Source organism: Salvelinus namaycush, chromosome 2 (genome assembly GCF_016432855.1).
Source record: "Salvelinus namaycush isolate Seneca chromosome 2, SaNama_1.0, whole genome shotgun sequence".
Classification (NCBI taxonomy): Eukaryota; Metazoa; Chordata; class Actinopteri; order Salmoniformes; family Salmonidae; genus Salvelinus; species Salvelinus namaycush.
This window is the reverse complement of record NC_052308.1, coordinates 9,928,414-9,999,370: the sequence shown is the minus strand read 5'-3', so window position 1 is coordinate 9,999,370 and position 70,957 is coordinate 9,928,414. Positions and strand designations below refer to the sequence as shown.

General features: G+C 54.6%; 18 non-coding genes across 18 annotated transcripts; 17 read left to right on the top strand and 1 right to left on the bottom strand.

Annotated features, from left to right (window-relative positions):
* The first annotated feature begins 32,469 nt into the window (after nt 1-32,469).
* On the top strand, nt 32,470-32,563 carry trnai-uau. The gene is made up of 2 exons: nt 32,470-32,507; nt 32,528-32,563. It is a non-coding gene; the product is annotated as a tRNA-Ile (tRNA).
* Nucleotides 32,564-32,985: 422 nt separating this feature from the next.
* On the top strand, nt 32,986-33,079 carry trnai-uau. The gene is made up of 2 exons: nt 32,986-33,023; nt 33,044-33,079. It is a non-coding gene; the product is annotated as a tRNA-Ile (tRNA).
* A 421-nt stretch (nt 33,080-33,500) lies between these two features.
* trnai-uau lies at nt 33,501-33,594 on the top strand. The gene is made up of 2 exons: nt 33,501-33,538; nt 33,559-33,594. It is a non-coding gene; the product is annotated as a tRNA-Ile (tRNA).
* Nucleotides 33,595-34,015: 421 nt separating this feature from the next.
* On the top strand, nt 34,016-34,109 carry trnai-uau. The gene is made up of 2 exons: nt 34,016-34,053; nt 34,074-34,109. It is a non-coding gene; the product is annotated as a tRNA-Ile (tRNA).
* Nucleotides 34,110-34,530: 421 nt separating this feature from the next.
* trnai-uau lies at nt 34,531-34,624 on the top strand. The gene is made up of 2 exons: nt 34,531-34,568; nt 34,589-34,624. It is a non-coding gene; the product is annotated as a tRNA-Ile (tRNA).
* A 421-nt stretch (nt 34,625-35,045) lies between these two features.
* On the top strand, nt 35,046-35,139 carry trnai-uau. Its single transcript has 2 exons — nt 35,046-35,083; nt 35,104-35,139. It is a non-coding gene; the product is annotated as a tRNA-Ile (tRNA).
* Nucleotides 35,140-35,559: 420 nt separating this feature from the next.
* On the top strand, nt 35,560-35,653 carry trnai-uau. The gene is made up of 2 exons: nt 35,560-35,597; nt 35,618-35,653. It is a non-coding gene; the product is annotated as a tRNA-Ile (tRNA).
* Nucleotides 35,654-36,074: 421 nt separating this feature from the next.
* Nucleotides 36,075-36,168, top strand: trnai-uau. Its single transcript has 2 exons — nt 36,075-36,112; nt 36,133-36,168. It is a non-coding gene; the product is annotated as a tRNA-Ile (tRNA).
* A 421-nt stretch (nt 36,169-36,589) lies between these two features.
* Nucleotides 36,590-36,683, top strand: trnai-uau. Its single transcript has 2 exons — nt 36,590-36,627; nt 36,648-36,683. It is a non-coding gene; the product is annotated as a tRNA-Ile (tRNA).
* Nucleotides 36,684-37,104: 421 nt separating this feature from the next.
* trnai-uau lies at nt 37,105-37,198 on the top strand. The gene is made up of 2 exons: nt 37,105-37,142; nt 37,163-37,198. It is a non-coding gene; the product is annotated as a tRNA-Ile (tRNA).
* Nucleotides 37,199-37,619: 421 nt separating this feature from the next.
* Nucleotides 37,620-37,713, top strand: trnai-uau. The gene is made up of 2 exons: nt 37,620-37,657; nt 37,678-37,713. It is a non-coding gene; the product is annotated as a tRNA-Ile (tRNA).
* A 421-nt stretch (nt 37,714-38,134) lies between these two features.
* On the top strand, nt 38,135-38,228 carry trnai-uau. The gene is made up of 2 exons: nt 38,135-38,172; nt 38,193-38,228. It is a non-coding gene; the product is annotated as a tRNA-Ile (tRNA).
* Nucleotides 38,229-38,649: 421 nt separating this feature from the next.
* trnai-uau lies at nt 38,650-38,743 on the top strand. The gene is made up of 2 exons: nt 38,650-38,687; nt 38,708-38,743. It is a non-coding gene; the product is annotated as a tRNA-Ile (tRNA).
* Nucleotides 38,744-39,164: 421 nt separating this feature from the next.
* trnai-uau lies at nt 39,165-39,258 on the top strand. The gene is made up of 2 exons: nt 39,165-39,202; nt 39,223-39,258. It is a non-coding gene; the product is annotated as a tRNA-Ile (tRNA).
* Nucleotides 39,259-47,016: 7,758 nt separating this feature from the next.
* On the top strand, nt 47,017-47,110 carry trnai-uau. Its single transcript has 2 exons — nt 47,017-47,054; nt 47,075-47,110. It is a non-coding gene; the product is annotated as a tRNA-Ile (tRNA).
* A 931-nt stretch (nt 47,111-48,041) lies between these two features.
* trnai-uau lies at nt 48,042-48,135 on the top strand. The gene is made up of 2 exons: nt 48,042-48,079; nt 48,100-48,135. It is a non-coding gene; the product is annotated as a tRNA-Ile (tRNA).
* A 931-nt stretch (nt 48,136-49,066) lies between these two features.
* trnai-uau lies at nt 49,067-49,160 on the top strand. Its single transcript has 2 exons — nt 49,067-49,104; nt 49,125-49,160. It is a non-coding gene; the product is annotated as a tRNA-Ile (tRNA).
* Nucleotides 49,161-52,275: 3,115 nt separating this feature from the next.
* trnak-cuu lies at nt 52,276-52,348 on the bottom strand. The gene has a single exon. It is a non-coding gene; the product is annotated as a tRNA-Lys (tRNA).
* Between the last annotated feature and the right edge of the window lie 18,609 nt (nt 52,349-70,957).

The window sequence follows — 70,957 nt, the reverse complement described above, 5'->3', positions numbered from 1 at the left end:
AGGCCACTGCCGCCACTATGACCACTATGCCACCTGCCGCCCTCTGACCACTAGGCCCCCTGCCGCCCTCTGACCATAGGCCACCTCGCCGCCTCTGGACCACTAGCCACCTGCCGCCACCTCTGACCACTAGGCTAACCCTCTGACCACCAAATACCCTGAGCCCTCTGACCTCCAGAATACATGACGCCCTTTGACCACCAGATACCTGACGCCCTGACCACCCAAGCTACCGACGCCCTCGACCAACCAGGCCACCCCTCTGACCACCAGGCACCTGAACGCCTCTGACCACCAGGCTACCTGACGCCACTCTGAACCACTACGTCACCTGCCGACCTACTGATCCACTAGGCCACGGACGCCCATCTGACACAGGCCACCTGACGACTCTGACCACTAGGCCACCTGACGCCTCTGACAACTTAGGCACCTGCCGCCCTCTGACCACTAGGCCCACCTCGCCGCCTCTGACCACGAGGCCACCGGCCGCCCTCTGACCACTAGGCCACATGCCGCCCTGTGACCACTAGGCCACCTGGCGCCCTCTGACCACTAGGCCACTGCCGCCTCGACCACTAGGCCAACTGCCGACCTATGACCACTAGGCACCTGCCGCCCTCTGACCACTAGGCACCTGCAGCCCTTCTGACACTAGGCACCGCAGACCTCTGGACCAAGGCACCTGCCGCCCTCTCGACCACTAGGCCACCTGGCGCCCTCTGACCACTAGGCCACCTGGCGCCCTCTGACCACATAGGACACATGGCGCCCTCTGGACCAATAGGCCACCTGTCCGCCCTCTGACCACTAGGCCACTGCGCCTAGGACACAGGCCACCTGCCGCCCTCTGACATAGTGCCACATGAGCCCTCTGACACTCAGGCATCTGCGCCCCTTGACCACTCGCCACCCTCTACCACCAAACTACCTGACGCCCTCTGACCTCAGGACTACCTGACGCCCTCTGACACCAGATTATTGACGCCTCGACCACCAAGCTACCTGACGCCTCTGACACCAGTGCCACCCTCTGACCACCAGGCCACCTGACGCCCTCTGACCACCAGGCTACCTGACGCACTCTGACCACTAGGTCACCTGCCGACCTCTGACCACTAGGCTACCTGACGCCCTCTGACCACTAGGCCACCTGACGCCCTCTGACCACTAGGCCACCTGACGCCCTCTGACCACTAGGCCACCTGACGCCCTGTGACCACTAGGCCACCTGCCGCCCTCTGACCACTAGGCCACCTGCCGCCCTGGACACACTAGGCCACCTCGGCGCCCTGTGACACTGCGCCACCCTGCCGCCACTGACCCACTAGGCCACCTGGCCCTTGACCACTAGGCCACCTGCCTGCCCTCTGACCAACTAGGCCACATGCCGCCTCAGAATCACTAGGCCACCTGCCGACTCTGACCCACTATGCCACCTGCCGCCCTCATGACCACTGGCCACCTGCCGCACTCTGCCCACTAGGCCACCTGCAGCCCTCTGGACCACTAGGCCACCTGCCGCCTCTGACCACTAGGCCACCTTGCGCCCTGTGACCACTAGGCCACCTGGCCCCTGTGACACTAGGCCACTGGCGCCCTGTGACCAATAGGCCACTGGCGCCCTCTGACAAACTAGGCAACCTGGCGCCCTTGACCACTAGGCCACACTGCCGCCCTCTTGACACTAGGCCACCTGACGCCCTCTTGACCACAGGCCACCTGCCGCCTCGACCACTAGGCCACCTGCCGCCCTACGGACACTCGGCCACCTGCGCCTCTGACCACTAGGCCACCTGCCGCCTCTCTGACCAGTAGGCCACCATGCCGCCCTCGACCACTAGGCCACCTGCCGCCTGTTGACACTAGGCCACCTGCGCCCTTGGACCACTAGCCACCTGCAGCCCTCTGACCACTCGGCCACCTGCCGCCCTGTGACGCATAGGCCACCTGCCGCCCCCTGACCACTCGGCCACCTTGCGCCTGTGACCACTAGGCCAACTGCCGCCCTGTGACCACTAGGCCACTGCCGACTCCGACCACTAGGCCACCCGACGCCTCTGACCACTGAGGCCCCCCGGCGCCCTTGACCCACTAGGCCACCGGAGCCCTCGACAACAGGCCACCCGCCGCCCTCTGACCACTAGGCCACCCGCCGCCCTCTGACCACTAGGCCACCCGCCGCCCTCTGACCACTAGGCCACCCGCCGCCCTCTGACCACTAGGCCACCCGCCGCCCTCTGACCACTAGGCCACCCGCCGCCCTCTGACCACTAGGCCACCCGACCGCCCTTCGACCACTAGGCCACCGACGCCTCTGGACCACTAGGCCACCCGCGCCCTCTGACCACTAGGCCACCGACGCCCTCTGAACACCTAGAGCCACCCCCGCCCTTCTGACCAACATAGGCCAGCCACGCCAGCCCTCGACCCACCGGCCACCGCCGCCCTTGACACTCGGCCACCCGCCGCCTCTGACCACTCGGCCACCCGCCGCCTTCTGACACTCAGCACCTCTGACCACCAGGCTACCTGACGCCCTTCTGACCTGCAGACTACCTGACGCCTCGACCACCAGATTACTGACGCCACTCTGACCACAAGCTACTGACGCCCTCTGACCACCAGGCTACCTGACGCCCTCTGACCACTAGGTCACCTTGACGCAGACCCTGACACACTCAGGCTACCGAACCCTCTGCCACTAGGCAACCGGACGCCCTCTGACCACTAGTGCCACCTGACGCCCTCTGACACATAGGCCACCTGACGCCCTCTGACCACTAGGCCACCTGACGCCCTCTGACCACTAGGCCACCTGCCGCCCTCTGACCATAGGCCACCTAGCCCGCCCTCTGACCACTAGACACCTGACGCCCTTGACCACTAGGCCACCTGTCGCCCTCTGACCACTAGGCACCTGGCGCCTCTGACCACTAGGCAACCTGGCGCCCTCTGACCACTAGGCAACCTGGAGCCCTCGACACTAGGCCACCTTCCGCCTATGACCACTAGGCCACCTGCGCCTCTGAACCACTAGGCCACCTGCCGCCCTCGGACCACTAGGCCACCTGCCCCCTATGACCACGAGGCCACCTGCCGCCCTCTGACCACTCAGGCCACCTGCCGCCCTCTGACCACTAGGCCACCTGCGCCCAGTGACCACTCAGGCCACCTGGCGCCCTATGACCACTAGGCCACCTGCCGCCCTCTGACCACTAGGCCACAGCCGCCCTCTGACCACTAGGCAGCCTGCACGCATGACCACTAGGCCACCCTGCCGCCCTCTGACACTCGGCCACTGCCGCCCTCTGACCACTAGAGCCACCTGCCCGCCCCCCTGTGACAACTAGGCCACCTTGGCGCCCTTGACAACTAGGGTCCCCTGGCGCCCTCTGACCACTAGGCCACTGCCGCCCTCGACCACCTAGGCCACCTGCGAACTCTGAACTAGCCACCTGACGCCGTCTCTTCTCCTCTCTCCCTCTCTGTCTCTGATGCTCTGACGCATCTCCTTCTACTTCTCTCTTCCTCTGGCTCTCTCTGTCTCCTCTCTGCTGCTCCTCTCTGACCACTCGGCCACATGAAGCCTGCTGACCACTAGGCCACCCTGACGCCCCCTGACCAGTAGGCCACCTGCCTGCCCTCTGACACTAGGCCACCTGCGCCCTGTGACCACTAGGCCACCTGCCGCCCTGTGACCAATAGGCCACCTTGTGCCGCCCTTGACCACTATGCCACCTGCCGCCCTGTGACCACTAGGCAACTGCGCCCTCTGACCACTAGTCACTGACGCCCTGTGACCACTAGGCCACCTGCCGCCTGTGACCACTAGGCACCGCGACCTCTGACACTAGGCTCCTGCCGCCCTCTGACCACTAGGCCACCTGACGCCCTCTGACCACTAGGCCACCTGACGCCCTCTGACCACTAGGCCACCTGACGCCCCTGACACTAGGCCACCTGCGCCCTTGGGAACACTAGGCCACATGCCGCCCTGTGACACTAGGCCCACCTGCCGCCCGTGACATAGGCCACCTGGCGCCCTCTGAAAACTAGGCACCTGGCGCCCTCTGACAACTAGGCCACTGCCGCCCTATGAACACTAGGCCACCTGCCGGCCCTATGAACAATAGGCCACCTGCCGACCCTTGACCACTAGGACACCTGCCGCCCTCTGACCACTAGGCCACCTGCCGCCCTCTGAACAATAGGCACCTGCCGCCCTCTTACCACTAAGGCCACCTCGCCTCTGACCACTAGGGCCACCTGCCGCCCTTCTGGACACTCGGGCCACCTTGCCGCCCTTGGGACCACTAGGCCACTGCCGCCCTCTGACCACTCGGCCACCCTTGACCACAGGCTAACCTGACGCCCTCTGACCGCAGACTACATGACGCCTTGACCACCAGATTAACTGATAAAATCTGAACACCAGGATACCTGACGCCCTCTGAACACCCAGGCACCTCTGACCACCAGGCCACCTGACGTCCTCTGACCACCAGGCTACCTGAAGCACTCGACCACTAGGTCACCTGAAGACCTTCGGACCACTAGGGCTACTGACACCCTCGACCACTAGGCCCACCCTGACGCCTCTCTGACCACTAGGCCACCTGACGCCCTCTGACCACCTAGCCACCTGCGCCCTGTGAACACTAGGCCACTGACGCCCTCTGACAACTAGGCACCTGCCGCCTCTGACCACTAGGCCACCTGCAGCCCCCCTTCTGACCACTAGGCCACCTGGCGCCCTCTGACCACTAGCCACCTGGCGCCCTCTGACCACGAGGCCACCTGGCGCCCTCCGACCACTGGCCACTGCGCCTGTGACACCTAGGCCACCTGACCGCCCTATGACCACCTAGGCCACCTCGCCGCCCTCTGACCCACTAGGCCACCTGCGCCCCTCTGACACTCGGCACCCTCTGACCACCAGGCTACCTGACGCCTAGACCTCCAGAATTCACCTGACGCATCTAGACCACCAGGCTACCTGACGCCTCCGACCACCAGGGCCACCCTTGACACCAGGCATACCTGAGCCCGCTGACCACCAGGTACCTGACGCCTCTGACCACCAGGCTACACTGCGCCCTCTGACCACCAGGCCACCTGACGCCTCTGACCACCAGGATACCTGACGGCCCTCTGACCACCAGGCCACCTGAAGCCTCTGACCACCAGGCCACCTGACGCCCTCTGACCACCAGGCCACTGACGCCCTCTGACCACCAGGCCACCTGACGCCTCTGACCACCAGGTACCTGACGCCATCTGACCATCAGGCCACCATCTGACCTAACAGGATACCTGACGCCCTCTGACCACCAGGCCAGCTGACGCCCTCTGACCACCAGGCCAGCTGACGCCCTCTGACCACAGGCTACCTGACGGCCCCTATGACCCACCAGGCCACCTGACGCCCCTCTGCCCACAAGGCCACCTGACGCCCTCTCGACCACCAGGCCACCTGACGCCCTCTGAACCACAGGACACCTGACGCCCTATGACCACCAGGCCACCTGACGCCCTCTGACCACCAGGACTACCTGACGCCTCTGACCACAGGCTACCTGACGCCCTCTGGCCAACCTAGGCCACCTGACGCATAACTGGCCACCAGGCCAACCTGCCGCCTCTTGACACCAGGCCACCTGGCGCCTCTGACCACCAGGCCAACCTGCCGCAACTCTGACACTAGGTTACCTTGGGGGCCCACCATCAGACCACTAGGTACCTGCCGCCATCTGACACCAGGTAACTGACGCCCTCTGACCTACCAGCGTACCGACGCCCTCTGACCACAAGGCCACCCTCTGAACACCAGGCCAGATGACGCCCTATGACCACCAGGCCAGCTGACGCCCTCTGACCACCAGGCCAGCTGACGCCCTCTGACCACCAGGCCACCTGACGCCCTCTGACCACCAGGCCACCTGACGCCCTCTGGCCACCAGGCCACCTGACGCCCTCTGGCCACCAGACGCCCTCTGACCAGTAGGCCACCTGCCGCCCTCTGAGGTGGAGAGGTGGAGGGAGAGATTAGGAGGAGAAGAGATGCCGAATTGGAGAGGAGGAGAAGTGGAGAGGAGTGCAAGTGGAAAGGATTAGAGGTGGAGAGGAGGAAAGGTGGAGAGGAGGAGGGGATGCGGAGGAGAGGTGGAGAGGAGTAGAGGTGGAGAAGAGAAGGAGAGGAGTAGAGGTGGAGAAGAGAAGGAGAGTAGAGGGGGAGAGGAGGAGAGATGGAGAGGATTTTAGAGGAAGAGGAGGAGGAGGAGGGGAAGAGAGGAGGAGAGGAGTACAAGTGGAGAAGAAGAGAGATGGAGAGGAGGAAAGGTGAAAAGGAGGAGGGGGATGAGGAGGAGAGGAGGATGAGGTGGAAAGGAGTGCAATTGGAGAGGAAGAGAGGTGGAGAGGAAGAGAGGGGGAAATGTGGGGAGGTGGAGATGATGTGAGGTGGAGAGGACGAGAGGTGGAAAGGTGTAGAGGTGGAGAGTTGGAGAGGGGGAAAGAAGGTGAGGGGAGGGGAGGAGGAGGAGGCAGAGGAGGAGTATAGGGGGAGAGGAGGAGAGGAGAAGAGGATGAGAGGTGGAGAAGAGGAGAAGTGGAGAAGAGGAGAGGAGGAGAGGTGAGGAGGAGAGTGGGAGAGGAGGAGTTAAGGAGGAGAGATGTAGGAGAGGGTAGAGTAGGAGAGGGAGAGGAGTAGAGATGGAGAGGAGAAGAGGAGAGGAGTTCAAGTGGAAAGGAGGAGAGGTGGAGAGAAGGAGAGGAGGAGAGGAGATGAGGTGGAGAGTAGTACAAGTGTAGAGGAGGAGAGGTGGTTGAGAGCAGTGCAAAGCTGAGTTCTAGGCAGGCTACAGGCAGCAGGTAGCAGAATAGATAGCAGTAAAGGAAGAACTTCTGCTGCTGTTGCTACTACTCTGTCCAAGAACACGCTGGAGAGCTGACCTTGAGGGGAACAGAGAAAATTGACAGGGGGCAGAGCGGTAACAAGGGCCAGCGATATATCAGGCAGGCAATCTGGAGCACTTTATCCGATGGGGGGTCAATTCCTGCAGCAGCGACGAAGATCAGTTTTCAGGCTTCAACATGCGCTCAAAGGTTGGTTAGATCGATCCATTTCTGAATGACTGGGCCACCGATCAAATCCCAGCAAATCATTCAGACACAACATAGAGTGCAGAGTATTTGTATGGATTTGTGATGCAAGGAGAGCAACAACAGATGTCTGTACTCTATATGTACATCTATATGTACCTCTATGGGTAGCTCTATATGTACCTCTATATGTAACTCTGAATGTAGCTCTGTGTGTACCTCTATGTGTAACTCTGAATGTAGCTCTGTGTGTACCTCTATGTGTAGCTCTGTGTGTACCTCTATGTGTAACTCTGAATGTACCTCTAGAGGTGGAGAGTTGGAGAGGGGGAAAGAAGGTGAGGTGAGGGGAGGAGGAGGAGGCAGAGGAGGAGTATAGGCCACCTGCCGCCCTGTGACCACTAGGCCACCTGGCGCCCTGTGACCACTAGGCCACCTGGCGCCCTCTGACCACTAGGCCACCTGGCGCCCTCTGACCACTAGGCCACCGCCGCCTATGACCACTAGGCCACCTGACGCCTCTGACCACTAGGCAACTGCCGCACTCTGACCACTAGGCCACCTGACGCCCTGTGACACTAGGCCACCTCGACGCCCTGTGACCACCTAGGACCACCTTTTTTTTTATTTTTTGCCCTGACCACTAGGCCAACCATGGTGCCCTTGACCACATAGGACCTGCGCCCCTGTGACACTAGGGCCACCTGAGACCTCTGACATAGGCACCTGCCGGCCCTCTGACCATAGGCCACCTGACGCTCCTCTGACCACTAGGTACACTGACGCCCTCTGACCACTAGGCAACCGCCGCCCTGTGACCACTAGGCACCGCCGCACAGGTGACCACAAGGCCACTGCAGCCCTGTGAACCATAGGCCACCATGCCGCACCTCTGACCACTAGGCCACCTGCCGCCTCTGACCATAGGCCACATGCCGCCCTGTGATCACTAGGCCACTGGCCGCCCTCTGACCATCTAGGCACCTGCCGCCCTCTGACCACTAAGGCCACCGCCGCGCTCTGACACTAGGCCACCTGCCGCGCTCTGACACTAGGCCACTGCGCCCTCTGACCAATAGAGGGCACACCTGCCGCCCCCTCTGACCACTAGGCCACCTGCCGCCCTCTGACCACTAGGCCACCTGCCGCCTAGACCACTCGGCCACCCTCTGACCACCAAACTACCTGACGCCCTCTGACCTCCAGACTACCTGACGCCCTCTGACCATCAGATTACCTGACGCCCTCTGACCACCAAGCTACCTGACGCCCTCTGACCACCAGGCCACCCTCTGACCACCAGGCCACCTGACGCCTCGACCACCAAGGCCTACCTGACGCACTCTGACACCCAAGGTCACCTGAGACCTCTGACCATAGGCTACCTGACGCCTCTGACCACTAGGCCACCTGACGCCCTCTGACCACTAGGCCACTGACGCCCTGCTGAACCACTAGGCCACCTGCCGCCCTGTGACCACTAGGCCACCTTGGCCGCCCTCTGACCACTAGGCCACCTGCCGCCCTCTGCCACTAGGCCACCTGCCGCCCCTGTGACCACTAGGCCCCTGGCGCCCTCTGACCACTAGGCACCTGCAGCCCTCTGACCCAGGCCAACCTGCCGCCCTGACCACTAGGCCACCTGCCGCCCTCTGACCACTAGGCCACTGCCGCCCTCGACCACTAGGCCACCTGCCGCCCTCTGACCACTAGGCATCCTGGCGCCCTCTGACCATAGGCCACTGGGCGCCCTCTGACCACTAGGCCACCCGGCGCCTCTGACAACTAGGCACCTGCCGCCCTCTGACCACTAGGCCCACCTGACGCACTCTGACCACTAGGCAAACTGACCCCTCTGACCACTAGGCCACGCGACGCCCTCTGACCACTAGGCCACCTGACGCCCCTCTGACACTAGTCCACTGCGACTCTGACCACTAGGCCACCTGCCGCCCTCTGGACCCACTAGCGCCACGCCGCCCTGTGACCACGAGGCCAAATGCCGCCCTGTTACAACTAGGCCACCTGCGCCCTGTGACCACTAGGCCATCCTGCCGCCCTCTGACCACTAGGCCACTTGCCGCCCTGGACCATAGGCCCACCCTGACGCCCTCTGACCACTAGGCCACCCTGCCGCCCTATGACCACTAGGCCACTGCCGCCCTGTGACCACTAGGCCACCTGGCACCCTGCTGACCAGCTAGGCCACTGCCGACCTATGACCACTAGGCACCTGAAGCCCTCTGACCACGAGGCCACCTGACGCCCTATGACCACTAGGCCACCTGACGCCTTGACCACTAGCCACCGGACGCCCTGTGATCCACTAGGCCACCTGACCGCCCTCTGACCACTAGGCCACCTGCGCCCTAGTGACCACTAAGGCACCTGCCGCCGTTGACCACTAGGCCACCTCGCCGCCCTCTGACCACTAGGGCCACTGCCGCCCTCTGACCACTAGGCCACCTGCCGCCCTCGTGACCACTAGACCACTGCCCGCCTGTGACCAACTAGGCCACCTGCGCCCGTGACCACTAGGCCACCCTGGCGCCCTGTGACCACTAGGCCACTGGCGCCCTCTGAAACTAGGCCACCTGGAGCCCTCTGACAACTAGGCCACATGTGCGCACTTGACCACTAGGCCACCTGGCGCCCCCTCTGACCACTAGGCCACCTGGCGCCCTCTGACACTAGGCCACATGGCGCCTGACCCTAGGCCACCTGCGCCCTTGTGACACTAGGCCACCTGTCCGCCCTCTGACCACCTAGGCCACCTGCCGCCCTCTGACCACTAGGCCACCGCGCCCTCTGAACACTAGGCCACATGCCGCCATCTTGAGCCACTAGGCCACCTGCCGCCCTATGACCACTCTAGGCCACCTGCCGCCCCTCTGACCACCTAGGCCACCTGCCGCCTCTGACCACTAGGCCACCTGCCGCCCTTATGACCACTCGGCCACCCTCTGACCACCAGGCTACCTGACGCCCTACTGACTCAAGACTACCTGACGCACTCTGACCCACCAGATTACCTTGATGCACTCGACCACCAGGTACCTGACGCGTCTGACACCAGGCCACACCTAGACCACCTAGGCCACCTGACGCCCGCTGACCACCAGGTACCTGACGCACTATGACCACAAGGTCACCGCCGACCTCTGAACCACTAGGCCACCTGACGCCCTCTGACCACTAGGCCACCTCGCCCCCTGTGACCACTAGGCCACTGACACCCTGTGAATAGGCCACCTGCGCCCTCTGACCACTAGGCCACCTGCCGCCCTCTGACCACTAGGCCACCTGCCGCCCTCTGACCACTAGGCCACCTGCCGCCCTCTGACCACTAGGCCACCTGCCGCCCCTCTGCCACTAGGCACTGCGCCTCTGACCACTAGGAAAACTGCGCCCTTGACAACTAGGCCACCATGAGACCCCTCCTGACACAGAGCCCAACTGCCGCCCTTGGACCACTAGGCCACCGCCGTCCTGTGACCACTAGGCCACCCGCCGCCCTGTGACCACAGGCCACCTGCCCGCCTGGACCACTAGGCACCCTGCCGCCCTATGACCACTAGGCAACTGCCGCCCTATGAACACTAGGCCACCTGCCGCCCTGTGACCACTGAGGCCACCTGCCCGCCCTGTGACCACTAGCCCCTGCCGCCATGTGACCACTAGGCACCTGCCCACTTGACCACAGGCCATCCTGACGCCTCTGCAACACTAGGCCAACCTGACGCCTTGACACTGGCCACCTGACGCCCTCTGACCACTAGGCACCTGCCGCCCTGTGGACCACTAGGCCACCGCCGCCCTCGGACCACTAGGCACCTGACGCCTCTGACCACTAGGCACCTGCCGCTCTGACACTAGGCCACCTGCCGCCCTCTGACCACTAGGCCACTGCCGCCCTCTGACCACTAGCCACCTGCCGCCCCTCTGACACTAGGCACCTGCCGCCCTTGACCACTAGGCCACCTGCCGCGCTCTGACCACTAGGCCACCTGCCGCCCTATGACCACTAGGCCACCTGCCGCACCCTACTGACCACTAGGCCACCTGCCGCCCTCTGACCACTAGGCCACCTGCCCGCCCTCTGACCACTAGGCCACTTGCCGCCTCTGAGCACTCGGCCACCCTTGACCACCAAACTACCTGGACGCCCTCTGACCTCCAAGTATACCTGACGCCCCTCTGACCATCAGGATTACTCCTGCCGCCCTCTGACCACCAAGACACCTGACGACCTACTGACACCAGGCACCCTCTGAACACCAGGCCAACCTGAGCCCTCTGACCACCAGGTACTGACGCACTATGCCACCAGGTCACATGCCGACCTCCTGACACAAGGCGACCTGACGCCTCTGACACTAGGCCACCGAAGCCCTCTGACCACTAGGCCACCTGACGCCCTCGACCACTAGGCCACCTGCGCCCATGTGACAACTAGGCCACCTGCCGCCCTCTGACCAATAGGCCACCTGCCGCCCTCTGACCACTAGGCCACGCCGGCCCTGTGACCCACTAGGCCACCTGGCGCCCTTCCTGACCACTAGGCCCACCTGCCGCCTCTGACCACTAGTCCACCTGCCGCCCTCTGACACTAGGGCCACCTGCTGCACTACTGAACACTAGGCCACATGCCGCCCTCGACCAACTAGCCACCTGCGCCTATGACCACTAGCCACCTGGCGCCCTCCTGACCACTAGGCGACTGCCGCCTCTGACCATGGCCACCTGCCGCCCTCTGGACCACTAGGCCACTGACGCCTCTGACCACCAGGCCACATGACGCCCTCCTGACCACTAGGCCAACTGACGCCTCTGACCCATAGGCACTGACGCCCTGGACCACTAGGCCACCGCCGCCCTCGACCACTAGGCCACTGCCGCCCTGTGACACTAGGCCACCTGACGCCCTGTGACCATAGGCAACCTGACGCCTGTGACACTAGGCCACCTGCCGCCCTGTGACAACTAGGCCACCTGCCGCCCTCTGACCACTAGGCCACCTGACGCCTGTGACCACTAGGCCACCTGCGCCCTATGACAAATAGGCCACCTGCCGCCATATGACACACTAGCCACCTGCCGCCCTGTGACCACTAGGCCACCTGCCGCCCTGTGACCACTAGGCCACCTGCCGACCTCTGACCACTAGGCCACCTGACGCCCTCTGACCACTAGGCCACCTGACGCCCTCTGACCACTAGGCCACCTGACGCCCTCTGACACGAGTCAACCTGAGACCTTGACCCCACTAGGCCACCTGCCGCCCTGTCGACCACTATGGCCACCGGCCGCCCTGGCACCACTAGGCCACCTGCGCCCTCTGACCACTAGGCCACCCTGCCGCCCTCCTTACCACTAGGCCACCTGCCGCCCTTCGTGCCACTCAGGCAACCTGCGCCCTGTGACCACTAGGCCACCTGCCGCCCCTAGTGACACCGAGCCACCTTGGCGCCCTCTGACAAACTAGGCCAACTGTCGACCTCTTGACAAAACTAGGCCACCTGGCGCCTCTGACCACTAGGCACCTGGCGCCCTCTGGGGAAAAACCCCCCCCCACTAGGCCAACCTGGCGCCCCTCTGACCCACTAGGCCACCTGGCCGCCCTCTGACCACTAGGTCACACCTGCCGCCCTCCTGACCACTAGGCCACCTGCCGCCCTCTGACCACTAGGACACCTGCGCCCCTCTGCCAATAGTGCCACCTGCCGCCCTCTGACCACTAGGCCACCTGCCGCCCTCGACCCTAGGCCACCTGCCGCCCTATGACCACCTAGGCCACCTGCCGCCTCTGACCACTAGGCCAAACTGCCGCACTATGGACACTAGGCACCTGCGCCCTATGAACACTCGGCCACCCTATGACCACCAGGCTACCTGACGCCCCTGACCTCCAGACTACATGACGCCCTCTGACCACCAGATATACCTGTGCCCTCTGAACCACCTAGGCTACCTAGCCGTCTGACCACAGGCCCCCCTCTGACCACCAGGACACTGACGCAATCTGACACCAGGCTACCTGACGCACCGGAACCCATAGGTCCACCTGCCGACCTCTGACCACTAGACAACTGCCCGCCCTCTGACCATAGGCCAACCCCCCCCTGCCGCCGTGAACAATAGGCCAACTGCCGCCCTCGAACCACTAGGCCACCTGCCGCCCCTGACACGTAGGCACTGCGCCATCGAACCACTAGGCCACCTGCCGCCCTTGACCATAGGCCACCGGCCGCCCTCTGAACCACAGGCCACCTGCCGCCCTCTGACAACGAGCCACCTGCCGCCCTTTGAAACTAGGGCCACCTGCCGCCCTCTGACCACTAGGCCACCTGCGACCGGTGACCAAGAGGCCACTGCCGCCCTTCTGTGACCATAGGCCACTGCCGCCCTGACCACTAGGCCACCTGCAGCCCTCTGACAACTTAGTCCACCTGCCGCCCTAATGAAACTAGGCCACCCTGCCGCCTGTGACCACTAGGCCACTGCCGCCCGGTGACCACTAGGCCACCTGCCGCCCCTGTGAACACTAGGCCACCGCAGACCTCTGACCAACTAGGCACCTTGACGCCTCTGACACTAGGCCACCTGACGCCTCTGGACACTAGGCCACCTGACGCACCTCTGACCACTAGGCCACCTGCCGCCATGGCAATAGGCCACCTGCCGCCCCTAGTGACCACTAGGCCAAACCTGTCTCGACCTCGGACCATAGGCCACCTGACGCCCTCTGACACTAGGCCAAGCTGCCGCCCTGTGACCCACTAGGCCAACTCGACCGCCTACTGAACACTAGCCACCTGCCGCCCTCCCCTGAACACTAGGCCACCTTTTTTTGTTGGTTGCAGCCCTCTGACCACTAGGCCACCTGCCGCCCTCTGACACAGGACACCTGACCCGCCTCTTCTGCCACTAGGCCACTGCCGCCCTATGACCATATAGGCCACCTGCGCCCTCTGACCACTAGCCACCTGCCGCCCCTCCTGACCACTAGGCCACCTGCCGCCTCGGACCACTAGGCCACTGCCGCACTCTGACCACTAGCGCCACTGCCGCCTCTGAACAATATGGGCAACCTGCCGCCTCGACCACTAGGCCACCTGCCGCCCTCTGACCACCGGCCACCCTCTGACCACCAGGCTACCTGACGCCCTCTGACCTCCAGACTACCTGACGCCTCTGGACCACCAGATACCTGATGCTTCTGACCACCCAGGTAACCTGGACGCCGTCTGACCACCAGGACACTCTGACCACCAGGCCACCTGACGCCCTCTGGGACACCAGGCCACCGACGCACTCTGACCACTAGGCACCGCCGACCTCTGACCACTAGACCACTGCCGCCCTCTGACCACTAGGCACCTGCCGCCCTGTTCGACCACTAGGCCACCTTGCCGCCCTGTGACCACTAGGCCACCTGCCCGCCCTCTGACACTAGGCACCTGCCGCCCTCTGGACCACTTGGGCCACTGCAGCCCTGCTGACCCACTAGGCCACCCCATGCCGAACTCTGACCACTAGGCCACCTGCCGCCTCTGGACCACTAGGCCACTGCCGCCCTGACCACAGGGCCACCTGCCGCCCTCCTGACCACTAGGCCACCTGCCGCCATCTGACAACTAGGCAACCTGCCGCCCTCGACCATAGGCACCTGACGCACATCTGACCACTAGGCAACACTGACGCCCTCTGACCACTAGGCCCACCTGCGCCCCTGTGACCACAGGCCACCTGCCGCCCTGTGACACACTAGGCCCACTGCCGCCCTGTGACCACTATGGCCACCTGCCGCACTTCTGGACCCACCCCCCAACAGGCCACCTGCCGCCCGTATGACCACTAGGCCACCTGTCGCCTCTCGACCACTAGGCCACCTGCCGCCCTGTGACCACTAGGCCACCTTCCGGCCTGTGACCACTAGGCCACTGCCGCCCTGTGGACCACTCGGCAACCTGCCCGACCTCTGACCACTAGGTACCGACGCCCTCTGACCAGAGCCACCTGAAGCCCCTCTGACCATAAGGGCCACTGACGCCCTCTGACCACTAGGCCACCCTGCCGCCCTGTGACCACTAGGCCACCTGCCGCCCTGTGACCACTAGGAACCTGGCGCCCTCACTGGACAACTAGGCCAATCCTGGCGCCTTGACAACTAGGGCCACTGGCGTCACTATGACCATAGGCCACCTGGCGCCCTCTCGACCACTAGGCCACCCCTGCGCCATGCTCTGATCACGGCCCACTGACGCCCTGGACCACTAGGCCACCTGCCGCCCTGTGACACTAGGCAACTGGCCACCTTGACCACTAGGCCACCTAGCCGCCTCTGAACACTAGGCCACTGCCGACCCTAATGACCACTAGGCCACTAGCCGCCCTCCTGACATAGGCACCTGCCGCCCTCCTGAACCAATAGGCCCACCTGCCGCCCTTGACCACTAGGCACCTGCGCCCTCTGACACTAGGCCACCTGCCGCCCTATGACAATAGGCACAATGCAGCCCCTGACACTAGGCCACTGCCGCCTGACCATCGGGCACCCTCTGACACCAGGCTACCTGACGCCCTGACCTCCAGCCTACCTGACGCCCTGCTGACCACCAGATACATGATGCCCTCATGACCACCAGGCTTACCTGACTCCCTTGACACCAGGCCACCCTAGCCCACCAGGCCACCTTGACGCCCTCGACCACCAGGTCTACTGACGAACTCTGACCACTAGGTCACCTGCGACCTCTGACCAATAGGCTACCTGACACCTCTGACCACTAGGCCCATGAAACCCTCTGACCACTAGGCCACCTGACGCCCTCTGCCACCTGACTCCCTCTGAACACTAGGCCACTGCGCCCCTCTGACCACTAGGCACCTGCCGCCCCTGACCACTAGGCCACCCGGGAGCCCTCCTGACCACTAGGACACCTGGCGCCCTCTGAACACTAGGACACTGGCGCCTCGACCACTCAGCCACCTGGCGCCCTCTGAACCAATAGGCACCTGCCGCCTCGTGACACTAGGCACCTGCCGCCTCTGACCAATAGGCCACCTGCCGCCCTCTGCACTCACTAGGACACCTTGCCGCCTCTGACCACTAGGCACCCTGCCCGCCCTCTGGACCAATAGGCCACCTGCCCGCCTCTGACCACTAGGCCACCTGCCGCCCTCTGACCACTAGGCCACCTGCCGCCCTCTGGACCAATTAGGCACCTGCCCGCCTCTGACCATCAGGCCACCTGCCGCCCTACTGGCACCACTCGGCCACCCTCTGGACCACAAGCTACGACGCCCTCTGACCTCCAGACTACCTGACGCCCTCTGACCACCAGATTACCTGATGCCCTCTGACCCACCAAAGATACCTGACGCCCTTCGCCCCCAGGCCACCCTTGACACCAGGCCACATGACGCCCTGTGACCACTAGGCCACCTGCGCCTCGACCACTAAGGCCACCTGCCGCCTATGAACACTAGGCCACCTGCCGCCCTACTGACACTAGGACCACCTGCCGCCCTCTGACCACTAGGCACCTGCCGCCCTCCGACATAGGCCACCTGCCCCGCCCTCTGACCACTCGGCCCACCCCTATGACCAACAGGCTACCTGGACGCCTAGACCTCCAGACTAACCGACGCTTGACCACCAGAATTACCTGTTGCCCTCTGACCACCAAGCTACCTGACGCCCTCTGACCACCAGGCCACCCTCTCGACCACCAGGACCACCTTGACGCCTCTGACCACCAGGCTACCTGACACACTCGACCTAGGTCACATCCGGACCTCTGACCATAGGTCACCGACGCCCTCCGACCACTAGGCACACTGCCGCGCCCCTGTGACCACTAGGCCACCCTTGACACACAGGCCCCTGCGCCCTGTGACAACTAGGCCACTGCCGACCCTCTGACCACTAGGCCACCTGCCGCCTCTCTGACCACTAGGCCACCTGCCGCCTTGACCACTATGCGCACCTGCCGCCCTCTGACCACTAGGCCACCTGCCGCCTCTGGACCACGCGGCACACCCTCTGACAACCAGGCTAACCTGAAGGCCCTCTGACCTCCAGACTACCTGACGCCCTTCTGACAACCAGTTACCTGGTGCCTCGGACCACAAGCTACCTGACGCCCTCTGACCACCGGCCACCTCTGACAAGCCCACCTGACGCCTCTGACCACCAGGTACTACCCACTGCACTAGGGGCACCTGCTGACCACTAGCCCACGAGTCGACACTAGCACCGCAGCCCTGTGACCACTAGGCCACCTGCCGCCCTCTGACCCACTAGGCCACCTGCCGCCCTGTGACCATAGGCCACCTGGCGCCTTGACCACTAGGCCAACCTGGGCCCTGCTGACACACTAGGCCACCTGGCGCCCTGTCACACTAGGCCACCTGGCGCCCTACTGACCACTAGGCCACCTGGGCCCATTCGACCACTAGCCACTGGCCGCCCTCTGACCACTAGGGCCACCCTGCCGCCCTCTGACCACTAGGCCACTAGCCGCCCTCTGACCACTAGGCCACCTGCAGCCCTCTGACCACTAGACCGCCTGCCATCGGCCGCCTCGCCCGACACCAGGCCACCTGCGCCCTCTGACCACTAGGCCAACGGCGCCCTGCTGGACCAACAGCCACCTGCCGCCTGCTGAGGGTCCAAACTAGGCCACCTGGCCCGACTCTGACACTAGGCCACCTGCGCCCTCTGACCACTAGGACACCTGACGACTCTGACCCACGTAGGCCACCGACGCCCTCTGACCACTAGGCACCTGAGCCCCTCTGACCACTAGGGCCACCTGCCGCCCATGTCGACACCTAGGCCACCTGCCGCCAGTGACACTAAGCACATCTGCCAGCACCCTGACACTAGCACCGCCCTGTACTGAACTGCCCCTCTGACCACTAGCTAGCACTCTGCCACACACCGACGCCCTCTGAACCACTAGGCCCTGCCGCCCTCTGACCACTAGGCCACCTGCGCCCTCTGACCCTGCACTGCGCCCCGCACAGGCACCTGCCGCCTCTGAACACTAGGCCACATGCCGCCCTCTGACACTAGGCCACTGCCGCCCCTGCTAGGACCCCATGACACAGGCCACTGCCGCCCTGTGACCACTAGGCCACTGCCGCCCTGGTGACCACTAGGCCACCTGCCCGCCTCCTGACACAGGCCACCTGCCGCCCGTGACAACTAGGCCACACTGCACGCCTGTGACCACTAGGCCACCTGCCGCCCTGTGACCACTAGGCACACCTGGCGCTTCCTCTGAACAACTAGGCCAACTGGCGCCCTCTGACCACTAGGCCACTGCCGCCCCATGACCACTAGACCACCTGCGCCCTCTGACCACTAGGCGCACGTGCCGCCCTTGCTGAACATTAGGCCACCTGACGCCCTTGACCACTAGGCCACCTGCGCCCTTCTGACCACTAGGCCACTGCCGCCTCGACCTAGGCCACCATTGCCGCCCTCTGAACCACTAGGCCACCTGCCGCCCTCTGACCACGAGGCCACCTCCGCCCTCCTGACACTCGGCCACCCTGCTGACCACCAGGCTACCGAAGCCTTCTGCCTAACCCTAGACTAACCTGACGCCCTCTGACCACCAGAGTACACTGATGCACTACTGACCACACAGGCTACCTGACGCCTTGACACCAGGCCCACCCTCTGACCACCAGGCCACCTGAACGCCCTTGACCACCAGGCTACCGGACCACTCGACCACTAGGTCACCTGCCGACACTCGTGACCAATACCTGACGGATACTGCACGCCTAGGACCACTAGAGCCACTGCGCCCTCTGACACCTAGGCACTGCCGCCCTGTGACACTAGCCACCTGCCGCCCGTGACACTAGGCCACCTGCCGACCTGTGACCACTAGGCCACCTGCGCCGCCCTCTGACCACTAGGTCACATGCGCCTCTGACCACTAGGCCACCTTGGCGCCCTCTGACCCACTGGCCACCTGGCGCCCTCTGACACTAGGCACCTGCCGCCCTCGGACCATAGGCCACCTGCCGAACTCTCGACCACTGGGCCACCTGACGCCCTATGACCACATAGGCACTGACCCGCCACTGGCACCGCCCCTCTGACACTAGGCCAACCTGCACCCCTCTGACACTTAGGGTCCACCTGCGCCCTTGACCACTAGGCCACCTGCCGCCCGTGACCACTCCAGCTGTGACACAACCTGCCGGCCCTGTGACCACTAGAGCCACCTGCCGCCCTGTGACACTAGGCACCTGCCGCCCTGTGACACTAGGACCACCTGCCGCCCTGACCACTAGGCCTCGCCGCCCTCCTGACCACTAGGCCATGCGCCTTCTGCCAGACCCAGCCCCCTCTGACCACTAGGCCACCTGCTGCCCTCGACACTAGGCCACCTGCGCCCTCTGAACGGACACCTGCGCTACACCACCCTCTGACCAAAGGCGACCTGAACGCCCTCTGACCACAGATTAACCTGATGCCCTCTGACCATCAGGCTACCTGACGCCCTCTGACCACCAGCCACCCTCTGACCACCAGGCACTGACGCCCTCTGACCACCCGGCTACCTGACGCACTCTGACCACTAGCGTCACATGACCGACCGCTGACCACTAGCTACCTGACGCCTATGACCACTAGGCCACCTGCCGCCCTTGTGACCACTAGGCCACCTGCCGCCCTGGACCACTAGGCCACATGCCGCCTCTGACCACTAGGCCACCTGCCGCCCTGGACACTAGGCACACCTGGCGCCATCTGACCACTAGGCCACTGCCGCCTCTCGACCACTAGGCCACCTGCCGCCTCTGACCACTAGGCCACCGCCGCCTCTGACCACTAGGCCACCTGCCGCCCTTGACCACTAGGCCACCTGACCCCTTCTGACCACTAGGCCACCTGCGCCCTGTGACACTAGGCACCTGGCGCCCTCGTGACAAACTAGGCACCTGGCAGACCCTCTGGACCACTAGGCACCTGCGCCCTCTGACCACTAGGCCACCTGCCGCCCTACCTGACACTAGGCCACCTCGCCGGCACTCTGACCCACTAGGCCACCTGCAGCCCTCTGACCTCCAGAGCTACCTGAGCCTTGACCACCAGATTACTGATGCCTCTGACCACCAAGCTACCGACGCCCTTGACCACCAGGCCACCTCTGACCACCAGGCTACCTGACGCACTCTGGGACCACTAGTCACCTGCGCCTTGACCACTAGGCCACTGACGCCCTCTGACCCACTAGGCCAGGCCGTGCCAGGCCCTCGCCTCTGACCACTAGGCCACATTGCCGCCCTCTGACCACTAGCCATGCGCCTGCCATAGCCTTTTCCCTGCGCGTGACCACCTGGCACGGGCACTTACCCAGCACATGGCGCCCTTGCCACTAGGCCACCACGGCCCTCTGAACCCACTAGGCCACTGGCGCCCCTAGAACCAACTAGGCCACCTGCCGCCTCTGACCACTAGCCACGCCGCCCCAACTGGCCCGCCCTATGACACTAGGACACCTGCCGCCCATGACCACTAGGCCACCTGCCGGCCTGTGACAACTAGGCCACCTGCCGCCCTGTGACAAACTAGGCCACCTGGCGCCCTCTGACAATAGGCCCAACTGGCGCACTTGACACATAGGCACTGCCGCCTCGGACCACAGGGCCACCTGCCGAACTCTGACCACTAGGGACCACCTGACGCCCCTGACCACAGGCCACCTGACGGCCCTCTGACCAGTAGGAACCTGCCGCCCATCTGACCACTCAGGCCACCTGCCGCCCTCTGACCACTAGGCCACCTGCCGGCCCTGTGACCACTAGGCCACCTGCCGCCCTGTGAATAGCAATCCCTCGACACTAGGCCACCTGCGGCCCTCTGACCACTAGCCTGCCGACCTGACCCTGCCCCTGCCCGTGAACCACTAGGCCCATGGTGCCCTCTGACCACTAGGCCACCTGCCGCCCTGTGACCATAGGCCACCTGGCCGCCCCTTGACCACTAGGCCAACCTGCGACCTTGACACTAGCCACCGGACGCCCTCTGACCACTGGCCACCTGACGCCCTCTGACACACTAGGCCACCCATCGACCTGCCACCTCGCCCTCTACCTAGGCCACCTGCGCCTACTGACCACTAGGCCACCTGCCGCCCTCGACCACTAGGCCAACCTGCCGCCCTGTGACCCACTAGGCACCTGCCGCCTGTGACCACTAGGCCACCTGCACGCTCGTGACCATAGGCCACCTGCCTGCACTTGACCACTAGGCCACCTTGCCTTCTGAGCCACTGGACCCACTAGCGCCTGACCATAGGCCACTGCGCCCTGTGGACCACTAGAGCCACCTGGGCCCTCTGACAACTAGGCCACCTGGGCCCTCTACAACGGCATGGCCCTAGACCACTAGGCCACCTGGAGCCCTCTGACACTAGGCACCATGCGCCACTTGTGACCACTAGGCACCTGCCGCCCTTGACCCACTAGGCCACCTGCCGCCCTCTGGACACTAGCCACCGCGCCCTCTGACCACTAGGCCACCTGAGTCCCTCGACCAACTAGGCCACTGCCGCCCTTGTACACTAGGCCACCCTTGCCCGGCACCTCGCGCACTAGGCCACCTGCCGCCTTGACACTCGGCCACCCTCTGCCACCGAGGCTACCTGACGGCCCTCGGACTCTAGATACCGACGCTCTCTGACCACCAGATTACCTGATAGCCTATGACACCACAGGCTACCTGACGCCCTCTGACCACCAGGCCACCCTATGACCCACCAGGCCACCCTGACCGCCCTCCTGGACCACCAGGCTACCTGACGCACTCTGACCACTAGGTCACCTGCCGACCTCTGACCACTAGGCTACCTGACACCCTCTGACCACTAGGCCACCTGCCGCCTGAACCTAGGCCACCTGCCGCCCTGTGACACAGGCACCTGCCGCCTGTGACCACTAGGCCACCTGCCGCCCTGTGACCACTAGGCCCCTGCAGCCCCTGACACTAGGCCACCTGCCGCCCTCTGACCACTAGGCCACCTGGCGCCCTCTGACCACTAGGCCACCTGGCGCCCTCTGACCACAGGCCACCTGCCGCCTACTGACAACTAGGCCACCTGCCGAATCTGAACACTAGGCCACATGACGCACTCTGACCACTTAGGCCACTGAGCCCTTGACCACTAGGCCACCTGACGCCCTCTGACCACTAGCCACCTGCGCCCTGACCACTAGGCCACTGCCGCCCTCTGACCATAGGCACACTGCGCCCCTGTGACACACTAGGCGCACATGCACGCCTGTGCCACTAGGCCACCTGCCGCCCTGTGACCACTAGGCCACCTGCCGCCCTGTGACCACTAGGCCACCTGCCGCCCTGTGACCACTAGGCCACCTGGCGCCCTCTGACCACTAGGCCACTGCCGCCCTCTGACCACTAGGCCACTGCGCCTCGGACCACTAGGCCATCTGCCGCCCTCTGACACTAGGCCACCTGCCGCCCTCTGACCACCGGCCACCCTCTGACCACCAGGTACCTGACGCCCTCTGACCACCAGATTACTGATCCCTCTGACCATCAGGCTACTGACGCCCTCTGACCACCAGGCCACCTCTGACCACAGGCACCTGAGCCCTCTGACCACAGGCTACCTGACGCACTCTACCACTAGGTCACCTGCCGACTCTGACCACTAGGCTACCTGACGCCCTTGACACTAGGCCAACTGCCGCCCGTGACCACAGGCCACTGCGCACCTGTGACCACTAGGCCACCTGCCGCCCTCTACCACTAGGCCACCTGCCGCCCTGTGACCACTAGGCCACCTGCCGCCCTCTGACCACTAGGCCACCTGCCGCCCTCTGACCACTAGGCCACCTGCCGCCCTCTGACCACTAGGCCACCTGCCGCCCTCTGACCACTAGGCCACCTGCCGCCCTGTGACCACTAGGCCACCTGGCGCCCTCTGACCACTAGGCCACCTGGCGCCCTCTGACCACTAGGCCACCTGCCGCCCTCTGACCACTAGGCCACCTGCCGCCCTCTGACCACTAGGCCACCTGCCGCCCTCACACAGGCCACTGCCGCCTCTGACCACTAGGCCACCTGACGCCCTCTGACCACTAGGCCACCTGACGCCCTCTGACCACTAGGCCACCTGCCGCCCTCTGACCACTAGGCCACCTGCCGCCCTGTGACCACTAGGCCACCTGCCGCCCTGTGACCACTAGGCCACCTGCCGCCCTGTGACCACTAGGCCACCTGCCGCCCTCTGACCACTAGGCCACCTGCCGCCCTCTGACCACTAGGCCACCTGCCGCCCTCTGACCACTAGGCACCTGCAGACCTCGACACTAGGCCCTGACGCCCTCTGACACTAGGCCACCTGACGCCCTCGACCACTAGGCCACCTGACGCCCTCTGCTAACTCGCGCCACCTGCCGCCCTCTGACCACTAGGCCACCTGCCGCCCTCAGACACTAGGCCACCTCGCCGCCTCTGACCACTAGGCCACCTGCCGCCCTGTGACCACTAGGCCACCTGCCGCCCTGTGACCACTAGGCCACCTGCCGCCCTGTGGACACTAGCACTAGCCGCCCTGTGAACATAGGCACCTGCCGCTGGGACCACTAGGCCACTGGCGCCCTGTGACACTAGGCCACCTGGCGCCCTCTGACAACTAGGCCACCTGGCGCCCTCTGACAACTAGGCCAACCTGCCGACCTGTGACACAGGCCACCTGCCGCCCTGTGTGACCACTAGGCCAGGGCGCCCTCTGACCACTAGGCCACCTGCCGCCCTCTGACCACTAGGCCACCTGCCGCCCTCTGACCACTAGGCCACCTGCCGCCCTCTGACCACTAGGCCACCTGCCGCCCTCTGACCACTAGGCCACCTGCCGCCCTCTGACCACTCGGCCACCCTCTGACCACCAGGCTACCTGACGCCCTCTGACCTCCAGACTACCTGACGCCCTCTGACCACCAGATTACCTGATGCCCTCTGACCACCAGGCTACCTGACGCCCTCTGACCACCAGGCCACCCTCTGACCACCAGGCCACCTGACGCCCTCTGACCACCAGGCTACCTGACGCACTCTGACCACTAGGTCACCTGCCGACCTCTGACCACTAGGTACCTGACACTCTACTGACCTAGCACTCTGACACTAGGCCACCTGCCGCCCTCTGTGACCACTAGGCACCTGCCGCCCTGTGACCACTAGGCCACTGCCGCCCTGTGACACTAGGCACCTGCCGCCTGTGACCACTAGGCCACCTGCGCCCCTCTGACCACTAGGTCACCTGCCGCCCTCTGACCACTAGGCCACCTGGCGCCCTCTGACCACTAGGCCACCTGCCGCCCTCTGACACAGGCCACCTGCCGAACTCTGACCACTAGGCCACCTGACCACTAACTGACCCCACTGACCACTAGCCACTGACGGCCTCTGACCACTAGGCCACTAGCCACCCTCGACCCTCACTGCCACTGCCGCCCTCTGACCTCTAGGCCACCTGCCGCCTGTGACCACTAGGCCACTGCCGCCCTGTGACCCTAGGCCACCTGCCGCCTGTGACCACTAGGCCACCTGGTGCCCCTGACACTAGGCCACATGCCGCCCTGTGACCACTAGGCCCCCTGCCGCCCTGGACAATAGGCCACCTGCCGACCTCTGACCCACTAGGCACCTGACGGCCCTGACCACTAGGCCACCGCCGCCTCTGGACCCACTAGGCCACCTGCCGCCCTCTGACCACTAGGCCACCTGCCGCCCTGTGACCACTAGGCCACCTGCCGCCCTCTGACCACTAGGCCACCTGCCGCCCTCTGACCACTAGGCCACCTGGCGCCCTCTGACAACTAGGCCACCTGGCGCCCTCTGACAACTAGGCCACCTGCCGCACCTTGACCATAGGCCACCTCCGCCCTCTGACCACTAGGCACCGCCGCCCTCTGACCACTAGGCCACCTGCCGCCCTCTGACCACTAGGCCACCTGCCGCCCTCTGACCACTCGGCCACCCTCTGACCACCAGGCTACCTGACGCCCTCTGACCACCAGATTACCTGATGCCCTCTGACCATCAGGCTACCTGACGCCCTCTGACCACCAGGCCACCCTCTGACCACCAGGCCACCTGACGCCCTCTGACCACCAGGCTACCTGACGCACTCTGACCACTAGGTCACCTGCCGACCTCTGACCACTAGGCTACCTGACGCCCTCTGACCACTAGGCCACCTGCACGCACCTGTGACCACTAGGCACCTCCGCGTGACCACTAGGCCACCTGCCGCCCTCTGACCACTAGGCACGCGCCCTCGACCACTAGGCACCGACCCTTGCACTAGGCCACCTGCCGCCCCTGGGGCTGTGACCACTAGGCCACCTGCCGCCCTCTGACACTAGGCACCTGCCGCCCCTATGACCGACTAGGCCACCTGCCGCCCTGACCACTAGGAACACTGCTTCCTCTGACCACTAGGCCACCTGCCGCCCTTGACCACTAGGCCACCTGCCGCCCTGTGACCACTAGGCCACTGGCGCCTCTCGACAACTAGGCCACTGCCGCCCTCGACCACTAGGCCACCTGCCGCCTCTGACCACTAGGCCACCTGCCGCCCTCTGACCACTAGGCGCCACTGCCGCCCCCCTCTGACCAACTAGGCCACTGACGCCCTCTGACCACTAGGCCACCTGAGCCCCTTGACCAGTAGGCCACTGACGCCCTCTGACCACTAGGCCACCTGCCGCCCTGTTGACCACTAGGCCACCTGCCGCCCTCTGACCACTAGGCCACCTGCCGCCCTCTGACCACTAGGCCACCTGCCGCCCTCTGACCACTCGGCCACCCTCTGACCACCAGGCTACCTGACGCCCTCTGACCTCCAGACTACCTGACGCCCTCTGACCACCAGGCTACCTAGGCCCTCTGACCACCAGGCCACTCGACCACTCTGACGCCCTCTGACCACCAGGACCTGACGCCCTCTGACCACCAGGCCACATGACGCCCTTGACCACAGGCCACCTGACGCCCATCTGACACCAGGCCACCTGACGCCCTCTGACCACCAGGACAACTGACGCCTCTGACCACCAGCACCTGACGCCCCTGACCACCAGCCACCTGACGCCCTCTGACCACCAGGCCACCTGACGCCCTCTGACCACCAGGCTACCTGACGCCCTCTGACCATCAGGCAACATCCGACACCAGGCTACCTGACGCCCTTGACCACCAGGCTACCCGACGCCTCTGACACCAGGCTACCTGACGCCCTGACCACCAGGCCACTGACGCCCTCTGACCACCAGGCTACCTGACGCCCTCTGACCACCAGGCCAGCCCTCTGACACCAGGTCCTGACGCCCTGACCACCCAGGCCAGCATGAGCCCTCTGACCACCAGGCCAGCTGAGCCCTCTGACCACCAGGCCAGCTGCACGCACTCTGACCACCAGGCCACCTGCCGCCCTCCTGACCACTAGGCCACCTGCCGCCCTCTGACCACTAAGGCCACTGCCGCCTCTGACCACTAGGACACTGACGCCTCTGACCAAGGCACCTGCGCCCTCTGGACCAAGCCACCTGCGCCCTGACCACTAGGCCACGCCCTCTGACCACTAGCCCTGCGCTGACCATAGGCCACCTGCCCCTGGACCCTAGCACTGCCCTCCTAGGCCACCCTCTACATAGGCCTGCCGCCTCTGAACACAGGCCACCTGACGCCCTCGACCACTAGGCCACCTGCCGCCTCGTGACACAGGCCACCTGCCGCCCTCTGACCACTAGGCCACCTGCCGCCCTCTGACCACTAGGCCACCTGCCGCCCTGACCATAGGCCAACCATGCGCCTCTGACACTAGGCCACTGCCGCCTCTGACCACTAGGCCCACAGCCGCCCCTCTGACCACTAGGCCACTGCCGCCCTCTGACCACATAGGCCACCTGCCGCCCTCTGACCACTAGGCCACTGCCGCCTCTGACACTCGGCCACCACTTGCACCAGGCTACCTGACGCCCTCTGACCTCCAGACTACCTGACGCCCTCTGACCACCAGATTACCTGCCGCCCTCTGACCACTAGGCCACCTGCCGCCCTCTGACCACTCGGCCACCCTCTGACCACCAGGCTACCTGACGCCCTCTGACCTCCAGACTACCTGACGCCCTCTGACCACCAGGCTACCTGAGGCCCTCTGACCACCAGGCCACCCTCTGACCACCAGGCTACCTGACGCCCTCTGACCACCAGGCTACCTGACGCCCTCGACCACCAGGCACTGAGCCTCTGACCCACAGGGCCACCTGACGCCCTCTGACCACCAGGCCACCTGACGCCCCTCTGACACCAGGCCACTGACGCCCTCTGACCACCAGGCTACCTGGCCCTCTGACACACCAGGCCACCTCTGAACCACCAGGCTACCTGACGCCCTCTGACCCAGGCACCTGAAGCTCTGGCCACCAGGCCACCTGACGCCGACCAACAGGCTACCTGCCGCACTCTGACACTAGGTTACCTGCCACCCTCAGACCACTAGGTTACCTGCCGCATCTGACCACCAGGCTACCTGACGCCCTGACACCAGGACCAGCTGACGCCCTCTGAACCACAGGCCAGCTGACGCACTCCTGACCACAGGCCACCTGACGCCCTCTGACACCAGGCCACTGAAGCCTCTGACCACCAGGCCACACCTGACGCCCTCTGGACACCAGGCCACCTGACGCCTTGACCACCAGGCACCGGAACGACCTTGACCACCAGGCCACCTGACGCCTCTGACCACCACGCACCTGACGCCTCTGACCACCAGGCCACTGACGCCCTCTGACCACCAGGCCACCTGACGCCCTCTGAGCCACCAGGCACCTGACGCCCTCTGGCCACCAGGCCACCTGACGCCTCTGGCCACCAGGCCACCTGACGCCCTCTGGCCACCAGGCACCTGCCGCCCTCTGGACCACCAGGCCACTGCCGCCCTCTGACCACCAGGGCTACTGCCGCACTCTGACCACTAGGTACTGCCACCCTCAGACCTCTAGGTTACATGCCGCCATGACCCACCAGTCTACCTGACGCCTCTGACCACCAGGGCACCTGACGCCCTCATGACCACCAGGCTACCTGACGCCCTCTGACCACCAGGTGCACCCTCTGACCACCAGGCTACCTGACGCCCTCTGACCACCAGGCTACATGACGCTCTGAACAGGCACCGACGCCTCTGACCACCAGGCCACCTGACGCCTCTGACACCAGGCCACCTGAGCCCCGACACCAGGCCACCTGACGCCCTCTGACCACCAGGCCACTGACGCCCCTCTGACCACCAGGCTACCTGGACGCCCCTCTGACCACCAGGCCACCTGACGCCCTCTGACCACAGCCACCGACGCCCTCTGACCACCAGGCTACTGACGCCTCTGACCAACCAGGCTACCTGACCCTCTGACCACCAGGCTACCTTGACGCCCTCTGACCACCAGGCTACCTGACGCCCTCTGACCACCAGGCTACCTGACGCCCTCTGGCCACCAGGCCACCTGCCGCCCTCTGACCACCAGGCTACCTGCCGCACTCTGACCACTAGGTTACCTGCCACCCTCAGACCACTAGGTTACCTGCCGCCATCTGACCACCAGGCTACCTGACGCCCTCTGACCACCAGGCTACCTGACGCCCTCTGACCACCAGGCCACCCTCTGACCACAGGTACTCTGACGCCTCTGACACCAGGGCTACCTGACGCCCTCTGACCACCAGGCTACTGACGCTATGACCCACCAGGCTACCTGAGCCCTCGACCACCAGGCCACCTGCCGCCCTTGACCACCAGGCTACTGCCGCCTCTGACCACTAGCGTACCTGCCGACCCTCTGACCACTAGGTACCTGCCGCCATCTGACCACCAGGCTACTGACGCCCTCTGGACCACCAGGCCACCTGACGCCTCTGACCACCAGGTACCTGACGCCCTCTGACACCAGGCTACCTGACGCCCTCTGACCAGACCAGGCCACCTCTGACCCAGGCTCATCGAGCCTCTGACCACCAGGCTACCTGACCCCTCTGACCACCAGGCCACCTCTGACCACCAGGCTACCTGACGCCTCTAGGCCACCAGGCCACCTGACGCCCTCTGAGCCACCAGGCCACTGCCGCCCTCTGAGCCACAGGCTACCTGACCGCCCTCATTGACCACCAGGTACCTGACCCTCTGACCACAGGCGACCTGACGCCCTCTGACCACCAGGTAGACCCTGACGCCCTCTGACCACCAGGCTACTGACGCCCTCTGACCACCAGGCCACCCTCTGACCACCAGGCTACCTGACGCCCTCTGACCACCAGGCACCTGACGCCCTCTGACCACCAGGTCCACCTGACGCCCTGACACCAGGCACTGACGCCCTCTGACACCAGGCCACCTGACGCCCTATGACCACCATGGCACCTGACGCCTCTGACCACCAGGCCACCTGACGCCCTCTGACCACAAGGCCCCTGACGCCTCTGACCACCAGGCACCTGCGCCCTCTGACCACCAGGCCTACCTGCCGCCCTCTGACACCAGGCACCGCCGCCCTCTGACCACCAGGCAACTGCCGCCCTCTGACCACCAGGCTACCTGCCGCACTCTGACCACTAGGTACCTGCCACCTCAGACCACTAGTACCTGCCGCCATCTGACCACCAGGTACTGACGCCCTCTGACCACCGGCCACCTGACGCCCTCTGACCACCAGGCCACCTTGTACCACCAGGCTACGACAGCCCTCTGACCACAGGCTACCTGACGCACTCTGACCACCAGGCTACCGACGCACTCTGACACCAGGCTACCTGACGCCCTCTGTCCACCAGGCTACCTGACGCCCTCTGGCCACCAGGCCACCTGCCGCCCTCTGACCCACAGGCACATTGCCGCACTCTGACCACTAGGTACCTGCGCCCTCTGACCACTAGGTTACCTGCCGCCATCTGACCACCCAGGCTACCTGACGCCTCTGACCACCAGGCCACCTGACGCACTTGACCACCAGGCCACTGACGCACTCTGACCACAGGCACTGACGCCCTCTGACCACCAGGCCACCATGACGGCCCTCTGACACCAGGCCACCTGACGCCCTCTGACCACCAGGCTACCTGAGCCCTCTGCCACCAGGCCCCTCTGACCAACAGGCTACCTGAGCCTTGACCACCAGGCTACTGACGCCCTCTGACCACCCAGGCCCTCTGACACCAGGATACCTGAAGCCTCTGACCACCAGGCTACCTGACGCCCTCTGACCACCAGTGCACCTGACGCCCTCTGACCACCAGGCCACCTGACGCCCCTACCACCAGGCCACCTGACGCCCTCTGACCACCAGGGCCACCTGACGCCTTGACCACCAGGCACCTGACGCCCTCTGACCACCAGGCCACCTGACGCCCTCTGACCACCAGGCCACCCTCTGACCACCAGGCTACTGACGCCTCTGAACACCAGGCACCTGACGCCCTCTGACCACCAGGCCACCTCTGACCACCAGGCTACCTGACGCCCTCTGACCACCAGGCTACCTGACGCCCTCTGACCACCAGGCCACCTGACGCCCTCTGACCACCAGGCCACCTGACGCCCTCTGACCACCAGGCCACCTGACGCCCTCTGACCACCAGGCCACCTGACGCCCTCTGACCACAGGCCACCCTCTGACCACCAGGCTACCTGACGCCCTCTGACCACCAGGCCTAACCTGACGCCCTCGACCACCAGGCCACCTGACGCCCTCTGACCACCAGGCCACCTGACGCCCTCTGACCACCAGGCTACCTGACGCCCTCTGACCACTAGGCCACCTGCCGCCCTTTGACCACCAGGCCACCTGACCACTAGGCTACCTGCCGCCCTCTGACCACTAGGCTACCTGCCGCCCTCTGACCACTAGGCCACCTGACGCCCTCTGACCACAAGGCCACCTGACGCCCTCTGACCACAAGGCCACCTGACGCCCTCTGGCCACAAGGCCACCTGCCGCCCTCTGGCCACCAGGCCACTGCCGCCCTTGGCCACCAGGACACCTGCCGCCTCTGGCCACAGGCCACTGCGCCTCTGGCCAACAGGCACCTGCGCCTCTGCGCCAACAGCCACCTGCGCCCTCTGGCCACCAGGCCACACTGACGCCCTCTGCCACCAGGCTACTGACGCCCTCTGCCACCAGGTTACCTGACGCCCTCTTACCACAGGCTCCTGCCGCCCTCTGACCACAGGCTACCTGCCGCCCCTATGACCACCAGGCTACCTGCCGCCCTCTGACCACCAGGCTAACTTGCCGCCCTCTGACCACCAGGCTACCTGCGCCCTATGCCACCAGGCTACCTGCCGCCTCTGACACAGGCTACCTCGACCCTCTGACCACCAGGCTACCTCGCCGCCCCTCTGACCACCAGGCTACTGAAGGCCCTCTGACCAACTAGGCTACTGCTGACGCACTCTGACCCACTAGGCTACCTGCTGACGCCCTCTGACACCAGGCTACCTGCTGACGCACTTCTGACCACCAGGCTACCTGCTGCGCCCTCTGACACCAGGCTACCTGAAGCTCTCTGCTGCTCGAAAGTCCAGGTGGATGGCTGTTTGCAAAGTGAGTTGGTGCTTCGTCTCAAAAATAAATACCCAAAGTGTTTCTCAAAACTACGACTCTGAGATTAAGAGTCTCATGCTCTACCGTCTGAGCTAGCCCGGCAGCTCAATTGAGGTACTGACTTGGACCGAATGTTGTACAGCTCTGTTTGTTCAAAATATGGTGATCGGGTAGAGTGCTTCACATGGCTCCTGTGGTGCAATCGGTTAACCCGTGGGATTTATACAGCAGTATGTAGCGAAGCGATGTTGTGGTTGTGAGTTCGAGCCTCACAAGGAACAAGTACATTTCTTGAACCCTCTGCCTGTCTTTTTCTTGTCCAGAAAAGGAGGATTTTTCACTCCATTTAGGAGGACGTTTCACAAGTAATTGGTATGTCATTAGGATAACAGGTCAGATTGCAGGCACAGCTACGATTAAATCCCATAACCTCCTGTATCACCAGCTAAGGCTGACACATTAGCAATGCAGGGTGGCAAGCCTGCTCGAAAGTCCAGGTGGATGGCTGTTTGCAAAGTGAGTTGGTGCTTCGGCTCAAAAAGAAATACCCAAAGTGTTTCTCAAAACTACGACTCTGAGATTAAGAGCCTCGTGCTCTACCGACTGAGGTAGCCAGACAGCTCAATTGTGGTACTGACTTGGACCGAAAATTGTACAGCTAGTTTGTGCAAAAATTGGTGATCAGGTAGAGTGCTTTGCATGGCTCCTGTGGCGCAATCGGTTAGCGCGTGGTACTTATACAGCAGTATGCAGCGAAGCAATGCCGAGGTTGTGAGTTCGAGCCTCACCAGGAGCAAGTTTGTTTCTTAAACTTTCTGCCTGTCTATTTCTTGTCCAGAAAAGGAGCTTATATCACTCCATTTAGGAGGACGTTTTACAAGTAAATGGTATGTTATTTAGATAACAGGTTAGAGTGCCAGCACAGCAAGGATTCAAACCCATATTCTCCTGTATCACCAGCTAAGGCTGACAGGTTAGCAATGCAGGGTGGCAAGCCTGCTCGAAAGTCCAGGTGGATGGCTGTTTGCAAAGTGAGTTGGTGCTTCGACTACAAAAAGAAATACCCAAAGTGTTTCTCAAAACTACGACTCTGAGATTAAGAGCCTCGTGCTCTACCGACTGAGGTAGCCAGACAGCTCAATTGTGGTACTGACTTGGACCGAAAATTGTACAGCTAGTTTGTGCAAAAATTGGTGATCAGGTAGAGTGCTTTGCATGGCTCCTGTGGCGCAATCGGTTAGCGCGTGGTACTTATACAGCAGTATGCAGCGAAGCAATGCCGAGGTTGTGAGTTCGAGCCTCACCAGGAGCAAGTTTGTTTCTTAAACTTTCTGCCTGTCTATTTCTTGTCCAGAAAAGGAGCTTATATCACTCCATTTAGGAGGACGTTTTACAAGTAAATGGTATGTTATTTAGATAACAGGTTAGAGTGCCAGCACAGCAAGGATTCAAACCCATATTCTCCTGTATCACCAGCTAAGGCTGACAGGTTAGCAATGCAGGGTGGCAAGCCTGCTCGAAAGTCCAGGTGGATGGCTGTTTGCAAAGTGAGTTGGTGCTTCGACACAAAAAGAAATACCCAAAGTGTTTCTCAAAACTACGACTCTGAGATTAAGAGCCTCGTGCTCTACCGACTGAGGTAGCCAGACAGCTCAATTGTGGTACTGACTTGGACCGAAAATTGTACAGCTAGTTTGTGCAAAAATTGGTGATCAGGTAGAGTGCTTTGCATGGCTCCTGTGGCGCAATCGGTTAGCGCGTGGTACTTATACAGCAGTATGCAGCGAAGCAATGCCGAGGTTGTGAGTTCGAGCCTCACCAGGAGCAAGTTTGTTTCTTAAACTTTCTGCCTGTCTTTTTCTTGTCCAGAAAAGGAGCTTATATCACTCCATTTAGGAGGACGTTTTACAAGTAAATGGTATGTTATTTAGATAACAGGTTAGAGTGCCAGCACAGCAAGGATTCAAACCCATATTCTCCTGTATCACCAGCTAAGGCTGACAGGTTAGCAATGCAGGGTGGCAAGCCTGCTCGAAAGTCCAGGTGGATGGCTGTTTGCAAAGTGAGTTGGTGCTTCGGCTCAAAAAGAAATACCCAAAGTGTTTCTCAAAACTACGACTCTGAGATTAAGAGCCTCGTGCTCTACCGACTGAGGTAGCCAGACAGCTCAATTGTGGTACTGACTTGGACCGAAAATTGTACAGCTAGTTTGTGCAAAAATTGGTGATCAGGTAGAGTGCTTTGCATGGCTCCTGTGGCGCAATCGGTTAGCGCGTGGTACTTATACAGCAGTATGCAGCGAAGCAATGCCGAGGTTGTGAGTTCGAGCCTCACCAGGAGCAAGTTTGTTTCTTAAACTTTCTGCCTGTCTTTTTCTTGTCCAGAAAAGGAGCTTATATCACTCCATTTAGGAGGACGTTTTACAAGTAAATGGTATGTTATTTAGATAACAGGTTAGAGTGCCAGCACAGCAAGGATTCAAACCCATATTCTCCTGTATCACCAGCTAAGGCTGACAGGTTAGCAATGCAGGGTGGCAAGCCTGCTCGAAAGTCCAGGTGGATGGCTGTTTGCAAAGTGAGTTGGTGCTTCGGCTCAAAAAGAAATACCCAAAGTGTTTCTCAAAACTACGACTCTGAGATTAAGAGCCTCGTGCTCTACCGACTGAGGTAGCCAGACAGCTCAATTGTGGTACTGACTTGGACCGAAAATTGTACAGCTAGTTTGTGCAAAAATTGGTGATCAGGTAGAGTGCTTTGCATGGCTCCTGTGGCGCAATCGGTTAGCGCGTGGTACTTATACAGCAGTATGCAGCGAAGCAATGCCGAGGTTGTGAGTTCGAGCCTCACCAGGAGCAAGTTTGTTTCTTAAACTTTCTGCCTGTCTTTTTCTTGTCCAGAAAAGGAGCTTATATCACTCCATTTAGGAGGACGTTTTACAAGTAAATGGTATGTTATTTAGATAACAGGTTAGAGTGCCAGCACAGCAAGGATTCAAACCCATATTCTCCTGTATCACCAGCTAAGGCTGACAGGTTAGCAATGCAGGGTGGCAAGCCTGCTCGAAAGTCCAGGTGGATGGCTGTTTGCAAAGTGAGTTGGTGCTTCGGCTCAAAAAGAAATACCCAAAGTGTTTCTCAAAACTACGACTCTGAGATTAAGAGCCTCGTGCTCTACCGACTGAGGTAGCCAGACAGCTCAATTGTGGTACTGACTTGGACCGAAAATTGTACAGCTAGTTTGTGCAAAAATTGGTGATCAGGTAGAGTGCTTTGCATGGCTCCTGTGGCGCAATCGGTTAGCGCGTGGTACTTATACAGCAGTATGCAGCGAAGCAATGCCGAGGTTGTGAGTTCGAGCCTCACCAGGAGCAAGTTTGTTTCTTAAACTTTCTGCCTGGATTTTCTTGTCCAGAAAAGGAGCTTATATCACTCCATTTAGGAGGACGTTTTACAAGTAAATGGTATGTTATTTAGATAACAGGTTAGAGTGCCAGCACAGCAAGGATTCAAACCCATATTCTCCTGTATCACCAGCTAAGGCTGACAGGTTAGCAATGCAGGGTGGCAAGCCTGCTCGAAAGTCCAGGTGGATGGCTGTTTGCAAAGTGAGTTGGTGCTTCGACACAAAAAGAAATACCCAAAGTGTTTCTCAAAACTACGACTCTGAGATTAAGAGCCTCGTGCTCTACCGACTGAGGTAGCCAGACAGCTCAATTGTGGTACTGACTTGGACCGAAAATTGTACAGCTAGTTTGTGCAAAAATTGGTGATCAGGTAGAGTGCTTTGCATGGCTCCTGTGGCGCAATCGGTTAGCGCGTGGTACTTATACAGCAGTATGCAGCGAAGCAATGCCGAGGTTGTGAGTTCGAGCCTCACCAGGAGCAAGTTTGTTTCTTAAACTTTCTGCCTGTCTATTTCTTGTCCAGAAAAGGAGCTTATATCACTCCATTTAGGAGGACGTTTTACAAGTAAATGGTATGTTATTTAGATAACAGGTTAGAGTGCCAGCACAGCAAGGATTCAAACCCATATTCTCCTGTATCACCAGCTAAGGCTGACAGGTTAGCAATGCAGGGTGGCAAGCCTGCTCGAAAGTCCAGGTGGATGGCTGTTTGCAAAGTGAGTTGGTGCTTCGACTCAAAAAGAAATACCCAAAGTGTTTCTCAAAACTACGACTCTGAGATTAAGAGCCTCGTGCTCTACCGACTGAGGTAGCCAGACAGCTCAATTGTGGTACTGACTTGGACCGAAAATTGTACAGCTAGTTTGTGCAAAAATTGGTGATCAGGTAGAGTGCTTTGCATGGCTCCTGTGGCGCAATCGGTTAGCGCGTGGTACTTATACAGCAGTATGCAGCGAAGCAATGCCGAGGTTGTGAGTTCGAGCCTCACCAGGAGCAAGTTTGTTTCTTAAACTTTCTGCCTGTCTATTTCTTGTCCAGAAAAGGAGCTTATATCACTCCATTTAGGAGGACGTTTTACAAGTAAATGGTATGTTATTTAGATAACAGGTTAGAGTGCCAGCACAGCAAGGATTCAAACCCATATTCTCCTGTATCACCAGCTAAGGCTGACAGGTTAGCAATGCAGGGTGGCAAGCCTGCTCGAAAGTCCAGGTGGATGGCTGTTTGCAAAGTGAGTTGGTGCTTCGGCTCAAAAAGAAATACCCAAAGTGTTTCTCAAAACTACGACTCTGAGATTAAGAGCCTCGTGCTCTACCGACTGAGGTAGCCAGACAGCTCAATTGTGGTACTGACTTGGACCGAAAATTGTACAGCTAGTTTGTGCAAAAATTGGTGATCAGGTAGAGTGCTTTGCATGGCTCCTGTGGCGCAATCGGTTAGCGCGTGGTACTTATACAGCAGTATGCAGCGAAGCAATGCCGAGGTTGTGAGTTCGAGCCTCACCAGGAGCAAGTTTGTTTCTTAAACTTTCTGCCTGTCTTTTTCTTGTCCAGAAAAGGAGCTTATATCACTCCATTTAGGAGGACGTTTTACAAGTAAATGGTATGTTATTTAGATAACAGGTTAGAGTGCCAGCACAGCAAGGATTCAAACCCATATTCTCCTGTATCACCAGCTAAGGCTGACAGGTTAGCAATGCAGGGTGGCAAGCCTGCTCGAAAGTCCAGGTGGATGGCTGTTTGCAAAGTGAGTTGGTGCTTCGGCTCAAAAAGAAATACCCAAAGTGTTTCTCAAAACTACGACTCTGAGATTAAGAGCCTCGTGCTCTACCGACTGAGGTAGCCAGACAGCTCAATTGTGGTACTGACTTGGACCGAAAATTGTACAGCTAGTTTGTGCAAAAATTGGTGATCAGGTAGAGTGCTTTGCATGGCTCCTGTGGCGCAATCGGTTAGCGCGTGGTACTTATACAGCAGTATGCAGCGAAGCAATGCCGAGGTTGTGAGTTCGAGCCTCACCAGGAGCAAGTTTGTTTCTTAAACTTTCTGCCTGTCTTTTTCTTGTCCAGAAAAGGAGCTTATATCACTCCATTTAGGAGGACGTTTTACAAGTAAATGGTATGTTATTTAGATAACAGGTTAGAGTGCCAGCACAGCAAGGATTCAAACCCATATTCTCCTGTATCACCAGCTAAGGCTGACAGGTTAGCAATGCAGGGTGGCAAGCCTGCTCGAAAGTCCAGGTGGATGGCTGTTTGCAAAGTGAGTTGGTGCTTCGGCTCAAAAAGAAATACCCAAAGTGTTTCTCAAAACTACGACTCTGAGATTAAGAGCCTCGTGCTCTACCGACTGAGGTAGCCAGACAGCTCAATTGTGGTACTGACTTGGACCGAAAATTGTACAGCTAGTTTGTGCAAAAATTGGTGATCAGGTAGAGTGCTTTGCATGGCTCCTGTGGCGCAATCGGTTAGCGCGTGGTACTTATACAGCAGTATGCAGCGAAGCAATGCCGAGGTTGTGAGTTCGAGCCTCACCAGGAGCAAGTTTGTTTCTTAAACTTTCTGCCTGTCTTTTTCTTGTCCAGAAAAGGAGCTTATATCACTCCATTTAGGAGGACGTTTTACAAGTAAATGGTATGTTATTTAGATAACAGGTTAGAGTGCCAGCACAGCAAGGATTCAAACCCATATTCTCCTGTATCACCAGCTAAGGCTGACAGGTTAGCAATGCAGGGTGGCAAGCCTGCTCGAAAGTCCAGGTGGATGGCTGTTTGCAAAGTGAGTTGGTGCTTCGACACAAAAAGAAATACCCAAAGTGTTTCTCAAAACTACGACTCTGAGATTAAGAGCCTCGTGCTCTACCGACTGAGGTAGCCAGACAGCTCAATTGTGGTACTGACTTGGACCGAAAATTGTACAGCTAGTTTGTGCAAAAATTGGTGATCAGGTAGAGTGCTTTGCATGGCTCCTGTGGCGCAATCGGTTAGCGCGTGGTACTTATACAGCAGTATGCAGCGAAGCAATGCCGAGGTTGTGAGTTCGAGCCTCACCAGGAGCAAGTTTGTTTCTTAAACTTTCTGCCTGTCTATTTCTTGTCCAGAAAAGGAGCTTATATCACTCCATTTAGGAGGACGTTTTACAAGTAAATGGTATGTTATTTAGATAACAGGTTAGAGTGCCAGCACAGCAAGGATTCAAACCCATATTCTCCTGTATCACCAGCTAAGGCTGACAGGTTAGCAATGCAGGGTGGCAAGCCTGCTCGAAAGTCCAGGTGGATGGCTGTTTGCAAAGTGAGTTGGTGCTTCGGCTCAAAAAGAAATACCCAAAGTGTTTCTCAAAACTACGACTCTGAGATTAAGAGCCTCGTGCTCTACCGACTGAGGTAGCCAGACAGCTCAATTGTGGTACTGACTTGGACCGAAAATTGTACAGCTAGTTTGTGCAAAAATTGGTGATCAGGTAGAGTGCTTTGCATGGCTCCTGTGGCGCAATCGGTTAGCGCGTGGTACTTATACAGCAGTATGCAGCGAAGCAATGCCGAGGTTGTGAGTTCGAGCCTCACCAGGAGCAAGTTTGTTTCTTAAACTTTCTGCCTGTCTATTTCTTGTCCAGAAAAGGAGCTTATATCACTCCATTTAGGAGGACGTTTTACAAGTAAATGGTATGTTATTTAGATAACAGGTTAGAGTGCCAGCACAGCAAGGATTCAAACCCATATTCTCCTGTATCACCAGCTAAGGCTGACAGGTTAGCAATGCAGGGTGGCAAGCCTGCTCGAAAGTCCAGGTGGATGGCTGTTTGCAAAGTGAGTTGGTGCTTCGGCTCAAAAAGAAATACCCAAAGTGTTTCTCAAAACTACGACTCTGAGATTAAGAGCCTCGTGCTCTACCGACTGAGGTAGCCAGACAGCTCAATTGTGGTACTGACTTGGACCGAAAATTGTACAGCTAGTTTGTGCAAAAATTGGTGATCAGGTAGAGTGCTTTGCATGGCTCCTGTGGCGCAATCGGTTAGCGCGTGGTACTTATACAGCAGTATGCAGCGAAGCAATGCCGAGGTTGTGAGTTCGAGCCTCACCAGGAGCAAGTTTGTTTCTTAAACTTTCTGCCTGTCTATTTCTTGTCCAGAAAAGGAGCTTTTTTCACTCCATTTAGGAGGATGTTTTACAAGTAAATGGTATGTTATTTAGATAACAGGTTAGAGTGCCAGCACAGCAAGGATTCAAACCCATATTCTCCTGTATCACCAGCTAAGCCTGACAAGTTAGCAATGCAGGGTGGCAAGCCTGCTCGAAAGTCCAGGTGGATGGCTGTTTGCAAAGTGAGTTGGTGCTTCGGCTCAAAAAGAAATACCCAAAGTGTTTCTCAAAACTACGACTCTGAGATTAACCTGTCTGGCTCTGGCGTTCCGCCAGCAGAACTCCTCCCACATTCCACTGAAAAGGCAGAGCGCGAAATTCAAAATATATTTTTTTGAAATATTTAACTTTCACACATTAACAAGTCCAATACAGCAAATGAAAGGTACACATCTTGTGAATCCAGCCAACATGTCCGATTTTTAAAATGTTTTACAGCGAAAATAGCACGTATATTTATGTTAGCTCACCACCAAATACAAAAAAGGACAGACATTTTTCACAGCACAGGTAGCATGCACAAATCCAACCTAACTAACCAAGAACCAACCAAACTAACCAACAAACAACTTCATCAGATGACAGTCTTATAACATGTTATTCAATTAATCTATGTTTTGTTCGAAAAATGTGCATATTTCAGGTATAAATCATAGTTTACATTGCAGCTACAATCAGAAATTGCACCGAAAGCAGCCAGAATAATTACAGACACCAACGTCAAATACCTAAATACTCATCATAAAACATTTCTGAAAAATACATAGTGTACAGCAAATGAAAGACAAGCATCTTGTGAATCCAGCAAATATTTCCGATTTCTTAAGTGTTTTACAGCGAAAACACAATATAGCGTTATATTAGCTTACCACAATAGCCAGAAACACAAGCCATTTCCCAGCAGCAAAAGTTAGCGATCGTAACAAACCAGCAAAAGATATATAATTTTTGACTAACCTTGATAAGCTTCATCAGATGACAGTCCTATAACATCAGGTTATACATACACTTATGTTTTGTTCGAAAATGTGCATATGTCACACCCTGGCCTTAGTTATCTTTGTTTTCATTATTATTTTAGTTAGGTCAGGGTGTGACATGGTGAAGTATGTGTTTTTGTATTGTCTAGGGTGTTGTATGGTTTAGGGGGTTAAGTAGAGTAGATGGTTTAGTGTTCAGTGTAGGTGTCTAGGAAAGTCTATGGTTGCCTGAATTGGTTCTCAATTAGAGACAGCTGGTTATTGTTGTCTCTGATTGGGAGCCATATTTAAGGCAGCCATAGGCTTTAGCTGGTTGTGGGTAATTGTCTATGTGTAGTGTTTGTGTCAGCACTATTTGTCTGTATAGCTTCACGGTCGTCAGTTTGTTATTTTGTTAGTTTGTGTATAGTTGTTAGTTTCTTGTTTTTTCTCTCTTCTAAAATAAAAGAAGTTGTATTTTGCAAACGCTGCGCCTTGGTCCACTTTCTCACAAGAAGACGATCGTGGACAGAATTACCCACCAATCTAGGACCAAGCGGCGTGTCAAGCGGCAACAGGACCCACCTACACAGGATTCATGGACATGGGAGGAGATACTGGATGGAAAGGGACCTTGGGCACAACCGGGAGAATATCGCCTCCCTCGTGAAGAGCTGGAGGCAGCTAAAGCCGAGAGGAGGCGATATGAGGAGGCAGCACGGAAGCAAGGCTGGAAGCCTGTGAGTACAACCCAAAAATTTCTTGGGGGGGGCCTTAAAGGGAGTGTGGCGAAGTCAGGTAGGAGACCTGTGCCTACTCCCTGTACTTACCGTGGAGAGCGAGAGTACGGGCAGACACCGTGTTACGCAGTAGAGCGCATGGTGTCTCCTGTACGTGTGCATAGCCCGGTTCGGTACATTCCAGCTCCACGTATCGGCCGGGCTAGATTGAGCGTTGAGCCGGATGTCATGAAGCCGGCCCAACGCATCTGGTCACCAGTGCGTCTCCTCGGGCCGGCTTACATGGCACCAGCCTTACGCATGGTGTCCCCGGTTCGCCTACATAGCCCGGTGCGGGTTATTCCACCTCCCCGCACTGGTCGGGCGACGGGGAGCATACAACCAGGTAAGGTTGGGCAGGCTCAGTGCTCAAGGGAGCCAGTACGCCTGCACGGTCCGGTATTTCCGGCGCCACCTCCCCGCCCCAACCCAGTACCACCAATGCCTCCTCCACGCACTAGCCCTATGGTGCGTGTCTCCAGCCCTTTACCACCGGTGCCTACACCACGCACCAAGCCTCCTGTGTGTCCCCAGAGTCCTGTGCGTCCTGTTGCTGCTCCCCGCACTAGCCCTGAGATGCGTGTCCTCAGCCCGGTACCACCAGTTCCGGCACCACGCACTAGGCCTAATGTGCGTCCCCAGGGTCCAGCATGCCCTGTTCCTTCTCCCCGCACTAGCCCTGAGATGCGTGTCCTCAGCCTGGTACCTCCAGTTCCGGCACCACGCACCAGGCCTACAGTGCGTCTCAGCCGGCCAGAGTCTGCCGTCTGCCCAACGGCGCCTGAACTGCCCGTCTGCCCAACGGCGCCTGAACTGCCCGTCTGCCCAACGGCGCCTGAACTGCCCGTCTGCCCAACAGCGCCTGAACTGCCCGTCTGCCCAACGGCGCCTGAACTGCCCGTCTGCCCAACGCCGTCTGAACTGTCCGTCTGCCAAGCGCCGCATGAACTGCCCGTCTGTACTGAGTATTCAAAGCCACCCGTCTGTACTGAGCCTGCAAAGCCGCCCGTCTGCCATGAGCCTTCAGAGCCGTCCGCCAGACAGGAGCCGCTAGAGCCTTCCGCCAGACAGGAGCCGCTAGAGCCTTCCGCCAGACAGGAGCCCCTAGAGCCTTCCGCCAGACAGGATCAGCCAGAGCCTTCCGCCAGACCGGATCAGCCAGAGCCTTCCGCCACACCGGATCAGCCAGAGCCTTCCGCCAGACCGGATCAGCCAGAGCCTTCCGCCAGCCATGAGCAGCCAGAGCCTTCCGCCAGCCATGAGCAGCCAGATCCGTCAGCCAGCCATGAGCAGCCAGATCCGTCAGCCAGCCATGAGCAGCCAGATCCGTCAGCCAGCCATGAGCAGCCAGATCCGTCAGCCAGCCATGAGCAGCTAGATCCGTCAGCCAGCCATGAGCAGCCAGATCCGTCAGCCAGCCATGAGCAGCCAGATCCGTCAGCCAGCCATGAGCAGCCAGATCCGTCAGCCAGCCATGAGCCGTCCAGCCAGGATCCGCCAGAGCCGTCCAGCCAGGATCCGCCAGAGCCGTCCAGCCAGGATCCGCCAGAGCCGTCCAGCCAGGATCCTCCAGAGCCGTCCAGCCAGGATCCGCCAGAGCCGTCCAGCCAGGATCCGCCAGCCAGCCAGGATCCGCCAGAGCCAGCCAGCCAGGATCCGCCATTCAGTCCGGTGCTGCCCCTTAGTCCGGTGCTGCCCCTTAGTCCGGTGCTGCCCCTTAGTCCGGTGCTGCCCCTTATCCCGGTGCTGCCCCTTATCCCGGTGCTGCCCCTTATCCTGGTGCTGCCCCTTAGTCCGGTGCTGCCCCTTAGTCCGGTGCTGCCCCTTAGTCCGGTGCTGCCCCTTAGTCCGGTGCTGCCCCTTAGTCGGGTGCTGCCCCTTAGTCGGGTGCTGCCCCTTAGTCCGGTGCTGCCCCTTAATCCAGTGGGGTTAAGTTGGAGGGTGGTCATTTGGAGGAGGCTACGAAAGCGGGTAGTGACTGTGGTGGGGTGGGGACCACGACCAGTGCCAGAGCCGCCACCGTGGACAGACGCCCACCCAGATCCTCCCCTAGACTTTATGCTGGTGCGCCCGGAGTTCGCACCTTAAGGGGGGGGTTATGTCACACCCTGGCCTTAGTTATCTTTGTTTTCATTATTATTTTAGTTAGGTCAGGGTGTGACATGGTGAAGTATGTGTTTTTGTATTGTCTAGGGTGTTGTATGGCCTACAGGCCTACAGTGCGTCTCAGCCGGCCAGAGTCTGCCGTCTGCCCAACGGCGCCTGAACTGCCCGTCTGCCCAACGGCGCCTGAACTGCCCGTCTGCCCAACGGCGCCTGAACTGCCCGTCTGCCCAACGGCGCCTGAACTGCCCGTCTGCCCAACGGCGCCTGAACTTCCCGTCTGCCCAACGGCGCCTGAACTGCCCGTCTGCCCAACGCCGTCTGAACTGTCCGTCTGCCAAGCACCGCATGAACTGCCCGTCTGTACTGAGTATTCAAAGCCGCCCGTCTGTACTGAGCCTGCAAAGCCGCCCGTCTGCCATGAGCCTTCAGAGCCGTCCGCCAGACAGGAGCCGCTAGAGCCTTCCGCCAGACAGGAGCCGCTAGAGCCTTCCGCCAGACAGGATCCCCTAGAGCCTTCCGCCAGACAGGATCAGCCAGAGCCTTCCGCCAGACCGGATCAGCCAGAGCCTTCCGCCAGACCGGATCAGCCAGAGCCTGCCGCCAGACCGGATCAGCCAGAGCCTTCCGCCAGCCATGAGCAGCCAGAGCCTTCCGCCAGCCAGATCCGAGCAGCCAGATCCGTCAGCCAGCCATGAGCAGCCAGATCCGTCAGCCAGCCATGAGCAGCCAGATCCGTCAGCCAGCCATGAGCCGTCCAGCCAGGATCCGCCAGAGTTTTTGTATTGTTTTTGTATTGTCTAGGGTGTTGTATGGTTTAGGGGGTTAAGTAGAGTAGATGGTTTAGTGTTCAGTGTAGGTGTCTAGGAAAGTCTATGGTTGCCTGAATTGGTTCTCAATTAGAGACAGCTGGTTATTGTTGTCTCTGATTGGGAGCCATATTTAAGGCAGCCATAGGCTTTAGCTGGTTGTGGGTAATTGTCTATGTGTAGTGTTTGTGTCAGCACTATTTGTCTGTATAGCTTCACGGTCGTCAGTTTGTTATTTTGTGTATAGTTGTTAGTTTCTTGTTTTTTCTCTCTTCTAAAATAAAAGAAGATGTATTTTGCAAACGCTGCGCCTTGGTCCACTTTCTCACAAGAAGACGATCGTGACAGCATATTTAGAGCTGAAATCAGTGGTTATACATTGTGCTAACGTAGCATCTTTTTCCCACAACGTCCGGATATTTTTCTGACACTTTTTCTGACACACATATTCTGACCAAATAACTATTCATAAACATAACTAAAAAATACATGTTGTATAGGAAATGACAGATACACTAGTTCTTAATGCAATCGCCGTGTTAGAATTCTAAAAATAACTTCATTACGACATACAGCTTAGGTATAGCGAGAGAGTACCCAAAAGCTGGGCGCAAACGACTAGCACAACATGTTCGACAGATATATGAAATAGCATCATAAAATGGGTCCTACTTTTGCTGATCTTCCATCAGAATGTTGTACAAGGGGTCCTTTGTCCAGAACAATCGTTTTTTGGATTTAGAACGGCCTTTTTCCCTCTCGATTTAGCAAGCACACTTGCCAAGTGGCGCAAATCTCTCCATGTCAACAAACGGAAGAGAACGGAACACGGCAAAACTCCCGAAAAAATTTCAATAATCTGATTAAACTACACTGCTCAAAAAAATAAAGGGAACACTTAAACAACACAATGTAACTCCAAGTCAATCACACTTCTGTGAAATCAAACTGTCCACTTAGGAAGCAACACTGATTGACAATATATTTCACATGTTGTTGTGCAAATGGAATAGACAAAAGGTGGAAATTATAGGCAATTAGCAAGACACCCCCAATAAAGGAATGGTTCTGCAGGTGGTGACCACAGACCACTTCTCAGTTCCTATGCTTCCTGGCTGATGTTTTGGTCACTTTTGAATGCTGGCGGTGCTTTCACTCTAGTGGTAGCATGAGACGGAGTCTACAACCCACACAAGTGGCTCAGGTAGTGCAGTTCATCCAGGATGGCACATCAATGCGAGCTGTGGCAAAAAGGTTTGCTGTGTCTGTCAGCATAGTGTCCAGAGCATGGAGGCGCTACCAGGAGACAGGCCAGTACATCAGGAGACGTGGAGGAGGCCGTAGGAGGGCAACAACCCAGCAGCAGGACCGCTACCTCCGCCTTTGTGCAAGGAGGTGCACTGCCAGAGCCCTGCAAAATGACCTCCAGCAGGCCACAAATGTGCATGTGTCAGCATATGGTCTCACAGGGGGTCTGAGGATCTCATCTCGGTACCTAATGGCAGTCAGGCTACCTCTGGCGAGCACATGGATGGCTGTGCGGCCCCACAAAGAAATGCCACCCCACACCATGACTGACCCACCGCCAAACCGGTCATGCTGGAGGATGTTGCAGGCAGCAGAACGTTCTCCACGGCGTCTCCAGACTCTGTCACGTCTGTCACATGTGCGTGTGAACCTGCTTTCATCTGTGAAGAGCACAGGGCACCAGTGGCGAATTTGCCAATCTTGGTGTTCTCTGGCAAATGCCAAACGTCCTGCACGGTGTTGGGCTGTAAGCACAACCCCCACCTGTGGACGTCGGGCCCTCATACCACCCTCATGGAGTCTGTTTCTGACCGTTTGAGCAGACACATGCACATTTGTGGCCTGCTGGAGGTCATTTTGCAGGGCTCTGGCAGTGCACCTCCTTGCACAAAGGCGGAGGTAGCGGTCCTGCTGCTGGGTTGTTGCCCTCCTACGGCCTCCTCCACGTCTCCTGATGTACTGGCCTGTCTCCTGGTAGCGCCTCCATGCTCTGGACACTACGCTGACAGACACAGCAAACCTTTTTGCCACAGCTCGCATTGACGTGCCATCCTGGATGAACTGCACTACCTGAGCCACTTGTGTGGGTTGTAGACTCCGTCTCATGCTACCACTAGAGTGAGAGCACCGCCAGCATTCAAAAGTGACCAAAACATCAGCTAGGAAGCATAGGAACTGAGAAGTGGTCTGTGGTCACCACCTGCAGAACCATTCCTTTATTGGGGGTGTCTTGCTAATTGCCTATAATTTCCACCTTTTGTCTATTCCATTTGCACAACAGCATGTGAAATTTATTGTCAATCAGTGTTGCTTCCTAAGTGGACAGTTTGATTTCACAGAAGTGTGATTGACTTGGAGTTACATTGTGTTGTTTAAGTGTTCCCTTTATTTTTTTGAGCAGTGTATATTGAAAAAACATACTTTACGATGATATTATCACATGTATCAAATAAAATCAACGCCGGAGATATTAGTCGTCCATAACGGCAGCTTATCAGAAGGCAAATCCAGGTCCTTGTTCGCGCTCTCCAGAAAACAGGAAACTGGTGACACGTCATGCCAAGAGCTATAATGCGACGCCAGATCAAGTTACACACTCAATTTCTTCTCTCACTGCTTGTCGACATCTAGTGGAAGACGTATGAAGTGCATCTAAACTAATAAATATCAAGGACTTTAATAGGCAGCCCCTAGAAGAGTGCATCGATTTCAGATTTTCCACTTCCTGTCAGGAAGTTTGCTGCAAAAGGAGTTCTGTTTTACTCACAGATATAATTCAAACGGTTTTAGAAACTAGAGAGTGTTGTCTATCCAATAGTAAAAATAATATGCATATTGTACGAGCAAGAATTGAGTACGAGGCCGTTTAAATTGGGCATGATTTTCCCCCAAAGTGAAAACAGCGCCCTCTGTCCTTGTGCTCTACCGACTGAGGTAGCCAGACAGCTCAATTGTGGTACTGACTTGGACCGAAAATTGTACAGCTAGTTTGTGCAAAAATTGGTGATCAGGTAGAGTGCTGTGCATGGCTCCTGTGGCGCAATCGGTTAGTGCTTGGTACTTATACAGCAGTATGCAGCGAAGCAATGCCGAGGTTGTGAGTTCGAGCCTCACCAGGAGCAAATTTGTTTCTTAAACTTTCTGCCTGTCTATTTCTTGTCCAGAAAAGGAGCTTATATCACTCCATTTAGGAGGACGTTTTACAAGTAAATGGTATGTTATTTAGATAACAGGTTAGAGTGCCAGCACAGCAAGGATTCAAACCCATATTCTCCTGTATCACCAGCTAAGGCTGACAAGTTAGCAATGCAGGGTGGCAAGCCTGCTCGAAAGTCCAGGTGGATGGCTGTTTGCAAAGTGAGTTGATGCTTCGGCTCAAAAAGAAATACCCAAAGTGTTTCTCAAAACTACGACTCTGAGATTAAGAGCCTCGTGCTCTACCGACTGAGGTAGCCAGACAGCTCAATTGTGCTACTGACTTGGACCGAATGTTGTACAGCTCTGTTTGTTCAAAATATGGTGATTGGGTAGAGTGCTTCACACTGCTCCTGTGGTGCAATCGGTTAACCCGTGGGATTTATACAGCAGTATGTAGCGAAGTGAAGTTGTGAGTTCGAGCCTCACAAGGAACAAGTTTGTTTCTTAAACTTTCTGCCTGTATGTTTCTTGTCCAGAAATGGAGCTTATTTCACTCCATTTAGGAGGACGTTTTACAAGTAAATGGTATGTTATTTAGATAACAGGTTAGAGTGCCAGCACAGCAAGGATTCAAACACATATTCTCCTGTATCACCAGCTAAGGCTGACACGTTAGCAATGCAGGGTGGCAAGCCTGCTCGGAAGTCCAGGTGGATGGCTGTTTGCAAAGTGAGTTGGTGCTTCGTCTCAAAAAGAAATACCCAAAGTGTGGCTCAAACCCACGACTCTGAGATTAAGAGCCTCGTGCTCTACCGACTGAGGTAGCCAGACAGCTCAATTTTGGTACTGACTTGGACCGAAAATTGTACAGCTAGTTTGTGCAAAAATTGGTGATCAGGTAGAGTGCTGTGCATGGCTCCTGTGGCGCAATCGGTTAGCGCGTGGTACTTATACAGCAGTATGCAGCGAAGCAATGCCGAGGTTGTGAGTTCGAGCCTCACCAGGAGCAAATTTGTTTCTTAAACATTCTGCCTGTCTATTTCTTGTCCAGAAAAGGAGCTTATTTCACTCCATTTAGGAGGATGTTTTACAAGTAAATGGTATGTTATTTAGATAACAGGTTAGAGTGCCAGCACAGCAAGGATTCAAACCCATATTCTCCTGTATCACCAGCTAAGCCTGACAAGTTAGCAATGCAGGGTGGCAAGCCTGCTCGAAAGTCCAGGTGGATGGCTGTTTGCAAAGTGAGTTGATGCTTCGGCTCAAAAAGAAATACCCAAAGTGTTTCTCAAAACTACGACTCTGAGATTAAGAGCCTCGTGCTCTACCGACTGAGGTAGCCAGACAGCTCAATTGTGGTACTGACTTGGACCGAATGTTGTACAGCTCTGTTTGTTCAAAATATGGTGATTGGGTAGAGTGCTTCACACTGCTCCTGTGGTGCAATCGGTTAACCCGTGGGATTTATACAGCAGTATGTAGCGAAGCGAGGTTGTGAGTTCGAGCCTCACAAGTAGCGAGTTTGTTTCTTAAACTTTCTGCCTGTCTGTTTCTTGTCCAGAAAAGGAGCTTATTTCACTCCATTTAGGAGGACCTTTTACAAGTAAATGGTATGTTATTTAGATAACAGGTTAGAGTGCCAGCACAGCAAGGATTCAAACACATATTCTCCTGTATCACCAGCTAAGGCTGACACGTTAGCAATGCAGGGTGGCAAGCCTGCTCGGAAGTCCAGGTGGATGGCTGTTTGCAAAGTGAGTTGGTGCTTCGTCTCAAAAAGAAATACCCAAAGTGTGGCTCAAACCCACGACTCTGAGATTAAGAGCCTCGTGCTCTACCGACTGAGGTAGCCAGACAGCTCAATTTTGGTACTGACTTGGACCGAAAATTGTACAGCTAGTTTGTGCAAAAATTGCTGATCAGGTAGAGTGCTGTGCATGGCTCCTGTGGCGCAATCGGTTAGCGCGTGGTACTTATACAGCAGTATGCAGCGAAGCAATGCCGAGGTTGTGAGTTCGAGCCTCACCAGAAGCAAATTTGTTTCTTAAAACTTCTTGCCACTATAGGGGGTGCTGTTTCGCATTAGCATAATTTGCTCTCCAGATTAAACTGCCTAGTACTCAATTCTTGCTCGTACAATATGCATATTATTGTTATTATTGGATAGAAAACACTCTCTAGTTTCTATAGCCGTTTGAATTATGTCTCTGAGTGGAACAGAACTCATTCTACAGCACTTTTCCTGATATGGAGTGAAATTTCAGAAATGTTGGCCTCTGGTCCCAGGTCAGTTTTAAAGTCCCTGTAAATGCTATGGAGAAACAGACACTGCCTACGTCTTCCTCTGGATGTCAGTACGTGGTGACGCTTTGAATGGAGTCGATTGCGCAATCAGTGCCTGTATAAAACACGAAATACCGGAAGTAGCTTTCTTTTGCTGCCTGCGCCTGACGCACGAAGGACGTCGGACTTGCCTCCTTCCAAGCGGTTGTTTAGCCAGTAATATTTCTCCGGTCATGTTTTTACTCGTTATAGGTGTTAAAAACATCATAAGGTAGTTAATTTGAACCGTTTTATAGCAATTTATATCCGTTTAGGGCGATTTTATGGCATTTCTGTGTAATACACTTTGAAGCGCTGGGCACTTTTCGAGTGCATGGTGAACGTTAGTGACCGTTTCGACCGGACAAGAGGAGATCTTTCGACCAAAAGACGATTAGACCGGAGAAAGGATTCATTGCCCAAGATTCTGATGGAAGAACAGCTCATAGTAAGAACAATTTATGATGATAAATCGTGTTTCTGTCGAAAAATGTTAAACGCTTATGCCGCCATTTTGTTTGGTATAGCTTCGCTTGGCGCAACCTGTATTGAAAAGTAAGGATAATTTAAAAAATGTAATTCAGCGATTGTATTAAGAATTAAATTGTCTATCAATCGCTGTCCACCCTGTATTTTTTAGTCAAGTTTATGAGTATTTATGTATAAGACTAGATCACTGTCTAATATGGCGCACGACATTTTCTGACCAGCTGGGCTACTTTTCTCATTGTCTAACCATGATTTTGGTGGCTAAATATGCACATTTTCGAACAAACTCTATATGTATGTTGTAATATGATGTTACAGGAGTGTCATCTGAAGAATTCTGAGAAGGTTAGTGAAAAAATTAATATATTTTGGCGATGATTACGTTATCGCTCTCTTTGGCTAGAATCAATGCTCTGGTAACGTTTGCACATGTGGTATGCTAATATAACGATTTATTGTGTTTTCGCTGTAAAACACTTAGAACATCTGAAATATTGTCTGAATTCACAAGATCTGTGTCTTTCCAATGCTGTGAGCTGTGTATTTTTAAGAAATGTTTTATGATTAGTAATTAGGTCATACACGTTGCTCTCTGTATTTATTCTAGTCGAGTTGTGATGGTGGGTGCAATTGTAAACTATGATATATACCTGAAATATGCACATTTTTCTAACAAAACCTATCCTATACAATAAATATGTTATCAGACTGTCATCTGATGAGGTTTTTTCTTGGTTAGTGGCTATCAATATCTTTATTTGGCCGAATTGGTGATAGCACCTGATGGAGTAATAAACTGATGGAGTTAGGAAAGTGGTGTCTTTTGCTAACGTGGTTAGCTAATAGATTTACATATTTTGTCTTCCCTGTAAAACATTTTAAAAATCTGAAATGGTGGCTTTATTCACAAGATCTGTATCTTTCATTTGGTGTCTTGGACTTGTGATTTAATGATATTTAGATGCTACTATTTAATTGTGAAGCTATGCTAGCGATGCTAATCAGTGTGGGGGGGGTGGGGGGTGATCCCGGATACGGGGTTGAGGTTCGGTAAAGGTTAAACATTCTGCCTGTCTATTTCTTGTCCAGAAAAGGAGCTTATTTCACTCCATTTAGGAGGATGTTTTACAAGTAAATGGTATGTTATTTAGATAACAGGTTAGAGTGCCAGCACAGCAAGGATTCAAACCCATATTCTCCTGTTTCACCAGCTAAGCCTGACAAGTTAGCAATGCAGGGTGGCAAGCCTGCTCGAAAGTCCAGGTGGATGGCTGTTTGCAAAGTGAGTTGATGCTTCGGCTCAAAAAGAAATACCCAAAGTGTTTCTCAAAACTACGACTCTGAGATTAAGAGCCTCGTGCTCTACCGACTGAGGTAGCCAGACAGCTCAATTGTGGTACTGACTTGGACCGAATGTTGTACAGCTCTGTTTGTTCAAAATATGGTGATTGGGTAGAGTGCTTCACACTGCTCCTGTGGTGCAATCGGTTAACCCGTGGGATTTATACAGCAGTATGTAGCGAAGCGAGGTTGTGAGTTCGAGCCTCACAAGTAGCAAGTTTGTTTCTTAAACTTTCTGCCTGTCTGTTTCTTGTCCAGAAAAGGAGCTTTTTTCACTCCATTTAGGAGGACCTTTTACAAGTAAATGGTATGTTATTTAGATAACAGGTTAGAGTGCCAGCACAGCAAGGATTCAAACCCATATTCTCCTATATCACCAGCTAAGGCTGACACGTTAGCAATGCAGGGTGGCAAGCCTGCTCGGAAGTCCAGGTGGATGTCTGTTTGCAAAGTGAGTTGGTGCTTCGTCTCAAAAATAAATACCCAAATTGTTTCTCAAAACTACGACTCTGAGATTAAGAGTCTCATGCTCTACCGTCTGAGCTAGCCAGGCAGCTCAATTGTGGTACTGACTTGGACCGAATGTTGTACAGCTCTGTTTGTTCAAAATATGGTGATCGGGTAGCGTGCATCATATGGCTCCTGTGGTGCAATCGGTTAACCCGTGGGATTTATTCAGCAGTATTTAGCGAAGCAATTTTGCGGTTGTGAGTTCGAGCCTCACAAGGAACAAGTACATTTCTTGAACCCTCTGCCTGTCTTTTTCTTGTCCAGAAAAGGAGGATTTTTCACTCCATTTAGGAGGATGTTTCACAAGTAATTGGTATGTCATTAGGATAACAGGTCAGATTGCAGGCACAGCTACGATTAAATCCCATAACCTCCTGTGTCACCAGCTAAGCCTGACATGTCAGCAATGCAGGGTGGCAAGCCTGCTCGAAAGTCCAGAAGGATGGCTGTTCGCAAAGTGTGTTGGTGCTTTGAAGGAGAAAATAATTGTCTAGCATAGGGTTCAAACCGACAACCCTGAGATTAAGAGTCTCATGCTCTACCGACTGAGCTAGCCAGGCAACTCAACATTAATAATTACTTGGTCTGAATATCGTACAGCTCTGTTTGTGCAAAATATGGTGATCAGTGAGAGTGTTGTTAATGGATCTTGTGGTGCATGCGGTACTTATACAGCAGTTTGCAGCAAAGCAATGCGGATGTTGTGAGTTTGATCCTGGCCAGGGGTGAGTATTTTTCTTGAACCCTCTGTCTGTCTATTTCTTGTCCAGAAAAGGGTCATTTTTCAATCCATATAGGAGGATGTTTCACAAGTAATTAGTTTGTCATTTAGATAACAGGTCAGAGTGCAGGCAGTGCTAGGATTCAAACCCATATTCTCCTGTTTCACCAGCTAAGCCTGACAAGTTAGCAATGCACGGTGGCAAGCCTGCTCAAAAGTCCAAGCGGATGGCTGTTTGTAAAGTGAGTTCGTGCTTCGGTGGAGAACAGCATCGCCCAACGTGGGGCTCAAACCCACGACCCTGAGATTAAGAACCGATTGCACCACTGGAGCCATTAAAAGTACTCTCGCTGATCACCATATTTTGCACAAACAGAGCTGTACGATATTCAGTCCAAGTCAAGTACTTGGTATTGGCCATTGGCCCAATTTTACTGCAAGGATTTCTAACTGGTCAACCACAGGCTAGGGTTGGGTTATAAATTACATCCTGTCCCTTTGTTCAGAGGAGAAAACACTGAGGACAGGGAAGAATCTACCATCTACTTTTCAGCATAATAAATATGATTTGTTCTTTTTGAATATATTTATTTTTCTCCCCCTAATTTGCTTTGGGGTCTGTGTTATTGAAGAAAAATATCAACTGCTAGCATTTGGTGCAAGTCCGCTCTTTAGAGGAAGTGGATGGCAGTTTGCAAAGTGAGTTGGTGCTTCGCCGGAGAAAAGCATCCCCCAAAATGGGTCTCGAGATTATGAGTCTCATGCGCTACCGACTGCGCAAGTCAGGCTGGTCAATCACGATCTTGCTTTGGATCAAATATTCAAATCAAATCAAAGTTTATTTGTCACGTGCGTCGAATACAACAGGTGTAGACCTTATAGTGAAATGCTTACTTACAGGCTCTGACTAATAGTGCAAAAAGGTATTAGGTGAACAATAGGTAAGTAAAGAAATAAAACCAACAGTAAAAAGACAGTGAAAAACAGTAGCGAGGCTATATACAGTAGCGAGGCTATAAAAGTAGCGAGGCTACATACAGACATTGGTTAGTCAGGCTGATTGAGGTAGTATGTACATGTAGATATTGTTAAAGTGACTATGTGTATATGATGAACAGAGAGTAGCAGTAGCGTAAAGATGGGTTGGCGGGTGGTGGGTGGCAGGACACAATGCAGATTGCCCGGTTAGCCAATGTGAGGGAGCACTGGTTGGTCGGGCCAATTGAGGTAGTAAGTACATATGTACATGAATGTGTAGTTAAAGTGACTATGCATATATGATAACCAGAGAGTAGCAGCAGTGTAAAAGAGGGGTTGGGGGGCACACAATGCAGATAGTCCAGGTAGCCATCTGATTACCTGTTCATATTCTACAACTCTCTTCGTGCAAAATATGGTGATCGGCAAGAGTGCTTTCACTGACTCCCCTAAAGAAAAAAAATAACATAAATATATGAGAATACACCAAACTGAGTGTGGAATAATTCTATAATAACATTTCACAAAGAGAAATGTGTTGCTGTTTGTATTAAATAAAAGGTGCATTAGATTATTAATTACATTATATTGCCATTACCAGTGTTTTTGCGTTTAAGTTTAAGGAACCATTTGTTCCAACAGATGAACTTCCTACTGTACTTGGGACATTAAAGGTATTCTGCTGCCACATAGTAGGATCCGTCCACATCCACAATCTGCCTGATCTTCTGATGGAGTCCTGATGAGGTCAACTCCCCACTCTCACAGTCAGAATTTGGGCAATACAGTTTCACCTGCCAGAGTTGGAAGCCCATTCCCCAACCACCTGAACAATGCCTTGGACACCCACCTATGGTCCACATCTGGCCAAGTGCATTGCCATCCCTTGGGAAGGCATATGTCTCTCCCTGAAGTCAAAAGACAACAACATCCCCACACAAGAAATAATGTATTGATGATAAATTCCCCAAAGAACAGGTCATCATATCACGAGACATACTGTGTAGAACTAGTACACTATTTAAAATGTAAGTCATCACTATAAATACTTCCAATACAGGCTGGAAGGGCTGAAAAGTAGAACTATTAAATAAATTAGATCAATAGATTAAACACCATCAAAAGACGATTCTATGTTTTACTTATTTATTATCTCCATAAACTAAACATCATCATTATGATATATTTTATATTAACATAATACAGAGCTTACTATGCTGAACCTTCCAAGGAGACATGAGCTTCCTTATTGTCCTGTCGAGATTCTGGGAGGGGCATAGTTTTCCAACCAACAATGACCTGAGTGAGGATGTTGAGGACCTCTGGGAACCAGTGGTTATCTGGTATTTGCATGGCTGGGTGGTGGAGGATGGCTGGGTGTTGGAAGATGGCTGGATGTTTGACTTAATCCTGATAGCATCCCAGCCCTCAGGGAAGAGCTCCATGTATTCCTTGAAAGCCATCTTTTTAGCAGCATGGTTTTTGAAATCACTCCTCGCAGGCTGAGAGACAGATTATTTCTGCATCGATGCCACCCAATACTCAGCCCAGCACATTTTCAACCACCCACTTGAAGGTGTGTTCCTTATAAAGGCCAAACTGCATCTCATGCTGACCCAGCAAATGTGCTCTGCTTGCTGGGTTGCCACCTCTGAGCAGTACAGCCCTCTTGGCTGAATCCACCACTTTGACTGAAGACACAGCCCTGCTCCACTCTCTTGTAGTAGTTTTTGTCCTGGAAATCCTGGAATCCTTACTGTCCGTTAAGACAAGGCTTCCATTTCAGTGTGTCAAATCAGAGGGCCTGTTGTCCGGACCTCTGGCAGTCTCTATGGGGGTGCCACAGGGTTCAATTCTCGGGCCGACTCTCTTCTCTGTATACATCAATGATGTCACTCTTGCTGCTGGTGATTCTCTGATACACCTCTATGCAGACGCCACCATTCTGTATACTTCTGGCCCTTCTTTGAACACTGTGCTAACTAACCTCCAGATGAGCTTCAATGCCATACAACTCTCCTTCCGTGGCCTCCAGCTGCTCTTTAATGCAGGTAAAACTAAATGCATGCTCTTCAAAAGATCGCTGCCCGCACCTGCCCGCCTGTCCAGCATCACTACTCTGGACGGTTCTGACCTAGAATATGTGGACAACTACAAATACCTAGGTGTCTGGTTAGACTGTAAACTCTCCTTCCAGACCCACAATAAGCATCTCCAATCCAAAATTAAATCTAGAATCGGCTTCCTATTTCACAACAAAGCATCCTTCACTCATGCTGCCAAACATACCCTCGTAAAACTGACTATCCTATCGATTCTCGACTTCGGCGACGTCATTTACAAAACAGCCTCCAACACTCTACTCAACAAATTGGATGCAGTCTATCACAGTGCCATCCGTTTTGCCACCAAAACCCCATAATCTACCCACCACTGCGACCTGTGTGCTCTCGTTGGCTGGCCCTCGCTTCATACTCGTCGCCAAACCCACTGGCTCCAGGTCATCTATAAGTCTTTGCTAGGTAAAGCCCCGCCTTATCTCAGCTCACTGGTCGCCATAGTAGCACCCACCCGCAGCATGCGCTCCAGCAGGTATATTTCACTGGTCACCCCCAAAGCCAATTTTTCCTTTGGCTGCCTTTTCTTCCAGTTCTCTGCTGCCAATGACTGGAACAAACTGCAAATATCTGTAACGATCGTCGTAATCCTCCTCCTCGGACGAGGAAGAGAGGCGAGAAGGATCAGACCAATATGCAGAGTGGTTGGTGTTCATATTTAATGAAAATAGACTGAACACTTAACATACAAAACAACAAACGTGACAAACCGCAAACAGTCCCGTGTGGTACTAACACAGACACGCGATACAACCACCCACCAAAACCACATGAATCACCGGCTGCCTAAGTATGATTCTCAATCAGGGACAACGATTGACAGCTGTCTCTGATTGAGAATCATACCCGGCCGAACACAAACATCCCAACATAGAACAAACACTTCGACAACCCACCCCAACTCACGCCCTGACCAACTGAAATAATACAAGAGAAAGGAAAAACAGGTCAGGAACGTGACATAACCCCCCCCTTAAGGTGCGAACTCCGGGCGCACCAGCATAAAGTCTAGGGGAGGGTCTGGGTGGGTGTCTGTCCATGGTGGCGGCTCTGGCGCTGGTCGTGGTCCCCACCCCACCATAGTCAAACCCCGCTTCATTGGCCTCCTCCCAATGACCACCCTCCATGTCAATCCCACTCTACCAACGGGCAGCACCGGACTGAGGGGCAGCACCGGACTGAGGGGCGGATCCTGGCTGGCTGGCTCTGGCGGATCCTGGCTGGCTGGCTCTGGCGGATCCTGGCTGGCTGGCTCTGGCGGATCCTGGCTGGCTGGCTCTGGCGGATCCTGGCTGGCTGGCTCTGGCGGATCCTGGCTGGCTGGCCCTGGCGGATCCTGGCTGGCTGGCCCTGGCGGATCCTGGCTGGCTGGCTCAGGCGGATCCTGGCTGGCTGGCTCAGGCGGATCCTGGCTGGCTGGCTCAGGCGGATCCTGACTGGCTGGCTCAGGCGGATCCTGACTGGCTGGCTCAGGCTGCTCCTGACTGGCTGGCTCAGGCAGCTCCTGACTGGCTGGCTCAGGCAGCTCCTGACTGGCTGGCTCAGGCAGCTCCTGACTGGCTGGCTCAGGCAGCTCCTGACTGGCTGGCTCAGGCAGCTCCTGGCTGGCTGGCTCAGGCAGCTCCTGGCTGGCTCCTGGCTGGACGGCTCTGGCAGCTCCTGGCTGGATGGCTCTGGCAGCTCCTGGCTGGCTGGCTCAGGCAGCTCCTGGCTGGCTCTCTCATGCAGCTCCTGGCTGGACGGCTCTGGCAGCTCCTGGCTGGACGGCTCTGGCAGCTCCTGGCTGGACGGCTCTGGCTGGTCCTGGCTGGACGGCTCTGGCTGGTCCTGGCTGGACGGCTCTGACTGGTCCTGGCTGGACGGCTCTGGCTGGTCCTGGCTGGACGGCTCTGAACAGACGGACAGCGCTGGGAAGGCAGGCAGTTCAGACAGCGCTGGGAAGGCAGGCAGCTCAGACACTGGCTGTGCTGGAGAGGAGGAAGGCTCTGACAGCGCTGGACAGGTGGGAGCAGCTGGAGAGAGAACCCGGAGAGACAGCCTGGTGCGGGGGGCTGCCACCGGTGGACTGGTACGTGGAGGTGGCACCGGGTATACCGGACCGTGAAGGAGGACACGCGCTCTTGAGCACCGAGCCTGCCCAACCTTACCAGGTTGAATGGTCCCCGTAGCCCTGCCAGTGCGGCGAGGTGGAATAGCCCGCACTGGGCTATGCTGGCGAACCGGGGACACCATTCGTTAAGCTGGTGCCATGTATGCCGGCCCGAGGAGACGCACTGGAGGCCAGATGCGTTGGGCCGGCTTCATGACATCCGGCTCGATGCCCAACTTAGCCCTACCAGTGCGGCGAGGTGGAATAGCCCGCACTGGGCTAAGCACGCGTACTGGGGACACCGTGCGCTTTACCGCATAACACGGTGTCTGACCAGTACGACGCCCTCTCACTCCACGGTAAGCACGGGGAGTTGGCTCAGGTATCCTACCCGGCTTTGCCACACTCCTCGTGTGCCCCCCCCCCCCAAGAAATGTTTGGGTCTGACTCTCGGGCTCCCAACCGCGTCGCCGCACTGCCTCCTCATACCAGCGCCTCTCTGCCTTCGCTGCCTCCAGCTCCGCCTTGGGACGGCGATATTCCCCTGGCTGAGCCCAGGGTCCTTTGCCGTCCAGGATCTCCTCCCAAGTCCAGGAGTCCTGGGTTTTTTCCCACTGCTGTTGCCTCCCTTCTCCACTCCGCTTGGTCCTAGATAGGTGGGTGGTTCTGTAACGATCGTCGTAATCCTCCTCCTCGGACGAGGAGGAGAGGCGAGAAGGATCAGACCAATATGCAGAGTGGTTGGTGTTCATATTTAATGAAAATAGACTGAACACTTAACATACAAAACAACAAACGTGACAAACCGCAAACAGTCCCGTGTGGTACTAACACAGACACGCGATACAACCACCCACCAAAACCACGTGAATCACCGGCTGCCTAAGTATGATTCTCAATCAGGGACAACGATTGACAGCTGTCTCTGATTGAGAATCATACCCGGCCGAACACAAACATCCCAACATAGACAAACACATCGACAACCCACCCCAACTCACGCCCTGACCAACTGAAATAATACAAGAGAAAGGAAAAACAGGTCAGGAACGTGACAATATCGCTGAAGCCTCTTATCTCCCTCACTAACTTCAAGCACCGGCTGTCAGAGCAGCTCACAGATCATTGCACCTGTACATAGCCCATCTGTAAATAGCCCATCCAACTACCTCATCTCCGTACTGTATTTATGTATTTATTTTGCTCCTTTGCACCCCAGCATCTCTACTTGCACATTCATCTTCTGCACATCTATCACTCCAGTGTTTAATTGCTATACCGTAATTACCACGCCACTATGGCCTATTTTATTGCCTTACCTCCCTTATCTTACCTCATTTGCACACACTGTACAGTATATATACTTCTTTTTTTTCTACTGTATTATTGACTGTATTTTTTAAAATTCCATGTGCAACTCTGTGTTATTGTATGTGTCTAACTTCTTTGCTTTATCTTGGCCAGGTCGCAGTTGTAAATGAGAACTTGTTCTCAACTAGCCTACCTGATTAAATAAAGGTTAAATAAATTACATGGGCTCCATGTCTGCTGTGAAAATAAAGGGGAACGTTTGTATTCAATAAGCATAAATTGCATACATTTTCATCACAGTGAGCAGACTGGATTAATAGATGGAACGTTTCTATAAACTCTAGCTACCTATGTTGTCATCTCTAGCTACTTGCTAAAGCACATTTCTACCACAAACAGACACATCAGCATAAGCAAGTGCAAATCTCACCAGATTGGGTCTGCTGGATGGTCGAGATTTCTCCCTGAGGATTATCCCTCTGTCTCCCTGACCTGTTACGCCGCAGTGAGATCGCCAAGATGATAGGGGAGTATAAGCCAATTTTGGGGGGTGGAATGGTTTCAACTGTGTGTTGTTATTCACTAAGACATTTGTCTTAGATGTCTGGATTTCCTGAATTACAAATGCCCCAAAATAAACTGTTATTCTGGTCTGTCCTCTCTCGAGGTTATGGCGAGGTGACCACAGATGGTATCTAGATGCATGGAAGATAATTTGGCCGATGAACAGTGTGAACCTCAACACTCCCTCTAACCGGCTGAAAATGGCATTCAGTATGGTCCTTCACCACTTCTACCGTGAAACCTGAGTCCGAGCCAGCAACCTGTACACAGCAGTCAACGCTATCAACTGCCTTTTCCTTCATGTTTTTTCTCTCAGGAGTACGACATGGGTTCCATGTGGAGTGAGCATGGAGAGAGATCCAGTCCAAACTTCTCTCATGCTGCTGGTGTACTGGTAGGAAAATGGACAAATACATGATGACTGTGAAGGACAGGGGCGGCTCAGGTGAGAGACATTATCAAGGGTCATCCACTTTGAACATGTGCCATTAAAAGGACAAACGGAAACACTATCTGAAGAAGAACATGAAGAAACGCTAGGAAGAATGAGTGCCGGGGACCGAGAGGGGTGGTCAACCATGCCCGTAATTGATTTAGGCTTGTCCAGAATTGTTTATTTGATTGTGGTTGATTGATTGTAGAGGTCTGCACACTGTAAAATGAATAGTAATTTAGACTAAGAATGCATTGAAATACCAATCTGTCATTACCACAAGTGATGAGAAAAAATTGAAGTGATAGAACCGACATGAAGCACTAAGGACTGTCATTCTAAATTTGGGTTGGATAATTTATCAATAATTATAATTATTATTTGGAAAGACAAGGTTTCTAGAGACAGAGCTGTGCCCTAAAATAAAGGAGAAACACCAGATTGTAGCTTGGGCTACCCTTGCCCCAATCTCCTTCTTAGCAAGGTTGGTGTGAATTGTTATAACGTGTTCTCTTTCTCTTCCCTGTGAAATGTTATTAACATGCTGTAAGACGACGTGCCTCTCTGGCTGATTTCTGCAGCTATCTTGTTTTCTATTCCTCCAGAGGAGGGTGAAACAGTTAGATGCCAACTCTGAATGAGCCCCCATTTCCCCCTGTAGGTACAGACAATGAGTCATGATTGAAGGTTGTTTGCTTTTAACAAGTTGAGAGTAAGGTCATCTAAACCGTTAACCTGTTTACATTATGTGGAACACTGAGCTGATGAGCAAGTTAAACAACTGGGTTTTATATTTTGACTAGGTGGATGTCCCAGGGACAGTTAGTGAAAACATAGGTCAATGCAACCCGACTGTGGTAAGTAATATGAAAACAGTGGTTAACACTGAGAGATTTATTCACCTCTGAATCTACAGATCCATTGTGTATTTGTGTATTTTTTTGATACTCACTCCCATTAATAAAGTATCACAATTTTGCCTAAAAACTCAGCCATGAATAAAGAATGGTACCAACACATCCTCCGAGAGCGACTTCTCCCAACTATCCAGTAAGAGGTTGGTGACGAACAATGCCTTTTCCAGCATGATGGAGGACCTTGCCATGAGGCAAAAGTGATAACTAAGTGGCTCGGGGAACAAAACATCGATATTTTGGGTCCATGGCCAGGAAACTCCCCAGACCTTAATCCCATTGAGAACTTGTGGTCAATCCTCAAGAGGCGGGTGGACAAACAAAAACACACAAATTCTGACAAACTCCAAGCATTGATTATGCAAGAATGGGCTGCCATCAGTCAGGATGTGGCCCAGAAGTTAATTGACAGCATGCCTGGGCGGATTGCAGAGGTCTTGAAAAAAAAGGGTCAACACTACAAATATTGTGTAACGCTCCTCCTTATCTGATGATGAGAAATAGGAATCATCGGACCAACACGCAGCGTGGTAAGTGTTCATTGTAAATTTTAATAAAAAATAAACTGAACACTGAATGACAAAAACAACAAAGAGAGTGAACGACACGAAACAGTCCTGTAAGGTGAAAAAACACAAAACAGGAAACAACTACCAACAAACACAGGTGGGAAAAGGATACCTAAGTATGGTTCTCAATCAGAGACAACGATATACAGCTGCCTCTGATTGAGAACCACACACGGCCAAACACAAAGAAATAGACAACATAGAACACCAGACATAGAATGCCCACCCCAACTCACGCCCTGACCAAACCAAAATAGAGACATAAAAAAGGAACTAAGGTCAGGGCGTGACATATTGACTCTTTGCATCAACTTCATGTAATTGTCAATAAAAGCCTTTGACACTTATGAAACGCTTCTAATTATACTTCAGTATTCCATAATAACATCTGACAAAAATATCTAGACACTGAAGCAGCAAACTTAGTGAAAATGTATATTTGTGTCATTCTCAAAACTTTTTGCCACGACTGTACATATTACCTCAATTATCTCGACTAACCAGTGCCCCCGCACATTGACTCTTTACCGGTACCCCCTGTATATAGCCTCGGAAATTGTTATTTTGCTGCTGCTGTTGAATTATTTGTAACTTTTACTTTGGTATTTTCTTAAAACATTGTTGGTTAACTTCTCTGGGATATGTGGGACGGTAGCGTCCCACTTGGCCAAAAGCCAGAAAAAATGTAGCGCGCCAAATTCAAATATATTACTATAAAAATCAATCTTTCATGAAATCACACATGAAAGACACCAAATTAAAGTTACACATGTTGTGAATCCAGCCAACATGTCTGATTTCAAAAAGGATTTACAGGGAAAGCACACCAAACAATTATGTTAGCTCAATACATAGTCACAGAAAAACACAGCCATTTTCCCAGCAAAAGATAGTAATCACAAAAAGCAGAAATAGAGATAAAATGAATCACTAACCTTTGATAATCTTCATCAGATGACACTCATAGGACATCATGTTACACAATACATCTATGTTTTGTTTGATAATGTGCATATTTATATCCACAAATCTCGGTTTACATTTGCGCCATGTTCAGAAATGCCTCCAAAATATACGGAGAAATTACAGAGAGCCACGTCAAATAACAGAAATACTCATCATAAACTTTGATGAAAGATACATGTTTTACATATAATTAAAGATACACTTGTTCTTAATGCAACCGCTATCTCAGACTTCAAAAAAACTTTACGTAAAAAGCACACCATGCAATAATCTGACAAGGCGCTCAGATAAAAACAACATTTCTCCGCCATGTTGGAGTCAACAGAAATACGAAATTACATCATAAATATTCCCTTACCTTAGATCATCTTCATCAGAATGCACTCCCAGGAATCCTAGTTCCACAATAAATCGTTGTTTTGTTCGGTAATGTCCATTACTTATGTCTAAGTAGCTACTTTTGCTAGCATGTTTAGTGCACATGTCCAAACGCTCGCGCAGATGCAGGCAAACTCGGACGAAAACTTCAAAAAGTTATATAACAGGTCGAATGAACTGGTCAAACTAAGTAGAGAATCAATCTTCAGGATGTTGTTATCATATATATCCAATAACGTTCCAACCGGAGTGTGTCTGTAGAAGTTATGGAACGCAAGGCGAACGCAAGGCTTTTTATTTTTTATTTTATTTTATTTATTTTTTTTGATCACTTCCGGGTTGGAGCGAGTAGTCGCACTTCGCTTCGCTCCACAGGTAATATTACATTTCATTACAGTACAACGGTTTGATTTGTTTGATCTGAGCAATTTTTCTTAGCTAGCTACATAGCCGTCTTTGTATCAAAGATAATTGTGTAGTTTAGAGTCATTATCGAGGTTAGCTAGCCAGCTATTTTCATCCTTCTAACGTAGTCAACACTGCTAGCTAGCCAGCTAGCCAACTTCTACCGAATAGCAGCACTGTAGAAACTATTACATTACAACGGAACGACTTGATTAGTGTAGTGTTAGCTAGCTACATAGTTGTCTTTGCTGTCTTTGTATCTAAGATAATTGTGTAGTTTAGAGTAATTATCGAGGTTAGCTAGCCAGCTATTTTCGTCCGCCGCGCCGCGCCACCGTTCTCCTACCTAGTCAACAACTGCTAGCTAGCTAGTCAACTTCTACCGACTAGCAGCACTGTAGAAACTAATACATTACAACGGAACGATTTGATTAGTGTAGTGTTAGCTAGCTACATAGTTGTCTTTGCTGGCTTTGTATCTAAGATAATTGTGTAGTTTAGAGTAATTATCGAGGTTAGCTAGCCAGCTATTTTCGTCCGCCGCGCCGCGCCACCGTTCTCCTACTAAGTCAACAACTGCTAGCTAGCTAGTCAACTTCTACCGACTAGTAGCACTGTAGAAACTAATAAATACATTACAACGGAACGATTTGATTAGTGTAGTGTTAGCTAGCTACATAGTTGTCTTTGCTGTCTTTGTATCTAAGATAATTGTGTAGTTTAGAGTAATTATCGAGGTTAGCTAGCCAGCTATTTTCGTCGCCGCGCCACCGTTCTCCTACCTAGTCAACAACTGCTAGCTAGCTAGTCAACTTCTACCAACTAGCAGCACTGTAGAAACTAATAATACATTACAACGGAACGATTTGATTAGTGTAGTGTTAGCTAGATACATAGTTGTCTTTGCTGTCTTTGTATCTAAGATAATTGTGTAGTTTAGAGTAATTATCGAGGTTATCGAGGTTACCTAGCCAGTTATCGAGGTTACCTAGCCAGCTACACTTTCAAACAAAGTCAACAACGCAGCCACTGCTAGCTAGCCTACTTCACCAGCCAGCAGTACTGTATCATTTTAATCATTTTAGTCAATAAGATTTTTGCAACGTAAGCTTAACTTTCTGAACATTCGAGACGTGTAGTCCACTTGTCATTCCAATCTCCTTTGCATTAGCGTAGCCTCTTCTGTAGCCTGTCAACTATGTGTCTGTCTATCCCTGTTCTCTCCTCTCTGCACAGACCATACAAACGCTTCACACCGCGTGGCCGCTGCCACTCTAACCTGGTGGTCCCAGCGCGCACGACCCACGTGGAGTTCCAGGTCTCCGGCAGCCTCTGGAACTGCCGATCTGCGGCCAACAAGGCAGAGTTCATCTCAGCCTATGCTTCCCTCCAGTCCCTCGACTTCTTGGCCCTGACGGAAACATGGATTACCACAGATAACACTGCTACTCCTACTGCTCTCTCCTCGTCGGCCCACGTGTTCTCGCACACCCCGAGAGCTTCTGGTCAGCGGGGGGGTGGCACTGGGATCCTCATCTCTCCCAAGTGGACATTCTCTCTTTCTCCCCTGACCCATCTGTCTATCGCCTCCTTTGAATTCCATGCTGTCACAGTTACCAGCCCTTTCAAGCTTAACATCCTTATCATTTATCGCCCTCCAGGTTCCCTTGGAGAGTTCATCAATGAGCTTGACGCCTTGATAAGTTCCTTTCCTGAGGATGGCTCACCTCTCACAGTTCTGGGTGACTTTAACCTCCCCACGTCTACCTTTGACTCATTCCTCTCTGCCTCCTTCTTTCCACTCCTCTCCTCTTTTGACCTCACCCTCTCACCTTCCCCCCCTACTCACAAGGCAGGCAATACGCTTGACCTCATCTTTACTAGATGCTGTTCTTCCACTAATCTCATTGCAACTCCCCTCCAAGTCTCCGACCACTACCTTGTATCCTTTTCCCTCTCGCTCTCATCCAACACTTCCCACTCTGCCCCTACTCGGATGGTATCGCGCCGTCCCAACCTTCGCTCTCTTTCCCCCGCTACTCTCTCCTCTTCCATCCTATCATCTCTTCCCTCTGCTCAAACCTTCTCCAACCTATCTCCTGATTCTGCCTCCTCAACCCTCCTCTCCTCCCTTTCTGCATCCTTTGACTCTCTATGTCCCCTATCCTCCAGGCCGGCTCGGTCCTCCCCTCCTGCTCCGTGGCTCGACGACGCATTGCGAGCTCACAGAACAGGGCTCCGGGCAGCCGAGCGGAAATGGAGGAAAACTCACCTCCCTGCGGACCTGGCATCCTTTCACTCCCTCCTCTCTACATTTTCCTCTTCTGTCTCTGCTGCTAAAGCCACTTTCTACCACTCTAAATTCCAAGCATCTGCCTCTAACCCTAGGAAGCTCTTTGCCACCTTCTCCTCCCTCCTGAATCCTCCTCCCCCTCCCCCCCCTCCTCCCTCTCTGCGGATGACTTCGTCAACCATTTTGAAAAGAAGGTCGACGACATCCGATCCTCGTTTGCTAAGTCAAATGACACCGCTGGTTCTGCTCACACTGCCCTACCCTGTGCTTTGACCTCTTTCTCCCCTCTCTCTCCAGATGAAATCTCGCGTCTTGTGACGGCCGGCCGCCCAACAACCTGCCCGCTTGACCCTATCCCCTCCTCTCTTCTCCAGACCATTTCCGGAGACCTTCTCCCTTACCTCACCTCGCTCATCAACTCATCCTTGACCGCTGGCTACGTCCCTTCCGTCTTCAAGAGAGCGAGAGTTGCACCCCTTCTGAAAAAACCTACACTCGATCCCTCCGATGTCAACAACTACAGACCAGTATCCCTTCTTTCTTTTCTCTCCAAAACTCTTGAACGTGCCGTCCTTGGCCAGCTCTCCTGCTATCTCTCTCAGAATGACCTTCTTGATCCAAATCAGTCAGGTTTCAAGACTAGTCATTCAACTGAGACTGCTCTTCTCTGTGTCACGGAGGCGCTCCGCACTGCTAAAGCTAACTCTCTCTCCTCTGCTCTCATCCTTCTAGACCTATCGGCTGCCTTTGATACTGTGAACCATCAGATCCTCCTCTCCACCCTCTCCGAGTTGGGCATCTCCGGCGCGGCCCACGCTTGGATTGCGTCCTACCTGACAGGTCGCTCCTACCAGGTGGCGTGGCGAGAATCTGTCTCCGCACCACGTGCTCTCACCACTAGTGTCCCCCAGGGCTCTGTTCTAGGCCCTCTCCTATTCTCGCTATACACCAAGTCACTTGGCTCTGTCATATCCTCACATGGTCTCTCCTATCATTGCTATGCAGACGACACACAATTAATCTTCTCCTTTCCCCCTTCTGATAACCAGGTGGCGAATCGCATCTCTGCATGTCTGGCAGACATATCAGTGTGGATGACGGATCACCACCTCAAGCTGAACCTCGGCAAGACGGAGCTGCTCTTCCTCCCGGGGAAGGACTGCCCGTTCCATGATCTCGCCATCACGGTTGACAACTCCATTGTGTCCTCCTCCCAGAGTGCTAAGAACCTTGGCGTGATCCTGGACAACACCCTGTCGTTCTCAACTAACATCAAGGCGGTGACCCGTTCCTGTAGGTTCATGCTCTACAACATTCGCAGAGTACGACCCTGCCTCACACAGGAAGCGGCGCAGGTCCTAATACAGGCACTTGTCATCTCCCGTCTGGATTACTGCAACTCGCTGTTGGCTGGGCCCCCTGCCTGTGCCATTAAACCCCTACAACTCATCCAGAACGCCGCAGCCCGTCTGGTGTTCAACCTTCCCAAGTTCTCTCACGTCACCCCGCTCCTCCGCTCTCTCCACTGGCTTCCAGTTGAAGCTCGCATCCGCCATGGTGCTTGCCTACGGAGCTGTGAGGGGAACGGCACCTCCGTACCTTCAGGCTCTGATCAGGCCCTACACCCAAACAAGGGCACTGCATTCATCCACCTCTGGCCTGCTCGCCTCCCTACCTCTGAGGAAGTACAGTTCCCGCTCAGCCCAGTCAAAACTGTTCGCTGCTCTGGCACCCCAATGGTGGAACAAACTCCCTCACGACGCCAGGTCAGCGGAGTCAATCACCACCTTCCGGAGACACCTGAAACCCCACCTCTTTAAGGAATACCTAGGATAGGATAAAGTAATCCTTCTAACCCCCCCCCCCCCCCCCCCCCCCCCCCTTAAAAGATTTAGATGCACTATTGTAAAGTGGTTGTTCCACTGGATATCATAAGGTGAATGCACCAATTTGTAAGTCGTTCTGGATAAGAGCGTCTGCTAAATGACTTAAATGTAATGTAAATGTAATGTAAATGATATCATGAGGAAAGCGCGTAACTAGGAACTGGCTGAAAAACCTCCCATCCGGCCCCACATCACACTAGAGGCTTCATTCCACGTTCTACGGACTGTTGACATCTAGTGGAAGGCATAGGAAGTGCGAACAGATACATATCTTACAGGGAATTGAATCGGCGATGAGTTGAACATTGACCAGTCTCAGAATTCTCACTTCCTGTTTGGATTTTTTCTCAGGTTTTTGCCTGCCATATGAGTTCTGTTATACTCACAGACATCATTCAAACAGTTTTAGAAACTTCAGAGTGTTTTATATCCAATAGTAATAATAATATGCATATATTAGCATCTGGTACAGAGTAGGAGGCAGTTCACTATGGGCACACAATTCATCCAAAAGTGAAAATGCTGCCCCCTATCATAAAGAAGTTAAGGGCTTGTAAGTAAGCATTTCACTGTAAGGTTGACACCTGTTGTATTCAGCGCATGTGACAAATACATTTTAATTTGATTTGATGAAACTCTTAATCTCAGGGTCGTGGGTTCGAGCCCCATGTTGGGAAATACTTGTCTCCTAGGAAACATCAACTCATTTTGCAAACTGCCATCCACTTCCTCTAAAGAGCGGTCTTGCCAACCTGCATTGCAGAGATGTCGGGCTTAGCTGGTGAAACAGGAGGCCCTGTGTTTGAATCCCAGCAATGCCTGCACTCTGACCTGTTATCACAATGACATACCTATTACTCGTGAAACATCCTCCTAAATGGAGTGAAAAGTGCTAATTTCCTGGACAAGAAATAGATAGGCAGAGGGTTCAAGAAAGATCCCTGCTCCTGGTGAGGCTCAGCATTGCTTTGATGCATACTGCTGTATAAGTACCACACGCTAACCAATTGCGCCATAGGAGACATTGAAAGCACTCTCGCTGATCACCATTTTTTGCACGAACAGAGTTGTATGATATTTGGTCCAAAGCCAGTTTGTAATTGAACAGCCGGCTAACTCAGATGGTAGAGCATTAGACTCTTAATCTCAGGCTTGTGTGTTTGAGCCCCATGTTGGGTGATGCTTTTCTCCGGCGAAGTACAAACTGCCATCCACTTCCTCTAAGGAGCGTGCTTGCCAACCTGCATTGGAGACGTGTGTCTCTCCATCTCTCTCTGCCCTTTAGTAACACTGCCATAATTCAATTAGAACGCCTGTCTCCCAACGTTGGCAGCTGTGCTCGATAGATGAGGAGTAGGTTGGAATAAATAGTGAGCCTTATGCTCCTTAACTTAAATTTCTCTGATGGTAATTCAAAATCACATCGTGTGTTTTTCCTATCGGTCCTTTTTACTTTATTCACACACGGGTGTTTCATGTGAAAAGTCAGCTTGATTCTTTCCTGCTAATGTCTGATACATCGCAAATTGATTAATTGATGCGACACCCCTTTGAGTGATGATACGATATGCAATCTGGTTTCCCTGCGGTTCCTTACACATTTTTCGAGTGATGTTTTCCTAGAATTTTCGAATGGTTTTCCATGGAGATTTACAAAAAATCTCATTACGATGAAGAACACCCTTAGCTCAATTGTCCCCATTGGGAATAGTCTCCATCAATATCCATGCTGTGTGTTCCTTTAATGTGATCTACAGTATATCCGTTTTAATTAGCCATGAGCTGGCTGTCTGTGTTGCTGGAGCAGTGGACATGAAAGTGGGATCTATCTGCATCACACAGCCGCTGTGACGGCTCAACTAAACAGCTCTGCTGTTCCTTCAGTATGTTACCATGGCTGCATGCATCCAGTCAACACAGGCTTGTTTTCATTCCATGTGTCTCCTTTCATAGTACTGTAAGTTCTTCTTTCATAGTACTGTAAGTTCTTCTTTCATAGTACTGTAAGTTCTCCTTTCATAGTACTGTAAGTTCTTCTTTCATAGTACTGTAAGTTCTCCTTTCATAGCACTGTAAGTTCTTCTTTCATAGTACTGTAAGTTCTCCTTTCATAGTACTGTAAGTTCTTCTTTCATAGTACTGTAAGTTCTCCTTTCATAGTACTGTAAGTTCTTCTTTCATAGTACTGTAAGTTCTTCTTTCATAGTACTGTAAGTTCTTCTTTCATAGTACTGTAAGTTCTCCTTTCATAGTACTGTAAGTTCTTCTTTCATAGTACTGTAAGTTCTCCTCTCATAGTACTGTAAGTTCTTCTTTCATAGTACTGTAAGTTCTCATTTCATAGTACTGTAAGTTCTTCTTTCATAGTACTGTATGTTCTCCTTTCATAGTACTGTTAGTTCTCCTTTCATAGTACTGTAAGTTCTTCTTTCATAGTACTGTAAGTTCTAATTTCATAGTACTGTAAGTTCTTCTTTCATAGTACTGTAAGTTCTCCTTTCATAGTACTGTAAGTTCTTCTTTCATAGTACTGTAAGTTCTTCCTTCATAGTACTGTAAGTTCTCCTTTCATAGTACTGTAAGTTCTCCTTTCATAGTACTGTAAGTTCTCCTTTCATAGTACTGTAAGTTCTTCTTTCATAGTACTGTAAGTTCTTCTTTTTAAGATCTGCTTAAATTCTAAATTATCAAAAATGTATGACAATTACAGACACAAACAATGGTGATGAGAGCATTAAGTTCACTTTTTCTCTTATCCCCGTTTCTCACTCTCTCACACCATTGTATTCAATGGATTGAAGCACATGTGTAGAATGGTAATAGCTCTCACCCGAGTTTGAATTTGTTATGTTATTAAGAGGATTTTTTCCCCCACAGGCTGTTAAGATGCTCACAGAAGATGTGTCAACTTTGTAGTCATAGAAACCAATAGTCTTTTCCAGTGTCTGTAAAGGAAACCTTTGATTGGTTGAAGCCAGGCTTGTAAATGCAAGCGTCAATGGTGGCCTTCAATGCCATCAAAGCCGTTTCTGAAGAGGTTTAAAAAAAATACTTTAGATAAGACCTTTTTAAAGATTATTAGCATCTCTTTAAATCCAGAAAACACATCAAACAGACAGTGAATCTTGACGTTTGATTTGTGAAGAGGGGGCTATGTGGGTCAGTTGTGTCTGGGAGAGAGAGCTTGATTAAAGGATCAGACATCCTCATTAAAATGGGCATCTCTATAAACATGATTGAAGACTTGAAGCACAGAAGAGACATCAATACTATTTTGTCCCACAGAAACTGTGTTCGCTTTCCTACAATGTATCCCTGTCTGTATCCCTGTCTGTATCCCTGTGTGTGAAACATTAGTCCATGTATTGATTGATGAGCTCCAGTTAGTGTCTTATGTACCTGTATCAACTCATGTGCTTCAGGTTCATCTTTATAAGAATCTTAGTGCGCTACCTGGCAGTACGGCATCTCTCTAGGTACATAGCTTGCCACTATAATTCATCAGTGACTGAATGAGCAGTCCTCCTGGTGCAGTAACTCCTTCA